At 39.9% G+C, this 72,089-nt stretch overlaps 1 pseudogene; it reads left to right on the plus strand.

Annotated features, from left to right (window-relative positions):
• Window positions 1-21,394: 21,394 nt before the first annotated feature.
• On the plus strand, window positions 21,395-22,035 carry LOC102125931 (SAP domain-containing ribonucleoprotein pseudogene; annotated as a pseudogene).
• Window positions 22,036-72,089: the final 50,054 nt, after the last annotated feature.

Genomic DNA, 72,089 nt, shown 5'->3' on the forward strand with positions numbered 1-72,089 from the left:
AATGCCACATATGACAAACCCACAGCTAACAACATACTGAATGTGAAAAAGTTGAAAGCCTTTTCTCTAAGAACTGGAACAAGAAAAAAATATTCACTCTCACCACTTCTTTTCAACATAGTACTGGAAGTCCTAGCCAGAGCAATCAGGCAAGAGAAAAAGATAAAAGGCATCCAAATTGGAAAAAAGAAAGTAAAACTGTTCTTCTTTGCAGATGATATGATCTTATATCTGGAAAAACAAAAGACTCCACCAAAATAATCTTTTAGAGCTGTTAAACTAACTTAGTAAAATTGTAGGATACAAAAGTCAGTAGTGTTTTTATACATTAATAATGAAATATGTAGAAAGAACAGGAAAGCAATTCTGTTTACAGTAACTGCAAAAATAATAATAACAATAACATGTCTAGGAATAAATTTAACCAAGGAGGTAAAAGACCTCTACAAGAAAAACTTCAAAACATAATGAAAGAAATTGAAGAGCACACAAACAAATGTAAAGACGCCCTATGCTCATGGATCAGAAGATTTAATATTGTTAAAATGATCATACTACCCAAAACGCTATACAGATTCAATGCAATCCCCAAAGAGCAATGTTTTAAAGAAATAGGAAAACAATCTTAAAATTTGTATGGAACCAAAAAAGAGCCCAAATAACCAGAGCAAATTTGAGCAAAAAACAAAGCTGGAGGCATCACACTGCCTGTCTTCAAAATACATTACAAGTCTATAGTAACCAAAACAACATGGTACTGGTATATAAAAAGAAAACCAGATACATAGACCAATGGAGCACAATAAAGAACCCAGAAATAAATCTATTATTTTCAGCCAACTGATTTTCAACAAAGGCATCCAGAGCATACACTTGGAAAAGGACACCCTTTTTAATCAATGGTGCTGGGAAAACTGGATACTCATATGCCAAAGAATAAAACTAGACTCCATCTCTCACCTATGCAAAGATTAACTCAATATGGATTAAAGACTTAAACATAAGACCTGAAACTATAAAACTACTGGAAGAAAACACAGGGGTAACACTTCAGGGCGTTGGTCTAGGCAAAGATTTTATGACTAAGATCTCAAAAGCACAGGCAACAAAAACAAAAAATAGACAAATGGGACTATATTAAACTAAAAAGCTTCTTCACAGTGAAGGAAACAATCAACAGATGAAAAAGACAATCAACAGAGTGAAAGAGAAAATATTTGCCAACTATTCATCTGACAAAGGACTAATATCCAGCAGGTAAGAAACTCAAACTAGTCAATAGTAAAAAAATTAAATAATTTGATTAAGAAATGGGCAAAGGACATGAATAGACATTTTTCAAAAGGAGATACACAAATGGTCAATAGGTATATAAAAAATGGTCAACATTACTAATCATCAGGAATATGAAAATCAAAACCACAATGAGATATCATCTTACCCCAATTAGAATGGCCATTATGAAAAGGACAAATAATAGCAGATTGTACTGAGGATGCAGAGAAAAGGGAACTCTTATACATTGTTGGTGGGAATGTAAATGAGTACAGACACTATGCAAAACAGTATGGAAATTTCTCAAAAAACTAAAATTCCAGCAATTCCACTACTGGGCATTTATCCAAAGGAAAGGAAATCAGTATATCTAAAGGATAACTGTGCCCCCATATTTATGGCAGCACTATTCACAGTAGCAAAGATATGGAGTCAACCTAAGTGTCCATCAACAGATGGGTGGATAAAGAAAATGTGGTAAATATACACACAGTAGAATACTATTCAGCCATAAAAAAGAATAAAATCCTGTCATTTGGAGCAACATGGATTAAATCAGAGGTCATTGTGTTAAGTGAAATAAGGCAGGCACAGAAAGACAAATATGTGCTCTCATTAATATGTGGGAGCTAAAAAAATTTGATCTCATGAAGGTAGAGAATGGAATGATAGCTATCAGAAACTGGGAAGGGTATGTTGGGGCAGGGGGAGGATGAAGAGAGGTTGGTTAATGGGAATAAACATATAGTCAGAGAGGAGGAAGAAGTTCTAATATTCAATAGCAGAGGAGAGTGACTATAGTTCACGACAATATATTGTATATCTCAAAATAAATAGTTAAAAAAGAGGATTGAAATCTTCCCAACACACAGGAATGATAAATACTTGAGGTGATGGATAGCTCAAATACAATGACTTGATCATTACACATTCTCTGAATGTAACAAGATTTCACATGTACCCCACAAATATGTTCAAAGATAGTGTATCAATAACACGTTATTGTTTTTTAAAGAGGAACCCCAGGTCTCATCTAGCTATGCAAAGACTGCCCCATTCCTTCAGCCACAGTAAGGGTACAGCTCTGCAAAGATCTGCCAGGCACAGTTGGGCAGGTTGTTCTGCAATAGAGCAGCCGGGGGCAAGTGGGGACTGAAATCCAGGCTGCCGTCTGCTTTCCAAGCCAGGCACCGTGGACGCCTACTCAGAGTTAGTGAAGGGAGATTTCCCTGTTTTACTGAAAGGTATCTCTCTCTCCTGTGTCATACGCCTGAAGCGGGTGCCTTTTCTAATTTGTCATGAAGGCGCCTTCTATGCTACTGGAGCCCTGCTTCAGCAGCTGATGAGTTGCTTACTGCAAAGTAGGCTTCAATTTCGTAAATTAAAATGCCACACTGAAGTGTTGCCCTCTCATAAACCTGTCACCTCTGACCTAGTTCCTCATGTGGATTACACAGTGGCCTCACAGCGTGAAATCCTGCCCAGGCTTGGATGGGGCTGCACTACTTTTCCACGGGTCATTTAGACAGATTGCTTAGTTTCTCTGTTCTTCCCATCTTTGCCTTAGATTAAGAGAGCTGAACCAGGTGACGGTGGTGTCCTTCCTGGTTATGACATGCTATGGCTCATAATTCTGTGGAAGGCAATATATCGGGGAATGGATCAGATTTGAAAGTCTAGTCTGGGCTTTTCTCTGTATAATTTTATATTTCTTCTTTCTGGTCATTTTGTTAGCTCTCACTAACACCTGTGGTGATCGGACAACCACAGGTATCCAAAGAAAAAATATTTCAGCATGAAATAAAAGACTAGTGAATATAAACAAACATCAAGTATCTTCCTCTCCCTCAGTTTACTTTTTTATTCAAACACACAAATACATGTGTATGTATGTGCATGCACATACACACACATAAACACACACATTTACATATACATACACATGTTGAGCTTATGACAGAGTTTTTCTTATTTCAAAGCAATATGGTATATTTTCCCAGATATAATCATTTAATTCACTTAAATTTGTTTCTCTAAAACCCACAAGCAACTAAATTGCCAAGAATTCATGCCTGAGGCATTTCTATTTACATGTTTCGGTATAAAATGTTTCAAGGAAGTAACTCATATTTATAAATGAGCTGGATTGCCCCCCCAAGTCTCCTCATAGTAAGTACCATCAAAAACCTCACAAATCATCCACAGTCTCATCTTTGTGATACAAAGGAAGCCCTGCTCCATTCAAGCATTCTCTACATTCTCCATATGCCCCATGGGTCTCCAATCTTTATTTTTTTCATAAAGTAAATGACTTCCCAGGTAACAGAGGCAGATAGATAGATGATAGATAGACAGATAGATAGATAGATACACATTTTATTGTTTGTGCTGACAGGTTATAAGGAGTAGAGAGAAGAGTGGAGGTGGAAAGGCGGTGTGGAGAACACCAGCCTTGTTGGATTACACATATGAAAACGAGGGAGAGAGAAATTGGGAATGGGGAAAATAAAGGAATTCGGTTGACATGGATTTGGCACTTGCCCAGCACTGGATGTGCCATTGCTACTAGAGTGTCTTCCTGGATGTCCCACAGGCACCTGATGATCAGTAAGTCCCCAATTGAGTTCAGTCCCCACTTGCTGTGCAGACATGCCCTGCCTGTCCCTGTGCTGTGCACAGAACGGCCATCGATCCAGGGACGTTCACGTATCATCTCATTCCATCTTCACATCCACCCATGCAATTGAAATTATCACCCCTAGTCAATACAGGAAGAAACTGAAGCTCAGAGAGGCTAAGAGCAATAGCTCGGACTGCCATAATAAAATACCACGGGTGGGGTGATTTAAACAACCAACATTAATTTTCTTACAGTTCTAGAGGCTAGAAGTCCAAGATCAAGGTGTTGGCAGAGCTGGCCCCTCCTGGGGGTTGTGAGAGCCTCCTCACTCCTTGGCTTGTTGATGGCCGTCTTTTCCCTGTGTCTCTTTATATCATCTTTCCTCTGCATGGCTCTGTGTTCAAATTTCTCTTTTTATAAGGACAACAGTCATATTGGACTAGAGCCCACCTTAATGACCTCATTTTAGCTTGACTACCTTTGAAAAGAACCTATCTCTAAATAAAGCCACATTCTGAAAACTGGAGTTTAGGATTTCAATATATGGAGTTGGGAGCAGAGGGAACATTTCAGTCCATAATGCTACCTAATCCCCAAAGACTTCTCTAGGAGTAAACATTTGAAGAAAGGAGTTGGCTAGGTGAAAATAGAGGCAGTGGGCAGGAATGAGAGAAGAGTTCCAGGGACAGGGATCACTATATACAAAGGAAAGAAGGGGAAGGAGCAGGACACAGCCCAGTGCCGCTCATGGTAGGAACATTCACATCCACATGCCACTCACAGCCCAGCCCAGCAGGGGCTGATTGCCAGGCCATACCCCAGTGTCCTGGGGCTTGCCGAACAAATCCGCTGTTCCTGTAGACTGAAGGTTGTTTCTGGGACATCAAAATGGAGGGGAGAGCTGAGTTTGGCTGGGGCAGAAGAAGTGATCCTACGGGCCCTTGAGCTCTAAGCATAAGCAGAGCCAGGCAAGTGGGGAGACTCAGTTATGAGCAGACAGAGTGAAGAGTAGTACTTAGAGGAAAACCTGAACAGAACTTAAAACTAGGGCCTCAAATGCTGGGAGCTCCCCCACCCACAACAGCCCTTGTCAGAGAGCCCAGGAAGGGCACAAAAGGAAGAAGAGACAGAAGGAGGAGGGGAAAAGCTGTATTTCCCTTACCTCACAGTCTTCCCTTCTCTGGAGACCCACAGAAAGATGCACTCATTATAAAATAGGGGCTTTTTAACTATTAGGCAACATGGAATAGTGTCAGAGGAAGACAAACCGAAACCACTTGAATAAGAACATCACTAACTGAGAGGCTGGGGCTTGCCTTCATTTTATTCCAAGCCTTTGGCACACAACACAGAATCTGGCCTGTGGTAGGAATCTGACAAATACTTGGATGTTTGTTTGTTTGCTTACCTAACAGGACATCCCAAGGATACCAAGTGTTTATAGGTGAATCCTGTGACCATCCCTAGCCTGAGAGACCTGCCTCCAGGAAGGAAGAGATTATTGTAGTTCCCTCTATTTTAAAATCTTTTCAATGCCGATTTTGTTTTTGATGTATTATTACTGCCTGAGGCTTTAGTCAGGAGACTGAGATCACACAAAGCACAGATCTTAGAATTTAATAGCTTTTCTCTAAGAATGAAATCAGATTCTTTCTGAAAAATATCTGAAAGACATGCCTTATTACACAAGGAGAGCATGCTTCACGTGAAGATGTGGATATTTGTAGAGCATGTGTTTTGAATTTTATATTTGTGGTCCTACTTACCTGGACGAGTCACATTTAAAACTTTCCGAAATGTCTTGCCTTTTAACCCTGAGCTTCTTGTGGCTTTGAGGACATTTGCTCAGATTACTCACAACACAAATCTTCCTGTCATTAAACTACTACACTTTGTACTGAGTGGCATATAATATATAGAAATTGTCAGATAAGCTGGATTATTCACCCCCAAAGGAGCAGTTCTTAGTAAGTGAATTATACCAAGAAATTGCTGGGGCCTACAACATTCCTTTTTTTGGTTTGCTTTTGGGTTTTTGTTTTTGTTTGCATGCTCTCTAAAAGGTGGCTTCAGGCTACGTTAGCAGGAGAGTGGAGAGAAACCCAGTGAGGCCTAGAGGTCTTTGGGTACAGGAATGCAGTTTCAAAATCCTAGTGGAAGCTGCTGAGAATTCAGAGAAAGTGGCAGAGAGGAAAGACACATTTAACATTTGCTATCTAAGGTACAGTAGGAAATAGTATGGAACAGATTGATTAGAACTGAAAACATGGATTGAGGAAGAGGCACGCTGGCTAATTTTTTTTTTTTTTTTTTTTTTTTTTTGAGACGGAGTCTCGCTCTGTTGCCCAAGCTGGAGTGCAGTGGCCGGATCTCAGCTCACTGCAAGCTCCGCCTCCCGGCTTTACGCCATTCTTCTGCCTCAGCCTCTTGAGTAGCTGGGACTACAGGTGCCCGCCTTCTCGCCCGGCTAGGGTTTTCTTTGTATTTTTAGTAGAGACGGGGTTTCACCGTGTTAGCCAGGATGATCTCGATCTCCTGACCTCGTGATCCGCCCGTCTCGGCCTCCCAAAGTGCTGGGATTACATGCTGGATAATTTTTGATTGGATGCTAGACATTGGCAACTTTACCTTGTTGAGTGCTGACTGTTTGTATATTCCTGTAAACATGCATGAGATTTGTCCTAACAATTAAATTATCTAGAAACACTTTGATCTTTCTGGGTCTTGATTTTAAGGTTTTCTTTTTTTAGGTGAGACCAGAGCATCACTTATTCTAGACCTAATTTTGCTCCTGTTTTGAGGCAAAGACCTTTTCAACATACCATCTGATGCCCTGCGAATTAAGAGGTTTTCTACTGTGGCTATTAGGATCAGAAATTATTCCTGGTTCTGTGTGAGCCTCAGCTATGTTCCCTCTAATACTTTTGGTTTGTTCGTGTACCAACCTCAGATAGTTTCTTATCTTTCATGTGCCAATCAGTATGGAGCTAAAGACCCAAAGGGAACCTTCCACAGACCTCCAGAGTTCCCTGAGCATACAGATTTTTCCTCTCTGCAACTCTACCCTGAGAACTCCAGCTGACTCGGCCTTCCCAGACTCCCTGTTTCATCTCTTCCACTCAGAGAGGACACTGGGCCCTTCTGCATTCCACTTCCCAGTGCCACAGCTTGGACATTCTCTCCAGTCAGTAACCTAGGGCAACTGTCCATAGGAATTACTGTCCTGCGTTGCTAATGTCCATGATCTTGGTTGTTTCATATATTTTGTTCAGGTTTTTGTCCCTATTACTCCATCTTTGGCTGAAGTGAAAGTCAACTACATGTTCAATTGCTTTTTAAAAAAATTTGACACCTTGTAATTGTACATAGTTATGGGGTGCAATTTAGTGTTTCAATACATATATATGTTGTATAATAATAAAATCAGAGTAGTTAGCATATCCATCACCTCATGCATTCATCATTTCTCTGTGGTGAGAATATTTAAACGCTATTATGTAACAGTCACCCTCCGGTGCAATAGAATTGTATTATATATTATATATTAATTATATCTAATTATAACTTTGTACCATGGACCAATCTCTCTCCATTCTTCCCCACTTCCCTCTGTAGTCTCTGGTAACCACTGTTTACTCTCTCTTTCTTTCTTTCTTTCTTTTTTTCTAGAGGTAAGGTCTCACTCTGTTGCCCTGGCTGGAGTGCAGCAACATGATCATAGCTCACTGCAGCCTCAAACCCCTGGGCTCAAGTGACCCTCCTGCCTCAGCCTCCCATGTACTCTCTGCTTCTATGATATCTATTTTTCTGAGACAGAGTCTTACTCTGTCACCCAGGCTAGAGTGCAGTGGCACAATCTTGGCTTACTGCAACCTCTTCCTCTCAGGTTCAAGTGAATCTTGTGCCTCAGCCTCCTGAGTAGCTGAGATTACAGGTGCACACCACCACGCCCAGCTAATTTTTGTATTTTTAGTAGATACAGAGGTTTCGTCATCTTGGCCAAGCTGGTCTCGAACTCCTGACCTCAAGTGATCCTCCCTCCTAGGCCTCCCAAAGTGTTGGGATTACAGGCGTGAGCCACCATGCCTAGCCTTTCAATTTTTTTTTAGATTCCACATTTGAGTGATATCATATAGTATTTGTCTTTTTGCATCTGGCTTATTTCACTTAATATAATGTCTTCCAGATTCATTCATGTTGTCAGAAATGACAGGATTTCATTCTTTTTGTATGGCTGAATAATATTCTATTCTGTATGTATACCACATTTTCTTTATCCGTTCATCCATTGTTGGGCACTCACGTTGATTCCCTATTTTGGCTCTTGTCACTTGCTTTTATAAAAAGCAAATCCAGAACCATAGACAGAACCAGCTTAGGTCAGACTGTCTCAACAGAATTTTAAAATTTGTATCAGTTTCCATTTTCCTTGATGTCTTAGTCTGTTCTCACGCTGCTATGAAGAAATACCTGAGACTGGGTAATATAAAGAAAAAAGGTTTAATTGTCTCACAGTTCTATGTGACTGGAGAGGCTCAGGAAACTTACAATCATGGCAGAAGGCACCTCTTCACAGGGCCGCAGGAGAGAGAATGAGTGCTGAGTGAAGGGGGAAGTCCCTTATAAAACCATCAGATCTTGTGAGAACTCATTCACTATCATGAGAACAGAATCACCCCCATGATTCAATTAGCTCCACCTGGTCCCACCCTTGACACATGGGGATTATTACAATTCAGGATGAGATTTGGGTGGGGACACAGACCCAAACCATATCACTTGACATTGCCTCCTCTTTCTGTTTAGTTAATAATAAGAAGTAGTCTTCATTATCTCCATTTATTATCTTTTCTGCTCATAGTAATATCGTTCCTGAAAAGGCTAGTACTAGGCAATGGGGTTTCAGTAATAAAACAAAGATTAAAGTGTCTTTAGTTAGACAAACCTGGCTTTCATTGCTATCTCTTCCACTCCCTATGTGAGTTTTGACAAGTGTTTTAATCTCACAGGGACTGTCTCTATCAGCAAAATGGACAAGGGTGTAAGATAAGATGTGTTGAGAAAGAGACTTAATTTATGCTATCCATGCATCTGTATTTTGTTACATGAAAGACATAATTTTAATTTAAAATAACAAAGTATTTAAAATACTTTGTTAAATAAATGGTAGTGATAATATCCATCAACAGGGCCATCATGAGTATTAATTGAAATAATATGCATGCTTAACGTGTTATAACTTGGCCCATCTTTCCACTGTTCCAAGTACAGAACAATCATACTCTAAATGGCCAGTTGAGTTTCACAGATAATAAAAGTATGTTTTCTGTAAAAGGTCCAATTTGCTTTCTTTTTCTTCTACACAACCCTGGGAGCACTCCTAAGAGACCATTTGGGTTCTATGTGAATGGTTTGGAATTCCTTAAGTGTGTATGGATGTTGCTGTACAGTTTTCCACTGAGTGACCTCTGATTGGACAAAACTCAAAAAGTGCTGGCAAAGGAAGACTTTAAGCCATCTTTAAAATGAATGGGGATTTAGGTTCATGCTGGTAACTAGTTGAAGAGAGATAAGAGAAGAAATATAGGCCGGGCGCGGTGGCTCAAGCCTGTAATCCCAGCACTTTGGGAGGCCGAGACGGGCGGATCACGAGGTCAGGAGATCGAGACCATCCTGGCGAACACGGTGAAACCCCGTCTCTACTAAAAAATACAAAAAACTAGCCGGGCGAGGTGGCGGGCGCCTGTAGTCCCAGCTACACAGGAGGCTGAGGCAGGAGAATGGCGTAAACCCGGGAGGCGGAGCTTGCAGTGAGCTGAGATCCGGCCACTGCGCTCCAGCCCCGGCGACAGAGCGAGACTCCATCTCAAAAAAAAAAAAAAAAAAAAAAAAAGAGAAGAAATATAGCCTGACTGGAAAGAAAAGAATATCAACTTGGTGATTAATATTTATTACATGCCTGCAATTCATCTTGAGCTAGTCACTACCTCTCATTCTTTGAATTCCTGAGTCATACCTTACTCTGTTTTCTTCTACATCCCAACTTCTAGACTCCTTTTGTCTGGCCCTTAAAATGGCCTCAGAATCCTTCTCAATACTACATTGAGGCAGCCAGAATGTTCAGGCTGAGTTGGCATAAAATCTGAAACCTATTTATCATCCTATGAAGGTTTTAACATTCATCCATTAGGCTCATCCAATCACTTAGTCTTTCAGTTTCTAGACCACTTCTTTTAACGACCTTGTCTCTACCTCAGCCATCCATTTACACCCTAGAAACTGTCACTAGCTGGAACAGTTATCTTAATATCCTCCCGAATTGCAATATTCAACATTTCCAATGTTCTCATGACTCTACTTCTTTTGCCTTTGTTCTTCCACTATGGAGGTTCATTTTATCCAGAAATTCCTCTTTTGTCTTTTCTTTCCAATTCTGGGCCCCATGGTGAGACTCTAAACCAATTTCTGCCAGTATCTTCTAATTTCTTGCCACCACCTCTTCACCCTGTCCCTTGCTCTATTCATCTAACAAAACATGGTACGGGATTAGTACTGCAGTTTTATTTTTCCATCTCCAAGAAGCTGAGGAGAAAATCCTACAACTGAAACAAGTCCAATTGTCCCATTCAACTGATTTCACTTGACCCATAGAACTGATGCTATGGTATCTTTTGAATAAACATAAAAATTGACTCTTCCAGTCTTAAAACTTAAGAAAGATACATTTGTCTTATCTGAGTTCTTTCTCGGGAAACCAAACATCAGTCCTCCCAGATAGCATCAAGGAACTGGAACTTACCAGATAGCATCAAGGAACTGGAACTTACCAGATAGCATCAAGGAACTGGAACTTACCAGATCACTCCATCTGGACAACACTCCAGACCCCTCACCCATCATGATTGCCTATCTGACCACTTGCTTTCTGTTGACCAACTCCTCTTCCTTACCCCTCCCTAATTCCTGTTTTTCTGCATGTTACGTTTCTTCCCTGCTATATAAATTCCTGTTTTTATTTGGTTAGGGAGATGGATTTGAGACTGATGTCCCAAATAAAATCAGCCTTCTTCTCTGGCAATACTCTTGTCTCAGTGACTGGCTTTCTGTGAGGTGAGCAGCAGGACCTAGACTGAAGCTTTGGTGTTTTGGAAACACAGCCTGCAGATTCATGCAACAGCACATTCGTGGCTGCAAACCTCAGCCTGGCTCTCCATGTTGCCTTGTCAGTCAATTCTTGAACTTGACTTTGATCAGCTCTTCCTTCATTGCTTTCAATGACTTTTTAAACTTTTTCATTTTCTTTAAAGCTCTCAATCCCTCCACCCTTAGCAAATAATCTTCTCTGTTATTTTATATAGAAGAACAAGGGAATATCATTTTTCTGATCTCTTCAGCTTTCTGAACTTTCCCTGCAAATATATCTACAGCAGTGCCTGCCCTTACCATCAATGTATGGACGATGATAAATGACACTGTCCTGTTCATCATTATTATTTCCAATCTGTTGTACTTGCCAGAGAACCTCAAAAGACTTGCTGATCAAATCCACCCACATTCCTCCTACCAACTTCAGCTAGCCTTGAGTTGCCACCCACAGACCCTAGGGTCTACGTAGGGCATGTATACCTTTCTCAGGTCCCCAAGGCTACTTTAGCACCTCTTACCTTCTGTGTCACGGAGCAGAAGGGGAACCTCTGAACCCCAGTTTTCCTCTTTGATCCCCCTTTTTTCCATCCTTGAGAGATCTTTCTTTATGTTTATCACTTAGGAAGTAACCCCTCAGTGACATCCAATACTGTCACATGTCACTTACCTTATCCATCAGTTACCTTTGCTATCATTTGCATTTTTTACCTCTCCAGATTGTCCTTATATTGAAGACACTTATAGCCTTAAAAATAAAATGTAAACTTGCTACCCAATCAAGTTGCCTCCTCTTCTTTCTCCTTCATTTTATCAGAAAAACCTTTGCATGTCTTTACTATTGACCTCAATTTCCTTAAAACCAATTTCTTCCCTAACCCCTTAAAATGTAGCTTCTGTCCTGTCTTACTGAAACTCTTCTTTGGAAAATTTAAAGTAACCCATAAAGCCAAGAGCCTCTCCTCTGCTATTATTCACCTAAACCCCACACTGAAATAGCTATAATTTTTTTTTTACCATCCTCTTCTTTTAAAAATTTTTTTCCCTTACAAATGTGCAAACCACATGAATACACAGCTTGATAGATCGTTATCCATGTAATCACTTCCCAGGACAAGAAATTAAACAGAGCCAGCCTCCCAACTGTGACCCTTCCATTTCCCATCCTACTTTCCTCAAGGCAACCACTACCCTTGTTTCTACATCACTTACTTGCTTGCCTTTTCTTACTCTTTTACCACTAGTGTGCATCCCTAAATACTTAGTTTTGTCTATAAATTGGAACCAAACAGTATATTCTTTTTTTTTTTTTTTTTTTTTTTGAGACAGAGTCTCACTCTGTCACCCAGGCTGGAGTGCAATGGCATGATCTCGGCTCACTGCAACCTCCACCTCCCAAGTACAAGTGATTCTCCTGCCTTGGCCTCCCAAGTAGCTGGGATTACAGGTGCCCGCCACCACGCCTGGTTAATTTTTTGTATTTTTAGTAGAGACAGGGTTTCGCCATGTTTAGTAGAGACAGGGTTTCGCCATGTTTGCCAGGCGGGTCTCGAACTACTGAGCTCAGGTGATCCACCCGCCTCGGCCTCCCAAAGTGCTGGGATTACAGGCATGAGCCACCGTGCCTGGCCCCAAACAGTATATTCTGTTTGGTTATAATAACATTTTGGATCTGGCTTCTTTCAGTCAACATTATATTTGTGAGATTTATTTGTTTTCCTGCATTTAGATGCAGTTTAGTTATTTTTATTGCTCTTACAGTGTTTCACATAATATACCACAATTTACTTATCCATCCTACTGTTGATGGCCATTTGCGTTGTTTCCAGATGGAGGTAGGATGAATAGTGCTGCTCTGAACATTCTTGTGTATGTCTTTTGATGTGTGGGCACACATTTCTTCTGGAGATATGCCTAAGAGTGGAATTACTGAGGAATAGATTGTGTTTTCTGATACTTTAGTAAACAATGCCACACAGTTCTCCAGAGGGTTGTGTTTGTCTTCATTTACATTCCCACCAGCAGTATATCAGTTTCTATAGTTCTAAATCCTCACCAAAACTTGGCGTAATCAGTCTTATTAATTTTAGCCATAAAGGTAGATGTATAATATTTTAAATTTGCTTTCCAATGATTGTTAGTTGCTATCCTGTCACACATTTTGGACATTTGGATATTCTGTATTTACAAAGTGCCTTTTCAAGTCTCTTGCCTGTTGATCCTTTGTATTGCCTTTCATTTTCTTATTTATTTGTAGTAGTTCTTCATTTAGTCTCTATTATGTTCAGTGTCAGTTACCTGTGTTGTCAATATCTTCTCCAATCTGTGGCTTGCCTTTTCACTATCTTAATGGTTACTTTTGAAGGACAGAAAACTTTAGCATTAATTAAGTTGTTCCATATTTTCCTTAACAGCTAGTGGTTTTAGTCTCCTGTTTAGAAAGCATTCTCTAACTCTTGTTCTTCAAGTTTTTTCTTCTCAGTGTTTCTGGGACCCTGCATTTTTCTCAGTTATTTTCTCCTTTGCAAGGATTCATCTCAGTTTCCTTCATGGGTTTTTTTTCCTTCCCCCATATTCAGTGTGGCTACCTCAGTATAAGGTGCTGTCCTCTGCCTCTTTGCTCTATGCTCTTTCTCCTTAAAGTTCACCTCTCAGCAGATCCACTCCTCTCCCTAGCACCAGACAGGGGTATCTGTGTGCTGGTCCATTCAAGTCAACAGTTCAGTTCTTTGGTATCTATTGAGAAATTTCTCAGTATCAGGCTTTGTGCTGGGTGCTAGGACTACTCAGGTGTACATCACACAATCCCTTCCCTTGGGCAAACCAGTGAATGAAGATACCTATAATCTAGTCACAGTGATACCTCCAAATATTCCAGGATCATCAACTCCCCCATTCCCCAACATGCTCTTACTGACGGAGCAATAGCACCATCATCTCTTTAAACACACAAGATGCGAGGGTCATGTTGAACTTCTCTCTCTCACCCATCTAATATCCAATGATGTGACAAGCCCTGTTTGTTTTAACTCTACACTTTAAGCTCTCATCTTCCCTTCTTTCCACCCGCCCTCCCCACCCCGTGGCCCTCACATTAAGTTCCTTACTATGCCTCTCACGGAGGGCTGCATTGGCTTCCTAAATGGTATCTCTACATCCAGTCTCTTCCCCCTCACTCAACAGGCTCCATTCTCATGGGTCATTTGCCTTGGAAACAAGCTTTCAAGGTACATTGTTATCAGAGTGATTGTCTTCTTCCTCCTATTACCCAGAAGTCTCTTTGAAGGAAATAACTAAACAGAGTCTTACTCATCTTTGAGAAATATCTACTTGTTCTATCAGTGAGTGTGGATCGTGAGACTCTGAGTGCCTCATAAGTTGCCTGACTTGACTGACATAAGCAGCAAACATCACACTGATGAGGATAGCTAAGGGTCTAATGTATGATTTCAGCTCTAAGTGCCATGAAGCTCCTGAGAAGTTCCCAGTCTGACCTTTGCAGCAAATTCCAGAAAATCCTCTACTCTTCCAATTTTATCACATCCTTTAAAACTTGGTGATTCTGGATTACATTTCATTAGGATATTTGTTCTTTACTCTTTGAAAATGGGAAGTACCAGAATAATTTGTCTATGTTGCTCACTTAATCAAAAATTTTCCATGAAAAACTCCTCACAGCCTCCAGCCAAGCTCCTTAGGATTTGGTCCAATCTGCTTTCCTGGCTTGTTCTCCTACTTAGCATACCTACCACCAATCAGATTCCTGGCCATATTCTATTTGTATTCTGTGCATTCTGGTCTTTGATCAAGCTGTCACATCTGTCTACAAAGCCTTCCTGCTCCATCTTGGCATGTCCAGATCTTACATCTCCTTCAAATCTCAGCTCAAATGTCTCTCTTTCCATGAGGTTTAAGGGAGCTCTTTTAACCAGAAGCACATACTCCCTTTCTGAAGCTTCAGCATTTAATTTTTATCTCCGACCACACCAATCGCCCTCCCCTTAAGGTAGTTGGCTGGTTACCTATCACTTGTCCTCCCAGGACAGACCTGTGTCCTTCTCATCTTTGTGTTCCTTACAGAGCCGTGTAGATTGCTTCCCACATGGCAGATACTCAGTAACCATTTGCTGCGTGATTAGGATATATATTGAGGACATGTGACAGGCAAAACTCAGTAGTAGGCACTGTACAACTATATAAATACAATTCCATTTCTGCTCAAAACATGTACACTCAAGTAATGCATTTACATACATAGTACACAGTAAACATTAGCATGTTATACATTTCATAAAAAAAGGTTTGAAATGCTGCAACTTTAATCCTTTAAACCTGTGTTTTTCAACTTACAAAACACACACAACCTTTAAAAGAAACTATTGCAACATTCACTTATTTTTGTCATGCTATTATTCAAATAAGAACAAACATAAAGCTTATGGTTATAGCATGTGATACCTATAAAATCAAGACACACTTATAAATCGTAACCAAGCAAAATTATTCTTTATTGTGTTAACTGCTTCAGGCTACAAGATGCCTTGCACAAGCCAGGAGGAGCTTGATAGAGAGTGATCTGGGGTCAGGGAGGCTATTGGTTGGGAGTCCCCGTTCCTGGGAGGTGGGAGGTAGAGCTTTAGGCTAGGGTATATATCAGAGTCTGCATCTTTGATGTGATGCAATGGGTGAGAAAGAGAAGTGGCAGAGGCAGCCAAGCAGAGGAAATCCTCAAGAAGAGGGATTCTAGCAGCCACAAAGAGGCATAAAGACCAGGACGGATCCCAGGAAGCATAAGAAAAGAGCATCTCAGAAGAATGCTTTTGGGCAACATTGATTTTGAGCTTGTGCTCTCTCTTAGGCTCTCTGCTAAAGACTTCCCATTAATGTCATCATTTAATCCTCATAGTAAACCATGAGACAGGCACTATCATTAGTCATGGATCAGGAAATGAGCATTAAGGAAATTCCATAATTTCCACCAAGTACAAAACTGGCAAGTGAGAGAGCCTGAATTTGAAACCAGATTTACCTGACCCTAGAGTCTGAGCCTGTAACCAATATGCAGGACCACCTCTTGGCTGGCTCCAGGCCTCCTGGCCCCATGTATTTGTTTTCTTTTATTTCTAAATGGCAGCTGGGGAATGTTACCAGGAAAGTAAACTCCCCGAGTCATTCAGGATTGGGCAGCAACCCAAGCATGCCTGTACCCTCCAGGGAAATGTGGGAAGGAAGAGGAAGGAAAGCAGAAATGGAACGCGTTTTAGGGGGTCTCATGCAAGTCATGCTCACAGGGACTGAATTTCAGAAGGACCCCCTGAGATTTCTCATAGAACATTTGGTTTCTATTCCAAATATCTGCTAACTTTGTACTGTGCGCCTATCACTGTGTTTAGTGTTTGGTTGATTCAGGATTTTTGAATTACCCCAGAAGTGATTACAGCTCTCACACACATAAGCAGGATATGCTGAGTGTGTGAAAGAGAAGTCTGGGGTTTGATAGGATGGTGTTTATTAGAGTCATTTAGGAAGAAAAGAGAGAGCTCCCTTCTGAGTTGTTGCTGCTAACACCAATCTGTGCATTCACACTGAAGACAAGTTTGATGACAAATCAGTAGCATGCATTCATATGCCTCTCAAGAGCATGTTTATAGAACCTACAGGTGTATAATACAATATGCAGATTCCAAAGAAATAGAAGTCAGAGTCCCTATTCCTCTCAATTGTTGATGACACAGCTGAGATTTAAGTCTATAGAGCAAAATAAACAACTCAGGTTCAAAATGGCACCAGCCATCCCTAGAAGTTACAGTGCCCACAGATAAGGCCAACTACAGACTATGTACAGGAAGTACAGAGGAATGTCAGTTTCCACTCCCACCCCGCTTTGGAATCTTTCCCTTGAACCCACAAATCCAAATCAGGAGATAGAAATCTGAGTAAACACTCATTATCTTCACATTCTTTAGTTCTATGGGACCCAGAATGGGCTTGCTGGGATGTTAGGGGCCTAATGCCTGAGTGTTCTAGGGGCTCCCAGGGATTAAGAGATAATCAGACTTTGTCCTTGAGGGTAGGGACAGTGTGTTTGGGCCCCCATCACCTAGAGCAGTGTCTGACACATAGCAGTTGTGTAATAAATGTTGGTTAATGAATCAAACTTGGTGAAAGTGGCAATGGTGGTCAAGTGATGAGTAGGAGAGTGGGGCAAAGCCTGGTAGCATTTGCCTGGAGCCCTCCAAGATACCTGGTGAATACAGATTCAAATCAGAGTGGCTAGGTTCCACCGGAGACCTCATGGTGCTGCCCTCTTTCCTGAACAGATGCCTTCCAACTATCTGATTTCATCAGGAAAACAGGAGGAAAAAATGATATTTTGCCTGAGGCCATTTTTAGAAGATGAAAGAGAATAGAGTCATTCTTGCCTGTCACTGTGGCTTGTTCAATTTAAACAAGCAAGATTCAGGAATGAGCAAACCATTAATGTAAAAGAAAAAAAAATCAGCGTGAAATGCTCTGATGAGAACTCCTCTGTTCTTTTGAAAACATCATTTGGATGACACTCAAAATTGGTTCACATTATCATTACCGGTTTGGGACACTTTGTCATCCATTTTAGTTCACTTATCTTATTTTTGACCCCAAGAAAGTACCAAGGCACCTTCTACTAGTCAAAAACTTAGGAAATAAATATCTTACCTTCACTGAAAAGGAATTTCGAATATAAAATAAGATGTGACAAGGTATCTTTCCTCCTTTAGATGCATAAGAAATTTTGCTTTGTTATTTATAGATTTTGTAATCTGTGATTCATGTTCAAAGAGAAAGCAGCAACCCACTGGGGAACTGCTCACATGAAAAGTGCACTTATTATATTAACTCAATTAGATGCACATTAGAGTCTGTTCCCTGTATGGAAGGAGCTGAATAATAGCATACAAAATCACTGTTATTTGAGTTCTTGAGCAGCATCCTGGGTTTCAAAATGACTCATAGAAAAATTACAAACAGCCCAAAGCTCACAAATTAGGGTAATAAAAAAATCTCCCTAATTTTTCAATATGGTAGTATGACATGATTTGAGTAGTAACCACAGAAATAATCAATATTTAAAGATGTTGGTGACATGGAGAGCAAATGGGGGAAATGACCTATACTTGAACCATTTGGCAAGAGCTTGAAATGCATTGAAAAGTGGGGATTTCAAATCACCATCAAAGCATTTCTCTTAATTACTCATTTTCCTTGGAATTTATTGGAAGCATTTTCTACCTATGCTTATATTATCAATGACAAATGATACATTTAGTTCTGGGGAGCTATGATAATGACTCATCCTTTGCATATCTATGTGTATATGTATTTATTTATATATAGATATGTGTATACATAACATTTATATACATATACACGTATGTGTGCATTTTTCTTATCCTACCCTCTTCTGAATACACTGTGAGGACAAATTGTCCTGGAGAGTCCCAGTACCAGAATAATGTATTCATGAAGTGCAACAGTCATAATTTTATTCAAGTTTTGTTGTCTTTTCTCCCCCTGGGAAACTTCTGGAGGAATTAGATGTGTAAACTCAGAATACTGAGAAATTGCTGGTCAGAAAAAAAATGGCTCTAATGAAACTGCCCTACTGATGAACTCTTTATAGCTTCCTTAAAAAAACAAGAGAGCGGCATGAATGTATTGCCTTTGCAATTTCTTCACAAATTAAAATCCTGTTTTTTTTGTTTTTTTTTTTTTCTATGCTGCAGATCTGAAACTTCTATAAGCCTGGTATCTAAATCAGTTTTTGATTGAAATGAGTACAGGCAAGCTCTGAGGCAGCTCTATCCAGGGCTATGACAAGAATGGAGTGAACACATTTTACCCTACATGGAAATGTCCATTCCAACAAGTACTAATTTGACAATGGTAATGATTACTATGGGTTGAGTTGGATTATCCCAAAAGATATGTTAAAGTCCTAACCCCTGGTTCCTGTAAACGTGATTGTATTTGCAAAGAGGGTGGGTGCAGATATAGTTAGTTAACATACTGGAGTAGGGTGGATCTTGAATTAAATAAAACTGATGTCTTTGTAAGAAGAGAAGAGACACAGACACAGAGGGAAGATGACTATGTGAAGATGGAGGCAGAGATTGAAATTATGCTGCCACAAGCCAAGGAACTCTTGGGGCTACCAGAAGCTGGATGAGGGCAAGGGAGAATTGCTTGTAGAGCTTCGAAGGGGACATAGCTCTTCTATCAGCTTGATTTCAGAATTCCCGCCTCCAGAACTGAGAGACAATAAAGCTCTGTTGTTTTAAGCCACCTAGTTTGTGTTACTTTGTTATGGCAGCCCTTGGAAATTAACAATGATGATAATAATAATATGAATAATGGCAACAGCATCTCATGTATTGTTTTCTATGTGTTAATAACAATTCCAAGTGCTTCACACATATTAACTCACGGGCTTTAGGGTCTCATTTTATAGATGAGTAAGGAAGTACAGAAAGCAAAAGAAAGACATTGAAATGTGAGTGGGGAAATCTGTTTTCATACAAATGAAACAAACCATCTGAGGAGCCTTCAAGAGTAGGCATCTTTCCACCACCGGCCTCCTGTTGGATGGGGTATCAGGAGACATGGCCTCTGGCCTTGATCTTGCCACACACTACCCTGTACTCTTTCTTGGAGATTGGATGATCTCCTGGCCCTAAAACTCTAAGATTCCATTGAAAACTTGTAATTCAAGCAATCAATAGTGAATGGTGACTTGCTAGGGACTGAAAGATGCCCTGAAGTCAGTGTGAGACACTTCCACAGGGCTGGTTGTGCAAATTCCCATGACACAGAGCTCTTGTGTTCCTTTTGGGCCCATGGGCCCGTGCCCAGATGTGGCCCCAGGGCCTGAGGGATCAACAGGATGCCATGGTGCTGGGGACCCTGCACTGTCCAGCGTAGACAGTTTTCCCTTCTTCACCTTACGGAGCCCTTGGTAAGCAGCTTCTCAACTTGCTGGAGGAGGGTCTGTGTGAGCTCAGGGGCAGTGATCTTTCCTAGGGAGGCAGCAAGCCCAGGATGCCGAATGGTAGGGCCCGTTCAATCTCCAGGCCAAACTGCAGTACCAGGTGAATAATTATAAAATGCAGAAAATGTGAGAAAGCCTCAAAATCACCACCACTGGCTGTGCTGCAATGCCAGGCCCTTGATGTGGGATCACATACCTGTGAATGCCTCCTTCCATTCATTCACCAGTGGCTCAGCTTTCTGAAGCTTCAGAAGCTCTAACCCCATATGCTTTGTACCCTGGGTACATGAAACTAGTCTAGTAAGAAGTATCTTGGTGTATAAATGAAACACATATAGGTAGACTTCTGGGGCAAAACTTGCTTATTGAATCCAGCCTTATCTATTAATAGTTGAGAAGGTAGTTTATTTTTTATTTTTTAAAATTAAAAATTTTATGGTGACATAGTAGGTTTATGTGTTTATAGGGTATATGAGGTATTTTGATACAGGCATCTAATGTGTAATAATCACATCAGGACAAATGAGGTTATCCATCATCTTAAACATTTATTATTTGTGTTATGAACATTATAATTCTATACTTAGTTATTTTAAAATGTATAATAAATTATTTTTGACTGCAGTTACACTGTTGTGCTATCAAACACTAGCTCTTACTCATTCTAACTATTAATATATTTTTGTACCCCTTAGCCATCCCCATACCCCAGCCCCCACTCCCCTTCCCAGCCTCTGGTAACCATTGTTCTACTCTCTGTGTCCATGAGTTCAGTTGTTTTCATTTTTTAGCTCCTACAAATGAGGGAAAATATGTTGTTTGTCTTTCTGCACCTGGTTTACTTAATTAACATAACGATGTCCAGTTCCAGGTATGTTGTTACAAATGACAGGATCTTATTCTTTTTTTATGACTGAATAGTACTCTATGGTGTATATACACCACCTTTTCTTTATCCAGTCACCTGTCGATGAACACTTAGGTTGCTTCCAAATATTGGCTATTGTGAATAGTGCCGCAATAAACAGGGGAGTGCAGAGATCTCTTCCAGATGCTGATTTCCTTTCTTTTGGATATATACCCAGTAATGGGACTGCTGGATTGTATGGTAGTTTTATTTTTAGGTTTTTGAGGGTAAAAGGTAATTGTTCAGGTTCTCCAAACAAGAGTGAAGTCTCAGACACAGCTCTCCCAGCCCACATCAATCTCTTGACTCACTATGTAAAAAAGAAAAGAAAACTGGAATTCCATGGGGTGGAATTTATTTCTGTGGTAGTTCTCTTGCTTTCCAGAGAGGCTATAGAATATAAGCTTGCAAGAGGGGTAGCAAGATGGCAACCCAGACGGTGGAGCTCCATAAGCTGAAGCTTGCTGGACTAAAGCAAGAATGTCTTGCTCGTGGTTTGGAGACCAAGGGAATAAAGCAAGATTTTGTCAATAGACTCCAGGAATATCTTGTGAAGAACATGCTGAAGAGGAGGCAAATGAAAAAGAGGGACTGGGAGATGAAACAGAGGAAGAAGAAACAAAGTCCATAGAGCTCTCTGTCAAAGAGGAAGAACCCCTTGAAAAAACTGTGGATGTGGCAGCAGAGAAAAAGTGGTAAAAATTATATCTGAAATACCACAGACTGAGAAAATGCAGAAGAGGGCCAAATGGTTCAACGTACTTGTGAGCCTGGAGAGTAAGAAAGCTGCTCGTACAGGCTTGGTGTGGGATTTCCTCAGTTCCCACAAAAGGTTCTGTCCTGTCTGTCATCTGATAACCTACAGTTAACCTGGGAAAGCTGAAGGAAAGAGCTCAAAGATTTGGTTTGAATGTCTCTTCAATCTCCAGAAAGTCTGAAAATGATGAGAAACTGAAAAAGAGGAAGGAGTGATTTGGGATTGTCAGAAGTTCAGCTGGAACTGGAACCACAGAGGATATAGAGGCAAAGAAAAGGAAAGGAGCAGAGCGCTTTGGGATTGCCTGATGCAAAGTTATGGATACTTTCTGGTCTCCTGTGGTTTCCAGTTCTCTGATTCTTCTTGATCATATATATATATATATAAATGCACAGTCCTGTGCCAACATTCTGCCTCACAACAAGGGAGCATGTATCCCAGGTACATCCGTGAACTGCAGCAGCAATTTGACTTATTGCTCTTTCAGCTTTAAAATTGTTGTGTTTTTGTTTTTTATTATTCTGCTTGTTAATAAAAGAAAAAAGACAAGAAAAGAATATCGGCACGTGGGCTGTAGCGTCAGACTGCCTGCGTTAGAATCCAAGCTTTGCCACTTATTAGCCCTCGGATCTTAGAAAGTTACTTATCTGGACCTCACTTTCTACCTCTGTAAAATAAGGAGAGGGGATAAAATTGATTTAAGAGTGTTACGAGTGAATTGCGTCCCCCCAAAATTCACATGCTGGAGCCGCAACCCTCAGTACCTTGGAATGTGACCACATTTGGAAATAGGGTTGTTGCAGATGTAATTAGTTAAGATGAGGTTATACTGGAGTAAGGTAGGGACCTAGTGCTATATGACTGGTGTCCTTATAAAAAGAACAGCACGTGAAGAGAAGAATGATACGTGCACAGAGGGACGACTATGCAGAAAGATTCAGGGAGGAGAGGGCTGTCTATAAGCCAAGGAGAGAGGCCTGGAACAGAACTTTCTCTTGCAGCTCTCGGAAGGAGCCAACCCTGCTGGCATCTTGATTTCAGACTTCCAGCCTCCAAAACTGTGAAATAATGAATTTCTGTTGTCTTAGCCACTGTTTGTGGTACTTTGTTACGGCAGCCCTAGCAAACTAATACAATGGTATCTTGGTGAGGAGTCAAAGAATTACTGCATATTGTCAAGAACAAAATTTCAACAGACTGAATTTATTTATTTATTTATTTATTTATTTTTGAAACAGAGTCTCACTCTGTTGCCCAGGATGGAGTGCAGTGGTACGATCTCAGCTCATTGCACACCTGCTGGGTTCAAGCAATTTCGTGCCTCACCCTCCCAAGTAGCTGGAATTACAGGCACATGCCACCATGCCCGGCTAATTTTTGTATTTTTAGTAGAGATGGGGTTTTTAGTAGAGACGAGGTTTCACCATGTTGGCCAGGTTGGTCTTGAACTCCTGACCTCAAATGATCTGCCTGCCTTGGCCTCCCAAAGTGCTGGGATTACAGGCATGAGCCACTGCACCTGGCCTCAACAAATTGAATTTAAAGACCTAATTGACTTATATGAGTCGAGCAGTATACCGTCTTCAAAATAGAAAGGCTCTCTGATGATCAGAGCAGACGGGTAGACTTTCCAGGAGGAAAAGGTTGAAGAAAACAAAAATCAGGAATCAACGGTAGACTGGTCATTTCAGAGTTACTTTCCTGCCTGGGCGCGGTGGCTCACACTTGTAATCCCAGCACTTTGGGAGGCCGGGGTGGGCAGATCACCTGAGGTCAGGAGTTCGAGACCAGCCTGGCCAACATAGTGAAATCTTGTCTCTACTAAAAATACAAAAATTAGCAGTGGTGGCGGGCACCTGTAATCCCAGCTACTCAGGAGGCTGAGGCAGGAGAATTGCTTGAACCCAGGAGGTGGAGGTTGCAGTGAGCCGAAGTCGCACCACTGCACTCCAGCCTGGGCAAGAGCAAAACTTCATCTGAAAAAAAAAAAGGTTACTTTCCTTATAGAGTTAAAGTAGAGGGGACTTCTTTCATGCTGCTTCAGGTTGACTGGGGCCCTTTGGATTGATTGCTGCAAATCTCCTGTTTTTTTGTTTTTGTCTTTTTGAAAATTGGCCCATCTCTAAGTATAGTTTGATTACCTAGCAGGAGTGACTCCATTCTGTTTCGGTCTTGTCTGGTGGCACTTAGTACAGGAGCTTAGTCCAAAACGATAGCCTCCCAGACATTTTATCTAACAATATAAACCACTTAAAATAATTCCTGGAAGAAACAATGGCATTCGCAGCAACCTGGATGGAGTTGGAGTCCATTATTCTAAGTGTAGCAACTCAGGAATGGACAAGCAAATATCATCTGTTCTCACTTATAAGTGGAAGCTAAGCTATGAGGATGCAAAGGCGTAAGAATGATGCATTAAGAATGGACTTCGGGGACTCAAGGGGAAGGATGGGAGGTGGTGAGGGACAAAAGACTACACATTGGGTATGGTGTACTCTGCTCTGGGACAGGTGCACCAAAATCTCAGACAGAAATCGCCACTAGAGGACTTATCCATGTAACCAAAAACCACCTGTTCCCCAAAAACGATTGAAATAAATTAAAATTTTACAAAAATACATGAAGAAAAAAATAAAATGCGTGAAAAATAATAAGACAAAATAAATAGTTCCTTGTACTACATAAGCAGTGTACAACTGAACTGTGTATACAATTTGTACACAATGAACCACTTGTAAGTGGGGGTAACAAAGCACTTATATTTGACCTTTCAGGTACGAATCCCACATTCAGGCCTAAAGAAGCTTCAGGATGTTTCCTGATACTCTAGTTTGTATATCTCCTTGGTCTAGATTTTCTCCTCTCTTTTATTGTTAATTTAGTTTAACTTAGTTTTTAAATAGAAAAGTGATTCATGTTCACTAAAGAAAATGGTAATTTTTCAGAAAGAATAGAAACAACCTCCTTTAATTGCTTACTACTCAGAGGCAACCACTTTTACCATATTTCCTGCCAATCTTTTTTAATACTTTTCTTATATAATTGGCTGCATTTTCTTCACACATACAATATTGTGTCTGTTTTTAGTTAACATGATGACTGTTTTCAATGCCATTCAAATACTTCATAAGCATAACTTTTCATACCCACATAATATTCCATATTACAGATATGTGACTTATTTTTAGCTTCTGTCAATTTTTGTTCACTTACTATGTATCTTTTCACTTCCAAAATGCCTTCTTTTATGCCTAAATATCTTGAAAATTGATTTTTTTCCCCCACATTTCATCCTCCTTTTTTGCTCACTGAGGTCTTTCTGATTTTCTCCCTCTCTTTATCCTGCTTCTCCCAATCTCATCTTTATAAATTTACATTTATAACATGTTTTCCTAACGTGAGTTTTGCATTTAAAAAGTGTTTTCTCACATTCATCACCTTATTTGGTGTCCACAGTAACCCTCTGGAATAAGCAGGGGCAATAGAAACTAAAATTCAGAGAAGTGATTTTCCCAGAAGGCACTTAACCCAGATGACTCTTAATTCACTGTCTATACCAGACCACTCTATATGATGGTTCTTTTGGACACGTTTTTATTTCAATTTTTTATTTTTTGGACACATGTTCTTAAAAGCTACACAAGATTCATATAGGTTTAAGAAAATAGCTTTTCATTGTTCATGTTTATAACATAGTTGATGCATCTTGTATATAATAATACTTATAGGTTCTACCAAAAGTTTAAAACATAAGGAATAATGAAATAATGGGTACCATCAAGCTCTAGCCAGGATCTTACAGGGGCATAAAATGTATGGTCTTTCACATCTTCTCAGCAATTTCTCCAAATACTTCACTGCCTCAACATAGAATTCCCCACCATGCTTTTGAACTGACTCCACCTTTTTTTTTTTTTTTTTTGAGATGGAGTCTCGCTCTGTTGCCAGGCTGGAGTGCAGTGGTGCGATCTCGGCTCACTGCAAGCTCCGCCTCCCGGGTTCAAGCTATTCTCCTGCCTCAGCCTCCTGAGTAGCTGGGACTACAGGTGTGCACCACCACGCCCGGCTAATTTTTTTACTTTTAGTGAAGACGGGGTTTCACCATGTTGGCCAGAATAGTCTCGATCTTTTGACCTCATGATTCGCCCACCTCGGCTTCCCAAAGTGCTGGGATTACAGGTGTGAACCACTGTGCCCGGCTCACCCTTTTTAAAAGATAAACAAAATACTAATTTGCTAATGAGTATATTGAAGATTGTCTCCTGTGACCTCAGTCATATCAAATTCTCTCCCTGAAGGGGACTAATACTCCTCATAACCACCCCATTAGCCCTGTCTTCCCATGTTTAAAAATCAGCTTTGTTCAATTATGAGGTCAGGTTTCCCCTTTGTGCAGGTCTTCCTGAAACCAGCGGGCTTCCTGAGAAACGTGAAGAGAACCAGGTCGCCTGGGATTTCTTCCTTCCTCAGAAGGTCTCCCCAAGTCAACATCGTCTCTGAATTTTCTATTTCCCTTTGGCAAATAAAAGAAAAAGTAAGTAAAACATCTTAGTCTATGCATGACCAAAGGTTAAACCTTTTATTGCTTCATTTTGATTATATCAGCTTTTCAGGACAACGTTTTCAAGGCCACAGCTTATTTTAATAGCTGTAATAATACCAGTATTTTCTAATAATGCAAACACTTTTTTTGGCAAGCACTGTTAGTGTTTGTTGTGGTTGTGCGCCAGGCATGGTTCTCAGCAGTTTTCACTAATTCATTTCATCTTCACAACAACCCTATAAGGTAAGTTTTATTATCGCCCTTTCTACAGATTGGCAAATGAGGCACACGTTGTTTGGCTTGCCCCTAAACTACATAGACAGCAAAAGACTGAGAGAGAATCTGGAGAAGACAGTCTTGCTCCAGTTCATGCTCTTATTCATGGCACTCTGCTGACCTCTCAGTCACCATGCTATTTACTTTATATACATTGTCTTATTTAATCTTCACACAGTGTAAGTTTTACTATTTATCTCTATTTTACAGGTGAGGAATGAAGCTCAGTAGAGGTTAGCAGTTTGGCCAGATTCCACTCTGGTAAGCTCAGTGAGACAGAACCACTTATCCTTTCTATTTCGTTTAGTAGATAAAAACCATTGACCTAGTGATGAGGCAACTCAGAAAATGCTCAGAATACCAATCATAGGATCTTCCTAAAAATCAAGTGATGTGGTCAATAAACAAAGTCTAAATAAAGCTTCTCTGCCACTCTGCTATGTGCTGCTGCATTTCTCCATAGAAATGTAACTTTCACCGCCACCACACAAAGCTGAACCAGTTACCAGGGAGCTGGGAAGCAAGACAGACACCAGGGAGAGAGGGAAACGCTTTAGGGTTAGGCCATTATTTTCAGATCAGGTAGAAAAGCAGAGATGGTTAGACACACTCAGAGATTCTCTGAATCTGACTTTAGGCAGGAAGTAAAATCCAGTCTAATCAGTTAATAAAAGGCATTCATCAAAGAGATTCAACCTCACACTATTACTTCAACAGGCATCTTGCCCTTGTGGAAAAACAGGCTTAATTTCCAAATCATTTTAAGTTTGAATATTCGTGCAATGGGGAGCTTAATTTGGAAGGTAATGAGACCACCAAAGGAAATTAGAACCATTAACCGGGGTACATGAAAGTATGGAGCTGTTGGTAAAGGAAAATTATATTTGTAGAGCTATGTGGTGGAGAGCAAGAGGCACGGATGAAGAGAACAAAGAGGGAGGGTTGACTCCTGAGACTGGTAGCAGGAGAACAGAAGGCTCTTAAGAACAGAGGAAATTTTTTTTAAAATACAGCTTTATGAAATGGGATTGCAAGGTATTATTCAGTTAGTATCAGGTAAGGTTTCATGTGGCAACAATCACTGCTGGAAACACATTCTTTCAGAAGCACAGACCCTCTGGTGGCTTTATTGCACTCTAAGAGGTGTTGTTGAAAATAACAAGTTAGATTTCTATATGAGGTCATTGGCACTGCATATACCTGGGTATGCATTGTGGTTCTATCCATCCTAACTTGGCAAGCAGTGGGTTTGGAATTCAATCCTATAACTTCCTTTCTATAAGATTTCCTTCTAAGGTATCCTGCTGGAACCATTACTGGCAAGAAATATTGACCCTTTAATGTTTCAGAACTGAATCAGGTCCCATTCTTTACACAGGGTTAATTGCCCAATTCTCATGCTCTGCCCCAGGGAACTGAGGCTGCCACAGTGTCCATGCCAGGCTACTCATCGGACACAGAATGAAAGACAGTGCATTACAAAACTTTCAGGTAAACATACATCCTTGGACTTCTATGAAGGAACAACAGAATAACAGGAATAACATTTTTCCAGTGGTATACAGATTGTACTCTGAGGACTCTGAAACCTGATATAAAGTCCATACTGGGGAAAAAATATGGTAGTGTTGGTGGGATGGGCCCTTGTTGCTATTTCTCCTGGCCCATTTGTTTCCAGTCTGAAAGGGGTCTTGTAGGCTGTTTGGCAAATGTAATTGAATGATGACCACAGAATGAGAAATCCGAAAATCTGATTTCAATCCTCTGAAAAGTGCACTACCCACTCAAGCTTCATGGTTTAAGATTTTGATTTTTAGAAACAAATAGTGCATCCAGAAGCATAAGCCAGAAAGCCAAGCGTCATGGACTCCTAGGACTCAAAGAAGTTCTTTGTGTTCATCCTTAAATTTGAATGTCGCTTTCGAGGTAACCCAGGAGATAGTTTCATTCATTTCACAAACTTTTAACTGAGAAACTTTTAATAACATTTATTAAACTTTTAATAACTTTTAAATTAAGAAATTCTTGTTTACATAGCATCTAAGATGCCAACTCGCTCTTCTTTTCTGACCTTGTTTCATTCTCCTTTTCCTTTCTCCTGTTTTTCATGTTTTCTTTTTCATTTTCTACTTTTCTTGACAACATTTCACCTCTTTATATTTGTCAATGTTTAGAATAATTGCCCTTACTATTTTGGCATTTCCCCATGTACACATATCCCAAAGGATCAGAATATTTACAACTTTATTCATTTTTGGCCTGACCCTGTAACCTACAAATTTCAAAAACAGCTTTACACTGTTGACCCCTGTTCAAATCACAACTGTTTTCTATTATCCTTTCACTTCATAGATTGTGTATTGGAGGGCTGAATTAGGTTTAATACCATGCATTTACTCCAGTTTCAATCAACCTTTTTTTCTAATTGTTTTATGATCACCCCTTCCAAATTGTGAGGTACCTGGTTGATTCATACTGACATTCACACACTCAGGACATAAACTTTCTGTTCAGTTATTTAAATTATTGCTTTTTTAAAAAAGATACTAGAACTCAGTACTTTCTCCAAAGGACACTCAACATGCCCCTTGACGCATAAACAGATCTCAAGATTATTATATTTATACAACGCAGTCAGCCTGTGAAGTATCATAATACAAGTAAAATAAAAATTAAAAAGCAGGCTAAGGGAACATAAAGGAAGAAAGAATTGCATCAGAGACAGGTTCACACATGAGTTGTGCTTTAAGGAAAGATGTGGAAAAAGGCAAGAATGCTATATCTTTGGATTTATTGTGAAATTTAGCTCTCATGTCATTGTACTCTAATGAAACAGGAAATAAAATAGTATTCTCCTCTCAACTGCTTTTGTGTTTCAGCAGTAATAACAATAGTTACTATTTATTAAGAACTTACTATATGCTATGCATTGTGCCAGCTGCCTTACATATATTAATTTACTTATGAATTACAATAGACTTAGGTGGTAAGCAGTTTTATTTCTTTTTTATGAATAAGATAATCAGGCTAGACCACTTGTTCAAAGTTACATGGTTAATAAGTGGTCGGGCCAGGACCTAACCTCAGGTATGCCTGACTCCAAAGCCCATGCCCTTAACCACCAGGCTTTTAACACCTCTGTTTTGTGGCTGGTAATATCTTTTCTCATGATTAGCAAACATAACATGAACTTGCTTCACATAGGTCTTCCCAAAGGAAAATGAACCTGACTCAAGCAGATGTCCTTTGTATTCCAACAGGTCAGCAGGCATCCTGCTATAGCCTTCCCAAGGTGTCAGCCTCCTGAAGCCCAGTACAAGCCCGCCATGTAGAGTCACATCATTTGATCATTTCCTACCACCACAGCCCTTGCCCCTTAGTCATCAAAGGCACAGACTCCACCTGCTTTATTCCCCTCCTGCCCAGAGTCCCACTTGGAGCTGCAAAGCTCCTCAGAGATTTCCTCTGCCTTTTCATTGCCACTGATGGGCCTTGGGAAGTCCCTTCCAACCCTGATGACAAGATCCCTAGAAAAGGGAACACACAGTTGCTAAGTGATGTCCATACACCAGGAACCTTACTAAACATTTTGTTTAGGCAATATTATTTAATAACAATTTATTGGTAATTATAATAAGATAATGCAGGTAGAAGTACAGGCTTCAGAGTCAGATGTGGGTTTAAATCTAGACTTTAAATAATCTGAATCTCATCTGAAAAATGAGGATAATGGGGTTGTCCTGGGTGAGGACTTAATGAGATTGTGTATGAAACTCAGCAAGTGCCTATGCCATAGTGGATAATCAATAACTCTTGAAAATTGAGGATTGAAGAGTCAGAGTTAAAACTGAGATTAAAAAGTCTTTCAGAACCCAAATCTCATACATTGTAAAGGATTGTAAAGGAAATCTCAATTCTACCTGCATTTTTTTTTTAATCTAGATAAGACTATAAATTGTATAAGTAAAGTTTGCTTTTGCAGTTTGGGCTTCTATATAGAAAACAATTGTGATGCACCTTCATTGGTTCTTATTTAAAGAAATTAGATACTCCATTCTTCCACCCAGATTTTAAAATACATTTTCATGTGGGATGTTGCCCCATGTGATCTCATGCTGGCCAGATGAAAGACAACAGGTGTAGGCCCTGGTGATCCAACCTTGTTAGGGATGCAGCCTAGACATTGGGACTTAAAAATCTCTCTCCTCTAATGATTCTAATAATAAGCAGCCCAGTTTGAGAACCACTGATGTAGGGAGGGCACAGAGCATAACTCTGGTGTTTGTTAGCTGTGTGGCCATGGAAAGTCATAGCACCTCTCTGAGCCTTTGTTCTTTTATCTATAAACTGATATCATAGAAGACGGCCGAATAAGAACAGCTCCAGCCTCCAGCTCCCAGCGAGAGTGACACAGAAGATGGGTGATTTCTGCATTTTCAACTGAGGTACCGGGTTCATCTCACTGGGTCGTGTCGGACAGTTGGTGCTGGTCTGCAGATGCAGCCCGACCAGCAAGAGCTGAAGCAGGGCGAGGCATCACCTCACCTGGGAAGTACAAGGGGGAAGGGAATTCCTTTTCCTAACCAAAGGAAATTGAGACACACAACACCTGGAAAATCAGGTAACTCCCACCCGAATACTGAGCTTTACCAAGGGTCTTAGCAAACGGCACACTAGGAGATTATATCCCACACCTGGCCCGGAGGGTCCCACGCCCACGGAGCCTCCCTCATTGCTAGCACAGCAGTCTGAGATCTAACTGCAAGGCAGCAGCGAGGCTGCGGGAGGGGTGCCCACCATTGCTGAGGCTTAAGTAGCTAAACAAAGCCACCAGGAAGCTCGAATTGGGTGGAGCCCGCCACAGTTCAAGGAGGCCTGCCTGCCTCTGTAGACTCCACCTCTGGGGATAAGGCATAGCTAAACAAAAAGCAGCAGAAACCTCGGCAAAGGTAAATGTCCCTGTCTGACAGCTTTGAAGAGAGCACTGGATCTCCCAGCACGGAGGTTAAGATCTGAGAACGGACAGACTGCCTGCTCAAGTGGGTCCCTGACCCCTGAGTAGCCTAACTGGGAGACATCCCCCACTAGGTGCAGACCAACACCTCACACCTCACATGGCTGGGCTACTAAGATGAAGCTTCCAGAGCAAGAATCAGATAGCAACACTCACTGTTCAGCAATATTCTATCTTCTGCAGTCTCCGCTGCTGATACCCAGGCAAACAGGGTCTGGAGTGGACCTCAAGAAAACTCCAACAGACCTGCAGCTGAGGGTCCTGACTGTTAGAAGGAAAACTAACAAACAGAAAGGACACCCACACCAAAACCACATCAGTATGTCACCATCATCAAAGACCAAAGGCAGATAAAATCACAAAGATAGGGAAAAAGCAGTGCAGAAAAGCTGGAAATTCAAAAAATCAGAGCGCATCTCCCCCTCCAAAGGAATGCAGCTCATCACCAGCAACGGAACAAAGCTGGACAGAGAATGACTTTGACAAGTTGAGAAAAGAAGGCTTCAATTGATCAAACTTCTCAGAGCTACAGGAGGAACTACGTAACCAGCGCAAAGAAACTAAAAACCTTGAAAAAAGATTTGGTGAATGGCTAACCAGAATAACCAATGTAGAGAAGTCCTTAAAATAACTGATAGAGATGAAAACCATAACACGAGAACTACGTGACAAATGCACAAGCTACAGTCACTGACTTGATCAACTGGAAGAAAGAGTATCAGCGACTGAAGATCACATGAATGAAATGAAGCAAGAAGAGAACTGTAGAGAAAAAAGAGTAAAAAGAAATGAACAAAGCCTCCAAGAAATATGGAATTATGTGAAAAGACCAAATCTACATCTGATTGGTATACCTGAAAGTGACGGGGAAAATGGAACCAAGTTGGAAAACACTCTGCAGGATATCATCCAGGAGAACTTCCCCAACCTAGTAAGGCAGGCCAACATTCAAATTCAGGAAATACAGAGAACGCCACAAAGATACTCCTCGAGAAGAGCAACTCCAAGACACATAATTGCCAGATTCACCAAAGTTGAAATGAAGGAAAAAATCTTAAGGGCAGCCAGAGAGAAAGGTCGGGTTACCCACAAAGGGGAGCCCATCAGACTAACAGCAGATCTCTCAGCAGAAACACTACAAGCCAGAAGAGAGTGGGGGCCAATATTCAACATTCTTAAAGAAAAGAATTTTCAACCCAGAATTTCATATCCAGCCAAACTAAGTTTCATAACTGAAGGAGAAATAAAATCCTTTACAGACAAGCAAATGCTTAGAGATTTTGTCACCACCAGGCCTGCCTTACAAGAGACCCTGAAGGAAGCACTAAACATGGAAAGGAACAACCGGTACCAGCCATTGCAAAAACATGCCAAAATGTAAAGACCATCAAGGCTAGGAAGAACCTGCATCAACTAATGAGCAAAATAACCAGCTAATATCATAATGACAGGATCAAGTTCACACATAACAATATTAACCTTAAATGGAAATGGACTAAATGCCCCAATTAAAAAGACACAGACTGGCAAATTGGATAAAGAGTCAAGACCCATCAGTGTGCTGTATTCAGGAGACCCATCTCACGTGCAGAGACACACATAGGCTCAAAATAAAGCAGTGGAAGAAGATCTACCAAGAAAATGGAAAAAAAACAAAATAAATAAAAGCAGGGGTTGCAATCCTAGTCTCTGATAAAACAAACTTTAAACCAGCAAAGATCAGAAGACACAAAGAAGGCCATTACATAATGGTAAAGGGATCAATTCATCAGGAAGAGTTAACTATCCTAAATATATATGCACCCAATACAGGAGCACCCAGATTCATAAAGCATGTCCTTAGAGGCTTACGGAGAGACTTAGACTCCCATACAATAATAATTGGAGACTTTAACACCCCACTGTCAACATTAGAAAGATCAACGAGACAGAAAGTAAACAAGGATATCCAGGAATTGAACTCAACTCTGCACCAAGCGGATCTAATAGACATCTATAGAACTCTCCACCCCAAATCAACAGAATATACATTCTTCTCAGCACCACATCACACTTATTCCAAAATTGACCACATAATTGGAAGTAAAGCACTCCTCAGCAAATGTACAAGAACAGAAATTATAACAAACTGTCTCTCAGATCGCAGTGCAATCAAACTAGAACTCAGGACTAAGAAACTCAATCAAAACCGCTCAACTACATGGAAACTGAACAACCTGCTCCTGAATGACTACTGGGTACATAACGAAATGAAGGCAGAAATAAAGATGTTCTTTGAAACCAATGAGAACAAAGATACAACATACCAGAATCTCTGGGACACATTTAAAGCAGTGTGTAGAGGGAAATTTATAGCACTAAATGCCCACAAGAGAAAGCAGAAAAGATCTGAAATTGATACTCTAACATCACAATTAAAAGAACTAGAGAAGCAAGAGCAAGCACATTCGAAAGCTAGCAGAAGGCAAGAAATAACTAAGATCAGAGCAGAACTGAAGGAGATAGAGACACAAAAAACCCTTCAAAAAATCAATGAATCCAGGAGCTGGTTTTTTGAAAAGATCAACAAAATTGATAGACCACTAGCAAGACTAATAAAGAAGAAAAAAGAGAAGAATCAAATAGATGCAATAAAAAATGATAAAGGGGATATCACCACCTATCCCACAGAAATACAAACTACCATCAGAGAATACTATAAACACCTCTACGCAAATAAACTAGAAAACCTAGAAGAAATGGATAATTTCCTGGACACTTACACTCTCCCAAGACTAAACCAGGAAGAAGTTGAATCCCTGAATAGACCAATAGCAGGCTCTGAAATTGAGGCAATAATTAATAGCCTACCAACCAAAAAAAAGTCCAGGACCAGATAGATTCACAGCCGAATTCTACCAGAGGTACAAGGAGGAGCTCGTACCATTCCTTCTGAAACTATTCCAATCAATAGAAAAAGAGGGAATCCTCTCTAACTCATTTTATGAAGCCAACATCATCCTGATACCAAAGCCTGACAGAGATACAACAAAAAAAAGAGAATTTTAGACCAATATCCCTGATGAACATTGATGCAAAAATCCTCAATAAAGTACTGGCAAACCGAATCCAGCAGCACATCAAAAAGCTTATCCACCATGATCAGTGGGCTTCATCCTGGGATGCAAGGCTGGTTCAACATATGCAAGTCAATAAATGTAATCCAGCATATAAACAGAACCAAAGACAAAAACCATATGATTATCTCAATAGATGCAGAAAAGGCTTTTGACAAAATTCAACAGCCCTTCATGCTAAAAACGCTCAATAAATTCGGTATTGATGGACCGTATCTCAAAATAATAAGAGCTATTTATGACAGACCCACAGCCAATATCATACTGAATGGGCAAAAACTGGAAGCATTCCCTTTGAAAACTGGCACAAGACAGTGATGCCCTCTCTCAACACTCCTATTCAACATAGTGTTGGAAGTTCTGGCTAGGGCAATCAGGCAAGAGAAAGAAATAAAGGGTATTCGGTTAGGAAAAGAAGTAGTCAAATTGTCGCTCTTTGCAGATGACATGATTGTATATTTAGAAAACCCCATTGTCTCAGCCAAAAATCTCCTTAAGCTGATAAGCAACTTCAGCAAAGTCTCAGGATACAAAATTAATGTGCAAAAATCACAAGCATTCTTATACACCAGTAACAGACAAACAGAGAGCCAAATCAGGAATGAACTTCCATTCACAATTGCTTCAAAGAGAATCAAATACCTAGGAATCCAACTTACAAGGGATGTAAAGGACCTCTTCAAGGAGAACTACAAACCACTGCTCAGTGAAATAAAAGAGGACACAAGTGGAAGAACATACCATGCTCATGGATAGGAAGAATTAATATTGTGAAAATGGCCATCCTGCCCAAGGTAATTTATAGATTCAATGCCATCCTCATTAAACTACCAATGAGTTTCTTCACAGAATTGGAAAAAAACTGCTCTAAAGTTCATATGGAACTAAAAAAGACCCCCGCATTGCCAAGACAATCCTAAGCCAAAAGATCAAAGCTGGAGGCATCACGCTACCTGACTTCAAACTATACTATGAGGCTACAGTAACCAAAACAGCATGGTACTGGTACCAAAACAGAGATATAGACCAATGGAGCAGAACAGAGTCCTCAGAAATAATACTACACATCTACAGCCATCTGATCTTTGGCAAACCTGACAAAAACAAAAAACGAGGAAAGGATTCCCTATTTAATAAATGGTGCTGGGAAAATTAGCTAGCCATAAGTAGAAAGCTGAAACTGGATCCTTTCCTTACTCCTTATAGGAAAATTAATTCAAGATGGATTAGAGACTTAAATGTTAGACCTAAAACCATAAAAACCCTAGAAGAAAACCTAGGTAATACCATTCAGGACATAGGCATTGGCAAGGGCTTCATGTCTAAAACACCAAAAGCAACGGCAACAAAAGCCAAAATTGACAAATGGGATCTAATTAAACTAAAGAGTTTCTGCACAGCAAAAGAAACTACCATCAGAGTGAACAGGCAACCTACAGAATGGGAGAAAATTTTTGCAATCTACTCATCTGACAAAGGGCTAATATCCAGAACCTACAAAGAACTCAAACAAATTTACAAGAAAAAAACAAACAACCCCATCAAAAAGTGGGCAAAGGATTTGAACAGACATTTCTCAAAAGAAGACATTCATACAGCCAACAGACACATGGAAAAATGCTCATCATCACTGGCCATCAGAGAAATGCAAATCAAAACCACAATGAGATACCATCTCACACCAGTTAGAATGGCAATCATTAAAAAGTCAGGAAACAACAGGTGCTGGAGAGGATGTGGAGAAATAGGAACACTTTTACACTGTTGATGGCACTGTAAACTAGTTCGACCATTGGGGAAAACAGTGTGGCGGTTCCTCAAGGTCTAGAACTAGAAATACCATTTGACCCAGCCATCCCATTACTGGAGATATACCCAAAGGATTATAAGTCATGCTGCTATAAAGACACATGCCCATGTATATTTATTGCAGCACTATTCACAATAGCAAAGACTTGGGAATCAACCCAAATGTCCATCAGTGACAGATTGGATTAAGAAAATGTGGGACATATACACCGTGGAATACTATGCAGCCATAAAAAAGGATGAGTTCATGTCCTTTGTAGGGACATGGATACAGCTGGAAACCATCATTCTCAGCAAACTATCCCAAGAACAGAAAACCAAACACTGCACGTTTTCACTCATAGGTGGGAATTGAACAATGAGATCACTTGGACACAGGAAGGGGAATATCACACACTGGGTCCTATTGTGGAGAGGGGGTAGGGGACAGGGGCAGCATTAGGAGATATACCTAATGTAAATGATGAGTTGATGGGTGCAGCACACCAACATGGCACATGTATACATATGTAACAAACCTGCACATTGTGCACATGTACCCTAAACTTAAAGTATAATAAAAAAAGATGAACTGTACCTATTAAATACATTACAAAAAAATTGATATCATAACTATCCTGCAGCACTGCTGCAAGATTAGAGATAATACGTATAAAATGTCAGTCAAATAGCAGTTTCAATATATAATTGCTACTTTAAAGGTTTTATTGAGATGCAGTTTTTGTACAAAAAGTCACCTGTTTTAAATATACAATTTGTTGAGTTTTGACAAAGAGAGTCTTATAATTACCCCTCGATTGAGGTATAGGCAGTCCTTGCTTGGCACAGTAGCACAGGATAGGAGAAGTGGTCATGCAATCTGAGACCATGAAAAGCCAAGTTAATACATAATGAGGAAAATTTCAACTGGTCTGTGACTTACAAACATTTTTGTCAAAACATTCAAAACACTCTTATATCAGTGAATTGAGAAATAAAATAGTAAAGCAAATATTTATTTAGTACACTGTAATTTTAAACATTAGAAACACTGAGAAATAAAGAATTTTGTTTACTTGTGAAAAGCTTTTCAAGAGCAGCAGGAGCGGTGCTTGCCTCCTTCTTGTCCTGTAACCTTTTTTTTTTTTTTTTTTTTGAGACAGAGTCTTACTCTGTCACCCAGGCTGGCATGCAATGGCACGATCTCAGCTCACTACAACCTCTGCTTCCTGGGTTCAAGCAGTTCTCCTGCCTCAGCCTCCCAATCCCGAGTAGCTGGCATTACAGGCGCCTGCCACCACGCCCAGCTAATTTTTGTATTTTTTAATAGAGATGGGTTTCACCATGTTGGTGAGGCTGGTCTTGAACTCCTGACCTCAGGTGATCCATCAGCCTCGGCATCCCAAAATGCTGGGATTACAGGCATGAGCCACTGCCCCGGACTGTCCCGTAACCTATTATACAAAGTGAGCATCTTTCCCACGCCTTGGTGAATTGCCAGACTCCTTTCTACGTCTGGATCTGCTTCCAAACATTGTATCTTTTGTATTTTCAAGGTCATGAAATAGCTCTCTGAGAATGTCCTTTATGTGAAGTCTGTTTTTTTACAAATATCAACTTCACTTCTTCTGGGACATCATTATCTTTTTAATCACAACTACTTTTCTCATTGATGTCAATAAGCTCACCTTTTCTAAATTCCTCTGGCTGCAGATCTAGAGTCTCTCAAACACCCAGTTGTTTCTTTTAGAACAACATTTACATTCAATTCTAATTTCATGTCCAGCATTATCACTTTTCATTTCTTTGCTGTAATTTCATCTCTGTTGGCCAAATCCCTGTTTCCATTAGCTCACTTTTGTAAAATGTCATATGGATTTTATTACTGGCACACAAGCAGGCAACAGAGAGATATGCGTTGTTGTCTGCAAGTGACATGGATAACAGGTGTGCAGTGACCAATAGACGTTCGTCGGTCACAGATGGGATGTGGCCAGTCACTGATCATGTGCACATCTGTTATTTACACAACAATTTGCAGACTGAAGAGCTAGCAGCAGAATTTGTACTTTATGTAATTACTCACAGTTAAGAGAACTATGGCAACTGAAATTTGGAACTATATTGTTGGGGAACTGATGTTTTTCAACTAAACTATGATAAACTGAAATTTGGGCATATGGAAAACATGCAAAGCAGAAACTGCCTGCATTGAACATTTCCAGTGCCCCAAATAGCTCCTTGCTGCCCATTTGCAGTTAGTCCCTTCCCTCACCCCCAGGCCCTGGCAAACACTGATCTGCATTCCGTTACTATAGTTTTGCCTTTTCTAGAATCCCTTACACATAGAATCCAACAGTATGATGTTTTTTGAGTCTGGCTTCTTTCATTTAGCATGACACTCTTCAGATTCATTCATTTTGGACATATTTAATGGCTATTTTTCTTTTCTTTTACATCACTATACTAATCTCTCATCTTAAGTACAAAATACAATAAAACAACAAACAAACATCCTTTGATTCTACACAGCCTCCCTCCAGCCTGGCCACTCCTATCTCCCCTTCATAGGCAAACTTTATGAAATAGTCATCCCTTCACTCTCTCCTCCGCTCTTTCTTCAACCCACTGCATTTTGGTTCCAGTCCCCGCCATGCCTCTAAAACTACCCTTAACAAGATCACAAACAACTCCCTTCTTGCTGTATTCAATGGGCACTTCACCTTCTCCTTTTCTTACCCCTTTGGCCGCGCTTGTCACCATTGAGCACTCCTCCTTTAAGTCTCCTGACTCTCTTCCTCCCTCCCTGGCATCTCCTTCTCAGCCCCCCTTGCAGGGCTCCTTTCCTTTATCATGAGTGCTCCCTGGAGGGTAGTCCTAGGACTTCTGCTGCGGTCACTCTGCAGCCCTTCCTTGGACAACCTCAACTATCCTTGTGGTTTTCTCCAGCTCCAATGTCTTTCCTGAATTCCAGTGTATACTACTATCTAATAGAATCTGTATTTGAACATGTCAAAGATACCTCAGAATCATATAGTCAAATCGAACTCATCATTTCAGTATCTGCCACCCAGACAAAATTACAGTTCCTCCACCTGTGTTTCCAAGTTTAGTGAATGATCTCAGTATCATCTCATTTGTCCAAACTAAAAACCTAGATTTCTCTCTTTCCCTTACTCCCAATCCTCCATAGTCAGTAAATCACCTAGTCAATGCTTCCTCCAAAATCTCAGGAATCGGTATACTTCTCCCCATTTCCACTCACACTACCTCCATTCTAGCCACCATTATATCTCCCATTGACTACTTTGCCATAATCTGCTTTCAACACTGAGTGATTTGCTAAGGCACACATCTGATCTTTCAGTTCCTATTTAAAATTATTTAGCGTGTCCTCCCCCAAGCTCCTCAGCAAGAAAGGCCCTCCATGCGTGGGCTCCTATCACCTTCCCTGGCCCCAGCCCACCACCTCAAACTTTGCAGAAAATCAATATCTTTGTGAGTCAGTCACTTGGGTGAGATCGCCCGACCCTCTGTCCACTGGGTCCTAAACAGCAGAAACTAGGAATATGATGAAGAGGGAGGTTCCTGACCACGTCCCACAGGCTAGATCTCGGCAGATGGCTGACCTCCTGTTTGCTTTCTGCTTCCGAGGAAAGGATAAGTCTCAGCCCAGAAGGCAGAGGAGCTGTGTTCAGCTGGTGACAGAACTTTCAAGGGAAGAAAAAGGCAAGACGATGGGAAGAGAAAGGGAACTCAGCGGCCCCATGCTGGAGGTGTAGGCCTGAAGTGAATCAACAGGGCCTTCCTCACTCTCTTCTTTGTACCACCTGACGGCCCCATAACCTGAAGGACCTGACCAAAGGGCTCCTGATGAGGACAAGAATACTACTGATCTGATATTTTCTCATAATAATGCACAGAACCTTTTTAATCAGCCAGCTTGGGTTTAGAGTAGGGATCACAGAGTCCATGAGACAAACACCACTCCCTTCCTAGCTATCTGAATCAAAACAAGGACTTGAGATCGGAACCTGAGCTGGGACCATGGGATTCAGTTTATCACTGAGTGTTTATTTTCCTGGATTCCTTTCTCCTTCACACCTCATACCCCAATTCCTCTTCTCTGAGCAGAGTTATCTCCTCTTTGTAGTGGAGGCTCAATTACCAGCAGAATCCCTGCAGAGACAGAAAATGGTCTTTCCAGTGTTGAGTTAACCAGGAGGCTGAATAAACACACATCCTTGTCTCCTGCAAATCAGAGGCACCAAAACAATTGTTTTTAAAGAATTTGGTTGCTATTTCCAAGAAAAGATTTCAAACCAGTCATTGAGGGAAAAAATGAGAATTGTACTATACATCCTAACACTTGCCTTATAGCTTCATACTGCTTTAATTTTAAATTACATATGAAAGGGCACAAGAGGTATTACAGAGCCTATTCTGCTCTATGGTACCTATTCCAAGACCAAACTACCTAGGACTTGAAGGAATTCAGAGCAACAAATGGTGCTCCTGAGCAAAGGTGATTTCCTTCTGAATGAACTCAGAGGGAACTAGACAGGGCTAGGGTCATCAAGAGGACCTTAGACGTCACCTAACCCATCTCACATTTCGCATTAAGTTTCCTTACTTACGGTTGGTAAGGTCAGGTGACTTGCTCGTGATCATACAGTTAGGCTAATGTCAAAGCCAAGACTTAAAACCTGGTCTGACTCTGGAATAACATTTTTCCAACAATGGCACATGTGGCTCAGCAACAGTCCAGAGTCCCCTTCCTTACCTCTACACCCAGATAGCAGACTCATCTCATGTTGGAATTTGCAAACTGCTTTTGAATAACCAGAATGCGTGATCCTATCATCCTCAGCTTACAGAACACGGTAGTGTGGTTTCCTTCTCATTACAGGGTGTCAGGGTGGAGTGGGGGTGGCGGAGGACTTCACCGCAGACCACGCAGTGAGTCAGGGACTGAGCCAACTCCCCAGCTCCCAGCTCCCTGGTTTTTCTTTCTGTTTCTGAGTCAACTGAGCTGGTCAGCCTCCCACGCTGTAAACACCACACAGAGCAGGAAAACAATGAAGCTGCTTATTTAGAAAAGACCTGCTTCCCTGCTGAGTGTCACTACATGTCTCTTTTTATGCACTTGAACAGTCTGTTCCTGCGGTTGACTACTAGGAAGACAGGCACGAGGATGACTGTGAAATGCCCCACATACAGAGTCTTGGTCCACATCTTTATTGACAAAATAAGCCCACCAACGTCTCAGGTGAGAGCATAAGGGAGCAACAGAGCTGAAATGGAGGCCTTGGGCAAAGGTCCAAATCATTAGGACCATTTAGCCAAGCGTGCCTTTATTAGATCATGCCACGTGACACATTCAGGAAATAAACATTACCTCTGCTCCAGAAAAAATACCTGCCATCTCCCTGGACAAAATGAAACCTCAAGGTTACAAGGTAGACACGAAGAAGGGAAAAATTCACCTCCCCTTACTCTTCTCCTTAGGCAGTGCTATTTATTTATTTATTTTTTTTCTGCAACGGAGTCTTGCTCTGTTGCTCTGTTGCCCAGGCTGGAGTTGCAGGGGCGCAATCTTGGCTCACTGCAACCTCCGCCTCCCAGGTTCAAGCGATTCTCCTGCGTCAGCCTCCCGAGTAGCCGGTTTACAGGTATGTGCCACTATGCCCTGCTAATTTTTGTATTTTTAGTAGAGACGGGGTTTTGCCATGTTGGCCAGGCTTGTCTCGAACTCCTGACCTCAAGTGATCCACCCGCCTTGGCCTCCCAAAGTGTTAGGATCACAGGCGTGAGCCACTGCGCCGGGCCAGGCAGTGCTTTTTAAACTGTAGTGAGCCTGTCTTCAAAATGCAGAGATTTAGGCCTCATTCCCAGAAGGAGGCAGGTCTAGGGCAGGGTGGAAAGCCCATGCATATGCATTTCTAACAAGCACTGTAGGACCATACTGCTCCGTCTCTACTGCTGCCACCAGGTGGCATCTAAAGGGTGCTGCTTATATTGAGGTGTCTCCCCTTCCAAACAAGGCTGGAACATTTAAACAAGACTGTGCTAAAGGCGTTGTAATGAAAATTTAAAATAAATAAGCACAGAATAGCTTACAACTAAATAATCTGGTTTACAAGAGATAGTTTTCCCACCTTTAGTGTGGAGTGCACTGCAGGGAGTCTTCCCGGATGAACTCCAGCCTGTCTATGCAAGACAACATTTTTTACCACCCAGGTGGACATGCCCTCATGTATATGGAGACACCTTGAAATCCAGACCCAGGAGAGAAAAGCTTAGGAGGAGCCTAGAATTCCTTCCCTAGGCTGCCAAGCAGACCACCTTCTGATTTTCACTGTCCTGTCTGTGAAACTACTTATCTCTTTCCTCAGAAACTGATTCTAGAAAAATCTAAGTTGTTCAGCGAAAAAGATATAATCCCCTAAATGCTCATGGTTTTACCTAATCCAGTACCATATCTGGATAAACCTCAATTCCAGAAACTAAAAATAGGAGGGAATTTGGGAGGGCTAGTGGTAGCCGGCATCAGTTCCTCTCAACTCATTCCCAACTAGTCTTGGTGATTTGAGAGGGAGCAGCTTGTAAACTGGGCCAGGTTTGATACTTCAATGTAGGATTTGTTATTCAACCAGTATTTTTTGGAGCACCCGCCATGCCCTAGATCCCATGCTAGGCATTGTAAGTACCGTAAAACAATGAACAACACAGACTGCCAACCCTGTCTTCCTGCCTCCCCCATCCGCCTCCCTCTGAAAGTGAGACCTAAATCTCTGCATTTTGAGGACGTGCTCACTACAGTTTGAGAAACAGTTATAGCTCTGCAGAGAAGACAACTAAAGCAAATCAGTATTTCACTGGATGGTCAACAGGCCACATCTGGGCCCACATGGCATGTTAAACATCAAGGCATTTCCAACAAAAATCTAGATTTCTAATGTCTCTTTAAACATAAGAAAAGATGGCAAAAGTAGGCTTGTAGTCCCATATGGCAACACTTGCCTGGAGCTGAGACAATGACTGTCTATTTAGACAAGAATGCACTCTACAATTTACTACTCTTCACTACTCTGAATTGTCTCATATAGAGTCAGTTTCACCTGTCTGAGTTATCAATCTTGCACCTGAACATATTTGAGTTGAAGACTCTTGTGTAGAACCATATAGAAGAGGACCTAGTCTGGAGACATTAGGGATGAATGGGGATTTCCAGGCGATGAGGGGCAGGAAAGGGAGGTTGGGAATGTGAGGCAGTGGAAACAGCAGATGGAAAGGCTCAAAGATGAACCTCGGCACAAGGGGACAGGTGTGTTTAAGGAAGGTAAAATGTTGCTCACAGCCGGAGCTCTAAGCGGGAGGTAAGAGATGGAGCTGGAAAGATTAGGCAAGCAATAAGTCATATTTAAAATGATGGACTTTGGCTGGGTGTGGTGCCTCATGCTGTAATCCCAGCATTTTGAGAGGTCAAGGCGGGCAAATCACCTGAGATCAGGAGTTTGAAACCAACCTGGCCAACGTGGCAAAACCCCGTCTCTACTAAAAATCCGAAAAATTAGCCAGGCATGGTGGGGCGCGCCTGTAGTCCCAGCTACTCAAGAGGCTGAGGCAGGAGAATCGCTTGAACCTGGGATGTGGAGATTGCAGTGAGCGGAGATCGTACCACTGCACTCCAGTCTGGGTGACAGAGCAAGACTCTATCTCAAAAAAAGAAACAAAAAAAAAGTTGGACTTTATCCAAAGTTACTCAGAGCAAGACACTGAAGGGTTTCAGCTGGGATAATGACTCTCATCTGATTGGTACTGGAAGGCTACTCAGGCTGCCGTGTGGAGAGTGGACTAAAGGAGGCAAGACTGACTTGGGAGCAGATATTTTAGGACGTTCGTGAGCAGCCCCCCTGTACAGAGGCCATTCAGGGATGCTGAAGGATTGTGCCACATCTTTCCTTCCTGGAAGTCCCCACACCCAGTGTATAGCAGAATCCTGGACACAGAGCAGGTGCTCGAGGAAGGGTTCTGACTCAGACCTCAGGCAGAAACAATGGCAGAAACGCCTCAGCCTGGTGGCCATCTGTCTTTTCACAAAGAGGATGCTCAGGACTTGCATAGAAATGTTACATTTTCTTCTTGACACTATCAGAGGGGTAAATTTTAAAAAATAATTTAAAAAATGAAGCCATTCTAAAGCTATTGACCTTCTTTGCTAGCTGTTCAACTCATCTTTGATTTGGGTGAAAGCCGTGTCTGCCTCAGGCATGACATTCCCGAGAGAGAGCTTCCAAGTCATCCTCAGATGTCCATCAAGTTTAAGGAAAAGGCATAAAAATACTGCAGACTAATGAGAGGTGAAAGAGGCATACACAATGTGCAAATAAAGCACAAAATGATACAAACATCTAGAATAAGATCAGATTTTCTACATCTGGTAGTGGAGAGGGGAATATTTCCAAAGAAACTTTTTGTTTTTCAGCCTGCTACAACAGATTGGTCTGGAGGTGTAGATCCATTAAAGTAAAATTGATTTAGAGAGAGAAGATACTGTTCATTTCAAAACTATAGTTCCCCCAACCCCACCTCCACCAAAGTCTCAGATCTCAGCGTGGGAGAAACCCATTAGAATTCCACTTTATAGTGCTAGAGTGATCTGCTTAGATTTCATCTACTGGAATATTTACTTTGGATAAAATGCAAGTTCTCTGTAGCAGTCTGGGGGAATTACAATAGATGAAACAAGAAAAGAATTTTTAAGATGAGCCCAAACCCCAAGTGGGATGTTTCAGTGCTCAGTTAATTGACTCTCCCACATCCACACGCCCCCTTGCTTAATCTTGGGTCATTGTTTTTTTATTCTAGGATCTCAAAGCTCTTTTCAAGTGATGTTTTTCTGCTCAAATTATTGCAGAGATAAAATGAGTTACAGCTAGTCGAATTAAAACATCCTCTTGCCTGTTGGGAATGAGTGATGAGGGTTGTAGCCCACAGAATAGAGCTCCGAGATGTTTTGACCTGTTTGCAACTGGCTAGTATCCTTCAAGAATTCCTACCCATCTAAAGGCTCACAGTGTCTGAAAGGCCATCGCCCTTGGTCATTCACACTCAGGTATTAGGAGTTCTTCCTCATTTACTACAAAAGGAAAGAAATTAGTCTGCCAGGAAGCATCTGGTGGTCTACAAATCAAGGAGTGCCCAGGTTAGTTCTGATGTTTATTCTTTTAGCTGAAGACCACTGATCACAGCCCTAATACCGCAGCACCCATCTTGTTTGCTTGAAACCAATAGAGTGAATCCCGAAAACATCCGTAAAGCTCCCAGAGGAACCCCTACCCTAATTTTCATTCAACAAATACTTACGGAGCTTCTGCTATGTTGCAGAGGATGGCTGTTCTGGGGACCAGCAAGTCCCTGTTCACACAGAGCTCGCCTTTTAGCATGGGGAAAACAGATAATAAACAGGTAACAACATAATAAGTAATGCTACTTATTATGCAGTGATAAGTGCTAGACAAGAAGAATAAAGGGCAAGAATAAAGACAAGGGGTCAGAGGTAGTCAGGAAAGGCCTCCCTGGCAAGCTGAGCTTGAGCAGGGGAAAAGGGGAGCAAGGGAGCAAACCAGAGTCTGCTGGAAGAGCATCCTGGGGATAAGGAATCGCAAGGACAAATGTCCTGAGAGAACAGAGAATGTAACTCCTGTCATCCTGTTATACAGTCTGTGGGACATAGACTCCTTCCACTGGTAAATCAGAAAATGATATTACCCTTTTTCTTTCTTTTTTCTTCCTTCATTTTCCTTATTTATTTTCACATCTTCTCTCCCCCGTTTCTTCCTTCATTTCTCCCTGGTCCAAATCTTTGTTTACTGAATCAGTCTCTCCACTACTTTGCTCTGGGATATGAGCATTAAAGTTGATACAGCTCAAATGCTTTTGTGGCAGGACTAGTTTCCCTTTTCTGGTGACGGCTGAGGATAAGAATTAGGAGGAAGGCCTTAAAGTTGAGAGAGAAACAGACATTCATTGATCACAGTAAGACTTGTAGCTGTTCTAGTAGGAAATGTGTTTGTAGGGATTCTCTCCTAGGTCAGGATCAGAAGAAGCATGCCCCTACTTCCTAGTCCCTGTGGAGCAGAAGATGGCTGGTGTGCTATACTAAGTGGAAAGCTGGTCATGAAATGACCTAAAAGGGCTGAGGGACTGTGTGTATGTGTGTGCGCATGTGCCTATGTGTGTGCGCACATGTGCCTGTGTGTGTGTGCGTGTGTGTGCGCGTGTGTGTGTGCGTGCGTGTGCGCGTGTGTGTGTGTGTAGTGGGGGAAAGAGGTTGGAGGAAGGAAGACAGTGCAGGTAAAAAGAGCGCTGCTGACTGAGGACTTAGTCACAGGGTGCCCCTAAGAGTCTAGGGTTAAGTTCCTGTGTCTGTGGATGGATCTGAGAACAAGATGGATGGAATAAGAAAGCCATCTCTGAACCTCCACAACCCTCCCCCACTTTACACCAAGCCCCATACCAATTCCTTGTTGACTTCAGTATTATGTAAGTAGGAATGTATCCCTTGAACCCAAAGAATTGAATTCTGAATTTTAGAATTCTGAGTATCCGATTGGCCCACTATAACCTGATTTATAGTACCACCCTTTCATTCCGTGTTAAGGAACATAGTGTATGGGTTGCACCCTTTAAAAATACTTTAGTTTACGTAAGCAAGTCAACCCAGAAACTGGCACCCTTGTTTTCCCAGAATAGAGTATGATGAGAGCTTTTTGTTATTTTTCTACTCTCAGCTTTTTTCTCTTTCTTCACCTGCAAAGTTTTTCATTTAAATGCACTTATAACTCCTTTAGCGTTTGTTAGTTAAATATGCAACATCACTGTCCCTCCTTAATGCCAGCCTAAAGCATAATTCTATTCATTTGAAAGAATGGCATCATTTTGAGTTTAAGGGCACCAACTGAGTTTTTTATTCTACATCTTTACAACCTAATTGCCTAGTCCTATTTCACCTCTCAGCCTCTTAGCCATCAGTTCACACACACAAAAAAATCACTGTAGAATGTTTTGGTATTTATTCAAGGCATTGTTATTAGGGACACCTGTGGTGGTACATTCATCTAGGGTCTTTCCTGCAGTGTATAAACTGATTAACACAGAGAATTATCAGGACAAGCCTTGGGAAATCCTTTGTTAACCCTGGATATAGGGCATCCCTGTATTGCTAGATGAGATAGAATTATTACATGTTGAATGTCAGGATGTTCCACCTAACTCTGGCATATTTGGATTGCTCACAATTTCCCTTATTTGCTCTATTTCAGTAAAAGAACCTATCCCTTACCTGAAATAATCCTTATCTACATGAGCATTGATTATTACCTTTCAGTCTTATCATTTTTTTTTTTAAAGACAAAACCTAGCCCTATCACCGAGGCTGGAGTGCAGTGGCATGATCTCAACTCACTGCAACCTTCACCTCCGGGTTCAAGTGATTTTCTGGGTTCAGCCTCCCGAGTAGCTGGTACTACAAGCATGAGCCACCATGCCTGGCTAATTTTTGTATTTTTAGTAGAGACAGGGTTTCACCATGTTGGCCAGGCTGGTCTTGAACTCCTGACCTCCGGCGATCTGCCTGCCTCAGCTTCCCAAAGTGCTGGAATTACAGGCGTGAGCCATTGCGCCATGCCCAGTCTTATCTCTACTAAGTTAAATTACCACTATTCTGGCCACCTTATTTTCTAACTATTTATTCACCTTGAATACCTCCTTCCTGGGCCCTCCACATTGAATTCAGTTTGCAGTGATGCATAGCCTACCTTGTGATTATGTGCCCTAGATAACAGGATGCAGGTCAATTGATCACATAGGCAACTGATCACAGGATGCAGGTCAATTGTTCACATAGTCAATGGTACCATGTGCCAAGAACCTCTGAGGCAAGTAGACATGTAGTTGGTCAATTTATTGTGCCTAACCCAAACCCCTGATGGCCAGAGTGGTTTGAAAGAATGCTTTCGTATTGGTGTGAGAGGATGTGACTGCTCCCATAGTGGGAACAGCCTCTTCCCTGGGATACATGTAAGAACTGCAGGATGGCTTTCTCTTTCAAATTGCACATCCCTTTACTACTACCCATCTGCCATAGCAGACCCCCACTACATCCATACCCATTGGGAATTGCTTCGTATAATGACTGATGTTATAGACAGGAATCTATTACATATATAAAGCATCTAAGGTTCGACAAAAGGTTGGAAGTCTTGAGCTTGAGATATGGGCCCAGAATACAGATTAAGGAAACAGGTTGGTTTCACTCTCACTCCCAAGGATTTCCAGTGGGTTCCACTGAACTACTCTTTCTTGAGGCTCCACCAAATGAATTAAAGCCCATCAAGTTCAAACTAGTTAGTTGCCCAGAGGAATCCCCAGATATAAAGTTCATATGAAGATATGAAGTTCAGCTGTGCTCAGAAAAGATCTTTCAAAAACACTCTAGCCCCAGGGTCCATTGCAAATCCAATCTAACCCTCTTAGGTAAAACAATAAGATCAGAGATAAGGTGTGCAACTGTTCTGGTATGCCCAGGACTGAGGGGGGTCCTGGGATGCATGACTTTCAGTACTAAACTTGGGAAAGTTCTGGGCAAATCAGGATGAGTTAATCTCACTCTCCAAGACTGTAATTATGTAAAAGGCAAGCTTTGGTGCTGCCCTTCCATTCCCAGTGCTGTAACAGCTACAGAGAGATGCATTATTTGGCTGTAGATATGGAGAGCCATGCTACTCACGTGTAAATCACATATATTCTGATGCTTATTTCATTAAAAAAAAAAAAAAAAAAACTTAAGATATCTTCTGCAAATACTTGGAACTCAATCAGTGACATTCCAAAATTAGCTTTAAGTAATAAAATTTTATGTAATTATGACAACCATCCCTAAAATAAGTGATTAAGTGCTTCAATTACAAAAAGGAATGGTCTGAAAACAAATCTCTCAGGAATTATAAATATCCTCTAAGATACTGGCCCAATTACAAGCTCATGATTCTTGTTTTTAGATTTTTTGCCAACAAAGGTTGCTTAGCAACAGCCAGCCATCTCTTTTCTCTCATCAGTTTTATCTTTTTTCCTCTCCCACCTTTGCTATTGCATACTAAAGAGAAGGAAAGCCACTGCTCTGTGATGACCTCCTCTTCTCAGTTTATAAACACAAAAAAGAGAGTTTCTAAGCGTAACAATTCCTAATGTTTGTACCAAGGTTTGTACAGTCTGAAGAATGTGATCCTGAAAGAAGCTGCATCTGACAGTGCCTTAACTCATTAAAACCCATATAAGAGTAAGAGGGGTTAATGAACCAACCACCATGGAAGGGCCATTGCTTAGTCTGGTATCTTTGGGCACCCAAATCTTGATCTAGTTAACAGCTGATGAAGAGGAATGGAAACTAACACTGTTGAGGACCAACTTTGTTCCATCCTTGAATAGGTGCTAATTTAATTAGGTTCCTGGTATTGTACCTGGCTTAGCTCAAGGAGGTGTTAGGGGTTATTTTGGGGAGGGGACAGTAAGCAAGGAGTTAGGAAGGAGACAGAGATCATGACTCCAGGAGCAAGGGCCATAGCAGGAGCTGGCCTCATGGGGCCTGGAACCATACCCTGGTCATTTCCAGGGGCCTCGGCTGTGATACTGAACCTATTTATCCTCTAGTCCTCTGCCTTCACTTAACTCCACTGCTCTCTGTCTGCCCTTCTCCTTGTGTAGCTTATTGAGTCTCCTTTTGCTACTTCTCCCTGTCCTATATCCTTACCCTAATCACATATCTCAGCTTATTCAAGACTCAGAGCTACTGTCCCCACATAACTGGCTTGCTAAGGAACCCTTGTTTACCTCAGGGACTCTCCTCTGTGTTTCTCTCAGTGTTAGCTCTTCCTGCAAACTTTCTGGATTATGCTAGACTTCTCAAGTTAAATGCCCAAGAGTTACTTGTTTATTCTAGATAATGTCATTTTCTGAATTATGCTAGACTTTTCAAGTTAAATGTCCAAGAGTTACTTGTTCATTCTAGATAATGTCATAGGCCAACTATAAATTAGTAATATATAGATCAACTGGTACCAGGTAAGGGAGATATTGTGGGTTAAAATGTGTCGTCCCCACAACCAAAAAAATCATATATTGAAATTCTAATCCCCAATACCACAGAATGTGGCCTTATTTGGAAATAGGGGCATTGCAGGTATAAATAATTAAGATGAGCCCATACCAGAGTAGTGTGCACACCAAGTCCAATGTGACTGGTGTTCTTATAAGAAGAAGAAGTTGAGACACTGGCAGGCACACAAAGAGAAAGCTATGTAAAGACATACAATGAGGACAGCCCTCTACAAGCCAAGGAGAGAGGCCTGGAACAGCTCCTTTCCTCACAGCCCTCAGAAGGAAGCAACCCTGTAAATGCCTTGATTTCAGACTTCTATCCTCCAGGACAGTAAAAAATAAATTTCTGTTGTCTAAGTCACCCAGTTTGTATTACTTTGTTATGGAAACCCTAGAAAACTAATACAGATTTTGGTATCAGGAACTGGGATGCTGCTGTAATAAATACCTAAAAAGCTAGAAATGGCTTTGAAATTGGGTAGTGAATAGAGGTTGGAAGAGTTTTGTGGTGCATGAAAGAAAAGGCATGGATTTCCTTGAAAAGACAGAAATACAGAAATGTCTATACAGAAATATAGGCATTAAAGGAGATTCTGATGAGGGCTCAGAAAGAAAAGAGGAGAGCTGTGGAGAAAGCTACTATTGTCTTAGAAAATACATTTTTCACATGAGCAGAATGTTGCTAGAAATGTGAACATTGAAGGTGCTTTGGTAAAGTCTCAGACAGAAATGAGGAAATGTTGAAAACTGGAGGACTGCTGATCCTTGTTATAAAGTGGCTGATAACTTGGTTGAATTGTGCTCTGTTAGAAAGTAGAACTTGTAAGCAATGAACTTGGATATTTAGCTGAGGAAATTTCTAAGCACAGTATTGAAGGTACTGCCTGGTTTCTCTTTATTGCTTTGAATAAAACATGAGAAGAAAGAAATAAACTGAAGAATAAACTGCTAAGCAAAAAGAAACCAGCACTTGATCCTTTGGCTAAGTCTCAGCCTCACCAAATAGTGTTCTCTGGAAAGAGGGCAAAGGGTGTGTCCAGACAAGCCTTTGCTAAAGAGATTAGGCTTTTAACTCATGGATCCCATTAGCCATCTCAGCAGAAGCCAGGAATAGAGATACAGTTATCCAGAAGTCTGGAAGACCTTTTGTCTGATGGCTTGGATTTCCATGAATTGCACAGAAGGCCAGTAAGGTTTCTGAGAATTTTATAACAGTAGAAACATTGCCACCCTGGACTGAAAAGGACAGTGATGAAATGAAACAAAGGAAGAACAACTTTGAGGGCACAGCCATGGATGCAGAGGGCTGATGGGGATGGCCCCTGCTCCCAGAGGACACAGGCCCAGGGACTGGGGTCATTTCCTCTCTGGTACCACAGAGTGGGTCACCACCCAGTGCCAAAACTAATAGGGGAGGTCATGTTGTTCTCTACATGGCACACTAGTCCCTGTGAACAGAAAATATGAGCAGGAAGTTTCCCTTAAGGTTGTAAGTTACAGAAGCTTTACATATATTACATAATTTAATCCTGGGCAAAGTAGCCTTGGGCATCAGTTTTATTCTTCTTATTTTACCATCTTGGAGACTATACAATTTGCTTGATGTCTCATGTCTGGCAGGTGGAAGAATCAAATTTCATACCAAGATCTGATGTCAAGAGCTTTACAGTTCACCAGAGAGGGTAATGAAACTGAGACTTTGTAATGACAACAAAGAAGGTAAGTAAAATTGACTAAACTCACTCAATAGAATGAAAACTAAATATACTTTACTATTATATTACTTAACCATGTGTGTATGTGTATAGAAGTTTGATGCATAAAGGCAAAAGATCAAGTATGCAGTAATAACCCTTCCAGAATGGGTGTTTATATTTATGTATCTATTTATCTATGTCTCCGTCCATATCCATACCCATACCCATACACATACCTATTAGGTGTATGTACATTAAAAAATAATAGACAGCATAGAGTCTGATAATAACTTTCAACCCTTCAATCCTTAACTAGGAATTGTTGAAACCCTTAGCTAAGGATGCCAAGGGAATGTCTCTTTTTCCTTTACTGTAAATTTATAGATTATTTCCCTTTCTGAAGGTATTTACCACCCTTACCATCTGCATTTGAAATGGCTTCTTTCTTATAGCAGAGATTTTAGTACCATTTTAGAGGATTCACAAATCTCTTGGTGGCAATGATTTTTAAAGTTCATTCTTTAAGTCTTCATTGCATGCTAGAATTTAAGATTTATTCTTCTTTAATACATTCTGCAAAATGCCAGCCAAAGTTGCTTACTACTTGGAAGATGTCTTGTCTCTATTTAAATGGCAGAACATTTCTCTGAACTGTCTTTTTGAGCTTTTAATTCTGATATGTTCTGGGTTGCTGTAGGTGGTGGTGGGGAGAGTTTTATAAACTTATGGCTTTTGAGCTAAGAGACAAATTCCAGGCTAAACCATACCTTTAAAATGCCTCTCCAGCATAATAGTGCCTGGGTTTTATGACATTACCTGTTTCACCCCATTGAATATCCCTCCCGCATCCAGAAACACAGGATTTCACAGCTTATGCATTTCACTGTCATTATTATATAGTTCTAATATATCATTATATAATATTAAGATAAAAATAGCTAAAATAAAATTCCAAAAATGTCAAGATCCAACCTCAAATTCAGAAAATTAGTCTCTGCTACTATTGCAGTCTTGCCTTTGTTGTCTTGTTTTGTTCTGTTTTATTAATAGATGTTAACTAGTTCTCTCTTGTTTTTTTCTATCTTCCAGTGCTAGGCTACAGGGAGACTTGCAGATTTTAAAAAATCAACCAACGTATATAGTGAAGTGGCAGTTACAGTTTTTGGGTGACCAAAGGTCCACAGAGAAGTCCTTTGGAGGCCCTCTCATTTTATTGGGGGTGATCTGACCCCCAGTATGGCGCTAGGCAAGGGCCATAAGGGCCTGCTGTGTTCACTTGTATATCCCCAGCGACCAGTGAAGCATTTGACACACAGTAGGTGCCAAATGAAGAGAAGAAAAATTGAAACAAGTGACAAATTTCAGAAAGCTGTCAAATATCACAAGCATAGGCTATAAGCTCAGGAATTCTAATAAATTCAATTTCATGGAATTTCTTTCATAAGAAAAAAGTATATGGCACATTTATGATTGTACATATTGTATTATCAAATATATTCCTGATAGACAAGAGCTTCTGGTTTGACCACATGTTAATGAAAACAGATTCCTTTACTTATAATTTTACACATCTGATACTTGTAAAAACTAAATATGCTCCAATTTGTTCAGAGGTGAGCATGTTACCCAAAGATTGAGAACAGGGTGGTGCTGGGGCAGGAGGCATCCAGGTCTTTTTTGGGGATTAATATATGGAGGGTGGGAGAGTCAATTTTTCCGTCTGCTAAGGTTGCTAAGCTGGATTGATATGATGAGCCAGCAATGTGAAGGCAAACAAGGTCACACAGAGGGAAACAACTAAGAAGGAAGAGAGACAGATTACACCATCATTTAAGTCCTTGAACTGAGCCATGCTTAAATGAAGCTGCCTCTCTGCCTTCTCCTGTTCTGTGAGTCAACAAACTTCCCCTTTTTTCTGTCATTTGAAGCCAATTTCAGTCATTTGAAGCCAAAAGTCCTACCTACTATACAAAATGATAGCTATTTGCATTGTCTTAGTACTCTAAGTCTTAGATAACTTCATATTGCTGAGAAAAAAATAATTTAGGCTCTTATGGATAGCTTCTTTATTGGATGTCTGGAACTTGAATATCCGCAATACCTCTGTTATCTCCTTTCTTTGCTTATTTTAATCAGAGGACACTGCACTCTCAGCAGTAAGATAGTAATGGCTTACACTTGCATAGTAATTTAAAGTTTCAAAGTAATTTTTTTATGTATTGTCTTATCCTCACAGAAGACAAATGCTTTCATCAAAGTTTTTCAAATGAAGAAACTAAGGTTCAGAGAAATTAAGTAAATTCTCTAAGGCTATATAGCTTGCATGGGACAGAGCTAGGATTAAAGTTTATGCCTGGTGCTTCCTAATCCAGTATCCTTTCTGTGACATACCATACCTCCCTGAACACACCTGCAGACCCAGGACCTTCCATACCCCCTAGAAGGGATAATTCAGGCCAGAAGACACACACTTTTGGGCCAGATACACTCCGGGCCAATGGCCACTTCTTCTTTTGTCTTCGTCACCTAAGTGTCTAGGTTATCCATCTCTACAACTCTATCTACTATCTTCTCTTACTCTCTTGCCTAGACTCCAAACTCCCAAAACCTTTCTCATACCCTAACTTCTAAGAACCACAACTCAACAGTGTTTGCTTCAACAGCTTGATGTCAAACCCCTATTAAAATTTTAACCACCAGGATTTTCAGACATGATTTCTACTCCCTTATTTATGAACAGTCCCCTGTCTACCATATAACATGAGTTCTTGAATCTGACTCATATGACTTCAGTCCTTGTCATTATTGTGCTCATACTCTGCTTCTGCTCTTTTCTTATCTATTCTACCCTGTATTGTTTATTTCTAGAGCGGAGAGAAAGAATTGGCCAGACAGCCACCATTATGCCTGTTCACACTGTTGTGTGTCCTGAACAGACCAATAATGAGTTCCAAAATTGAATTCGCAATAAATAGGCTGCCAACCTAAAAAAATGCTGGTACCATTCTTACCGAAACTATTCCCAAAAATTGAGGAGGAGGGACTCCTCCCCAACTCATTCTGTGAGTTCAGCATCATCCTGACACTAAAACGTGGCAGACACACACACACACACACACACACACACACACACAAACTTCAAGCCAATATCCTTGATGAACATAGATGCAAAAATCCTCAACAAAATACTCACAAACCAAATCCAGGGGGATATCAAAAAACTATTCCTCCATGATCAAGTAGGCTTTATACCTAGATTCAAGGTTGGTTTAACATACACAAGTCAATAAATGTGATTCATCACATAAACAGAACTAAAGACAAAAACCATATGATTATCTCAATAGGGGCTTTCAATAAAATTCAGCATACCTTTATGTTAAAAACCCTCAACAAACTAGGCAACGAAGGGACATACTTCAAAATAATAAGAGCCACATATGACAAACTCACAGCCGACATCATACTAAATGGGCAAAAGTTGGAAGCAACACCACTGAAAGCTGGCACAGAACAAGGATGCCCTCTCTCACTACTCCTATTCAACATAGTACTTGAAGTCCTGGACAAAGAAATCAGGCAAGAGAAAGAAATAAAAGGCATCTAGATAGGAAGAGAGGAAGTCAAACTATCCCTGTTTTCAGACATGATTCTATATGTAGAAAATCCCACAGTCTCAGCCCAAAAGCTCCTTGATCTGATAAATAACTTCAGCAAAGTTTCAGGATGCAAAATTAATGTACAAAAATCAGTAGCATTTCTATATATCAACAACATCCAAGCTGAGAACCAAATCAAGAATGCAATCCCATTTACAATAGCCACCAAAATAATAAAATACCTAGGAATGCAACTAACCAGGAAGGTGAAAGGTTACTATAATGAGAATTACAAAACACGGTTCAAGGAAATCAGAGGCAAGACAAACAAATGGAAAAATATTCCATACCCATGGATAGAAAGAATGCATATTTTGGACATATTACCCAAAGCAATTTACAGATTCAGAGCTATTCCTATCAAACTACTGTAAGATTCTTCAAAGAACTAGAAAAAACCTATTTTAAAATTCATATGGAACCAAAAAATAGCCCAAAAGCCAAGACAATCCTAAATAAAAACAACAGAGCTGGAGGCATCACATTACCCAACTTCAAACTATACTACAAGGCTATAGTAACCAAAACACCATGGTACTGGTACAAAAACAAACACATAGACCAATGAAACAGAATACAGAACCCAGAAATAATGACACACACCTACAAGCATGTACTTCTTGTTATGTGTGTGTTTGGGATGCAAAATCTATCTGAGTTTGGGGAGCCTATTTTGAAGATTTTGAGATGAGGATTTTTAGGGATGGAGTATCAAGAAATGGCCCAAAGTTTCAGAGATACTGTTCAATGGCAAAGAAAGACTCTAGAAAATTCCTAAATGGCAGTCTGAATACAGCAGCCTTTCTCTTTACAGCATTAGAGAATCAGAAGAAGCCCAGCATGGACTGGCAGAGGTGCCCAAAGTGGCTGCTCTGTGGGGGGACATATCACTATTATCAGTCAAAGGATCCTCCTAATGCTATTTTCCAACCAAGGGATCTCTACAAGTATTAGCCAAATATAATGCCCTCATGAAAAAAGGGTTTAGCATTGCTTTGAATCTGAAGAACAAGGTCCTGTGAATTCAGCCAGGGGACATACTGGAATAGATAAAGAGCTGAAAACAATAATCTAGCAGATATTTAGCTATTATGTCAGAAGGAACTTGGGAACTGTGGCTTAGAGACCATGAGAGTAAACACTGTGAATGTGTTTTTAAGGCTTCATAGTCTCTTCATAGTTCATTTTTAACCCCCTTTGTTTCTTACAATCTCCTAAAGACAAGGATGTTATAATGAAACAAACTGTGCATTTGCAGGCGGGATACAAAGCCAAGCATCCTGAGGGTTTTGGGAAACCCAAAGTCAGGAATACCACAGAGAAGAGTGAAGGGTGGCAGCTTCAAAACTCCTAAAGAGAAGAGATATAGACAGCCTGTTCCTGAAACATGACTCTAGGACTTGGTAATAGAAACACTTGAGGAGTTCTCCAGTGTAGGTGGCAGTATTTGTTGTCTCCTGATAACTCATACCCAATATCCTTTTCCCATACTGGGAGAACCATATTCTGTTCCATGACCTCCCAAGGATAGATATTGATTAAGCTAATCAGAGGGGTTCCATTTCCCTTGTCACTGATTAACTTACTGTTGTGCTTGTCCTGGCCAATGAGATGTTTGTGTGTGGAATGTTACTAAAGAGCAACTGGGAAAGTTTTTCTTTTAGCTCTTAAAAACATGCGTACAAAAAGAAATACACCTTCTTATTTTATGGAGTGTTGCATCTTCATGTGGTCTGGTCCTATGGTGAACATCTTAGAGACATGAAGAAAGTTAATGTGAAGAATATGCCAGAATAGCAGAGTAGAAAAGTGTAAGGAAGCTAGGTCCCTGATGATATTACTGATTTGACATATGTGCATGTGGAATCCCAAAACAAAAGAAAGGAACAAAAAAGTATTAGTAGAAACAAAGGCCTATTTTGTTTTCTAATTTTGGCAAAAGGCATAAGTTTACAGATTCAAGAAGCTCAACGAATCCAAGCAGGATTGTTGCAAAATATACTACATTTAAGCACATCAAAGTCAAAATGTAGAAAGCGAAGTAAGGAGAATTATCTTGAAAGCAGCCAGAGAAAACAACTCATTATGCACAGAGAAACAATGACATGAATTACCATTGACTTCTCATTGGAAACAGTGGAGGCCAGGAGACAGTAGAATGTCTGTAAAAGTGTGACAGAATGGAACTGTAAACCTAGAATTTTATATTTAAGAAAAATAGAACCGGGCATGGTGGCTCACACATGTAATCCCAGCACTTTAGGAGACCAAGGTGGGAGGGTTGCTTGAGCCAAGAGTTTCAGACCAGCCTGGGCAACATAGGAAGACCCTGTCTCTACAAAAAAAAATTTTTAATAATTAGCCAGGAGTGCTGTAGCCCCAGCTATTCGGGAGGCTGAAGTGGGTAAATCATTTGAGCCTGAAAGGTTGAGGTCGCAGTGAGCCATGATCAAGATACCACTCCAGGCTGGTTGACAGAGTGAGACCCTGGGAAAAGAAATAAAGAGAAGAAAAGAAGAGAAAGAGAGAGAAAGAAAGAGAAGAAGGAAAGGAAGGAAGGAAGGAAGGAAGGAAGGAAGGAAGGAAGGAAGGAAGGAAGGAAGGAAGGGAGGGAGGGAGGGAGGGAGGGAGGGAGGGAGGGAGGGAGGGAGGGAGGGAGGGAGGGAGGGAGGGAGGGAGGAAGGGAAAGAAAAAGAAAGAAAGAGAGAGGAAGGAAGGAAGAAAGAAAGAAAGGAAAGAAGGAAGGAAGGAAGGACAGAAGAGAGAGAGAGAGAGAGAAAGGAAGGATCCTTCAGAAATGAGGAAGGTAGAATTGTTAAAGACAAATGAGTACAAAGCGAATTAGTTGCCAGCATACCTGTACCACAAAAAAATTCTAAAAGAAACTCTTTTTTTCCCCACACAGTAGTTTAAGGAGGAAATTCTTTAAGCTAAAAGAAAATCATGCTGTATAGAACCTCGGATATTCAGGAAAGAGAACACTTTCAAACTGATTTTATGAGTTCAGCATAATGGTAATTAACACCTGAAAAAGAAATCACACACACACAAAAAAATACAAGCCAAAATCATTTGTTCATAGCACAAAAATCCTTAACAAAATTTAGCAAATAGAATCTAGTGATATATGAAAAGGATGACACATTATGACAAAGTTGGCTTTATAAGAAATTAAGTTTGGTTAAACACTCAAAAGTCAATCAACAAATTCAGTATATCAACAGGAGAAAGGAGAAGAACATAGTCATCTAAATAGACACAGAGAAAACATTTGACAGAATTCACCACTCCTTCATGATAATTTTTTTAAAACCTAGCAAATAAGGAGTAGACACCTTTCAATCTAATAAAGAACATCTAAGAAAAATCTACGACTAATATTATACTTAATATTGAGATAGAGTATCTTTTCCCTTTAAAATCAGGAATAAGCATGTATATTCATCCACTTCTGTTCCATACTCTCCTGGCAATCCTGGGCAATGCAATAAAATAAGCAAAAAAAAAATTTAAAAGGCATAGAAATTATAACAGAAAGAAGAGAGTGATCTTTATTTACAGATAACGTGACTGCTATGTAGAAAATACTCAGGATCTGCAGAAACATTAATAGAAGTAACAAGTTAATTTAGCCATATCACAGGACACAAAGTCAATATACAAAAATAAATTATATTTTTACAAAACAATGGCAAACAATTTGAAAATAAAATTTCAAACAATACTATTTACAATGATATAGAAACATACATGTAATATTTGGAAATAAATGTAACAAAACATGGACATAATCTTTACACTAAAAACTCAAGCCATTGATGTGAGGAATTAAAGATTTAAATAAATGGGAAAATGCCAGGTTCATGGGTTATAAGACTCAATATTTTGAGATGTTAATCATCCCTAAATTAATTTATGGACTCATGCGTCTTGAATCATAATTCCACCAGATTTTAGGTAGAAATGAATAAACTGATATTTAAGTTTGTATGGAAGTGCAAAGAAGACTGATGCCAAATGGAATAAGAAGAATGAAGTTGGAGGACTCACACTACTTGACTTCAAGACTTACTATATACCACAGTAATCAAAAGTTCATTACTCATATACGTAAGGAAAGATAACTAGATAAATAGAACAGAGAAAGAATTCAAAAATAAACCCATACATATATAGTCATTGGATTTTCAACAAAACCACCAAAGAAATCCAATGGGAAAAGGAAAATCTCTTCAGCAAATAATTATTGAATAACTGAATATGCATATGGAAAGAAAGTTCAACTTCTACCTCACACTATTCACAGAAAAATAACTCAAGGTGGATCATTCCCCTAAACATCAAAGCTAAAATTATAAAACTTCTAAAAGGTCACAGGAAGCAAAAATCATAAAAAAAGTTTAAACTTCTGTTTATCAAAAGATACTAATAAAATGAATAGACAAATCATAGACTGAAAGTGGATATTAGCAAAACATATAAAAAAGAAGACTATTATCGGGAATATTAAAAGAAGTCACACAATTCAGGAATAAAATGACAACCCAGTAAAAAATTAGGGATTAGTACATAGGCATTTTGGGATGGAGTGGGGGGTTAAGGGAGGGGGAATATGATGGCATTATGTACTAATCCCTAATTTTTTACTGGGTTGTTTGTCATTGGGCAAAACATTTGAAAAAAAAAATTGCAGAAGAAAAATATGCAAATCAATAGGGCTGAAAGTCACCAGTCATCATGGAAATGCAGATTAAAGTCACAATAAAACATCACTAATATTCACTAGAATGTCTAAAACAGACAGTTGCAAATGTTGACAAGGATGTGGCATAACACAACCAGAACTCTCACACATTGTTGATGAGAATATAAAATTTTACAATCACTTTGGGGGAAGTTTGGGCAATTATTTTAGAAGTTAAACATATATCTTCCCTATAATTAGCAATTAATTCCACTCTTGACTATTTATCTATGGTAGGTAGCATAATGCCACCATGTGCTCCCTTCACCCCCACTCCATCCCAAGATGCCTATGTACTAATCCCTAAGACCTCTGTTGTATAGCAAAGGGGAGTTAAGTTTGCTAATCAGATGACCTTAAATTAGGGAGATTATCCTGGATTATTCGGGTGGGCCCAGTGTAATCACAAGGTCCTTAAAAGTGGAAGAGGGAGGCAAAAGTATTAGGGTATGAGGGCAATGTAATTACAGAAGAAACATCAGAGAGATTCAATGTTGCTGGCTTTGAAGATGGAGAAAGGAGGCCACTAGCCAAGATGAGGGCATCCTCTGGAAGCTGGGAAAGACAAGGGAATGGATTCTCCCCCAGGGCTTCCAGAAAGGAGCACAGCCCTATCAACACCTTGGTCTTAGCCCAGTGAGAGCCCTGTTGAATTTCTAACCTGCAGAATTGTGAGTTAATACGTTTGTGTGATTTAAACTGCTAAGTATGTGGTAATTTGTTGCACCAGCAATAGAAAGCTAAGCTAATACAGTAAAAAAAGAGAAGGCCTGGCATGGTGGCTCACACGTGTAACCCCAGCATTTTGGAAGGCTGAGGCAGGCGGGTCGCTTGGGTCCAGGAGTTTGAAACCAGCCTGGCCAACATGGCAAAACCCCGTTTCTATAAAAAATATAAAAATTAGCCAGGCATGGTGGCACACGCCTGTAGTCCCAGCTATTCAGGAGGCTGAGGCAGAAGGATCACTTGAGCCTGGGAGGCAGAGGTTGCAGTGTGCCTAGATCGCATCAGTGCACTCTAGCCTGGGCAACAGAGACTGTGTCTCAAAACAAAACAAAACCAACCAAACAAAAACAAACAACAAACAAATCAAAACCAAAGAGAAATGGAAACATACGTCCCCCAAAAAAATTGTTCAAAAGTGCTCTTAGTGGTTTTATTCTTACAGCCCAAACCTGGAAATAGTCTGAATCCCCATTAATAGGATAATGGATAAACAAACTATGGTATGTTCATATAACAAAGCATTGCTCCCCAGTAAGAAGGAATAAACTACTATACATGCAACAACATGGGCGAACTCACAAACATTCTGAATAAAAACACTGAATACATATTGTATGATTCTTTTTATATGGAGCTCTGGAACAGGCAAAGCCACTCTAGGGTGAAAAAAATAAAGATAGCGGTTGTCTGGGAGGGAGTGAATGAGGGGATTAACTGGAAAGTAACCTAGGGAACTTTCTGGGATGGAGGTAATATTCTGTATCTTAATTAAAATTTCAGGTACATAGGTATATGTACTTGTGAAGCTCATGGAATGAGTTTTGCACTTTGTTGAGGATTGAATTATGTTCTCCCAAAAGTTATTTAAAGTCCTAACTTGTGGTACCTGTAACTATGATCTTATTTAGAAACACAGTCTTTGCAGATGTAATCAAATTCAGATAAGGACATACTGGACTAGGGTGAGCCCTAGCTCCAATGACTGGTGACATTACAAGGAGGCAATGTAAAGCCCCAAGGATACAGACCCTGAAGGGGAATACCATGTAATGACAGAGACAGATATTGGAGTGATCCAGCTGCAAGCCAAAGATCACTAAGAATTATGGGCAGCCACCAGAAGCCAGGAGAGAGAACAGGCATAGAACAGATTATCCCTCAGAGTCTCCAGGAGAAACCAGCCTTGCCAACACCTTGGTTTCAGACTTCTGGCCTGCACAACTGGGAGAGAATAAATTTGTTTTTCTGTTTGTTTTGGTTTTGGTTTTTTTTGAGACAGAGTTTCACTCTTGTCACCCAGGCTGGAGTGCAATGGCGCAATATCGGCTCACCCCAACCTCCACCTCCCAGGTTCAAGCAATTCTCCTGCCTCAGCCTCCCAGGTAGCTGGGATTACAGGTGCCCACCATGATGCCCAGCTAATTTTTGTATTTTTAGTAGAGACAGGGTTTCACCATGTTGGCCAGGCTGGTCTCGAACTCCTGACCTCAGGTGATCCACCTGCCTCGGCCTCCCAAAGTGTTAGTATTACAGGTGTGAGCCACCATGCCAGGCCAAATCTCTGTTGTTTTAAGCCACCCAGTTTGTGGTAATTAGTTATGGCAGCCCTAGGAAATTATTATAATACACACTTAAACTTGTGCATTTCACTACCTACACATTTTACCTATAAAAAAAGAACCATAAAAATTGAACTCTAGTTTATAATATGTATGTGAAGCATTTAGTAGTCAAGTGTCTGAAATTTAGTTTGAATTGTTGAAACTAACTGGTGGGTATATGAGTGTTTAATGTGTAATTCTTTTAGCTTTTCTATATATTTGAATATTTTCATAATAAAATATTGGGGAAATAATTGCAAACCTTGACAACCTAATGGGAGGTAAAATAAATTTACAGAATAAATAAGCATTTTTTTAAAAAATGGGATAGAATAGACTAAAACAGAACACATAAAATGAAAGTGTTGTTGAATGAAAGTTAAATTTTAATTATACATAATACATATGCATGTATGTATGTACTAGATCATGATGTAAAATTATTTTTTTACTAAGGATCAAGTCGAAACTATTTGAGAAGATCTACCTTAGTCTCACAGGTTTCCCATCATCTCACCTTTTCCCCTCCACCAACAGTTTTATACCCACACCTAATCTATGCATCATCTGCACAAATTCAGGGCTCTTGCTATGAAAATGCTTTCATATCCGTCTCTCTTTGACCTATTATCATAGTTAATGAAGCACATTTTCCTAAAACAATGACTTTCTTCTAGGGGAATTCACAGGGCTCTTTGTAAGCTCTATTTATGCCTTCAAAATCCCAGGGTAGCATTTAGTAATTTTCTGCATGAGAACACTAAATGGAAACTTAGAAGAATCAGTCAAACTCTAAACAGATGTTCTTCCTTTGTCATTTTTTTTTAAAGGCATAGCCAAAGTAAGCTAGCTCCTCAGTAAAAAGTTTAGCTGTAAACACTGCAGCTAGAGATTAATTCAGTCCATAAAGTGTGTGGATTCATAGTTACCATCATCATTCATATTTAATAATAACATAAGTGAGTCTTAAAGATGCTAATTAAGTCAGAAATAACTATTTTGATCCACTATAATGTTATGTGTAAGTTCTCAATAATGTAATGAGTGTTCAATTCAACTGAGTTCAACCAAAACTTATTAAACTTCAACTACATATCACACACAATATTGTAAGTGCAGGAGATACAATAATAATGAAGACTGGGCCCAGTCCTTGAGGAGTTCACAGTGTAGGAGAACAGACACATAAATTGTTCATTTCAAGAGTCAGGTATATATATGCAGGGTTCTAGAGGTGTACAAGCTGGAGCATACAACATCTGAATTGAGTCTTGAAGAATGTACAGAAGTTATTTAGGGAAAAGGGACCCGGATGGGCAGAATGTGTTTCTGACTGCCTTTTTAAAATGGTGGTTCTGTCTAATTGTGGAGATTTTATTTTGCTGAATGGAGTTTGCAAGCTCAGGGCCAGAGCTGAGTTGCTCCGGACAATAGAATCTCAACCATGTGCTCTCTATCTCTCAGGCTGTCCCTCTCTACTTTCCTTTCTTCCATCAAACACTTGGTCCCTCTTTCAAATATTGGACAAGTGTTTAAAGACTATCAGTTTGAAGACTTGACAAGTCATTTTTCGACATAAGTTGTTCAGCTATTTTGTTATACTCTGAAAGTAGCACGATATAGAATAAGCAAATAGAAACATTAGCTAGAAGGGTTTCTTTGCCATCAGAAGACTAGGCAAAGACTAGGCAGAATTAAAATGCAGCACCATTCTATGGATCAGAGAACAGCAAGGGGGAAAATTCAAGTCTTGGAGAGCGGGGACAACTACCTCAGAGAATTGCCAAGAACCCCAAGGCAGACCAGGAAACCCTTGGGTACTGAAAGACAAGAGGGGATTTGTCTTCTAATAATGATTCTGAGTGAGGGTTCAAGAGTCAAAAACTGTTCCTTAAAACCAATATGGACTCGGGAAACAATGCTTGTATTTTTAACTCTAGGACCAAGAACTACTTAAAACCTTATAAAGACATATATTGAGAACTTTGGACAGTCTGTCTTGAGAAGGAGAGGTTAGGGTGGGTTAGGGATAAAGAATGTCACATAACTCAAAGTCCTCTAAGTCCTATTAAATCTTAAAGACTTAGTGCAGCCACTTCTCCCTCCAGAAGGACAGATTGAAGAACGTGTGCAGGAGTATGCGCTTCCCAAAGGTGAAAAATCAGAACCATTGCTGACAGATTTCTAATACATCCCTGATGGAAGATAGATGGGAACAAAAGTGAAGTCCCAGTTGACCTTAGTAGCAGGACAGTACAGTAAAGGGGAGGCCCTAGCAGGGGAGGCCAAGCAAGGACAGCCCAATCACTGTGCCTAGGGGCAGGATTCTCTGAAGCACAGGAAAGGCACACAGCATTGGCCGCAGACATAGTCTCAAATGGATGACAGTGGCCAGAAACAGAGTCTCACTAAATTTATAAAACATCATTTGTAAAGGTCTGACCAATGTTTGTAAAACATGCTGGAGCAAAGGAGGTTGTTTCAGCAGTAGCAAGCTACAGAAGACCATCAACTGGGGACTGGTAGGAAAATGGATCCACGCCTACAGAAAAGGCAAACAGGTGACTGCAAGTCTTTTCAATGTCATATTGGAGTATTGTCTAACAGCCCCATTGAGGCTTATTTAATACTCCAGTGCAGAGGTCAGGAAATTCTGGCTCGTAGTCTGGCCACATGTTTTTGTAAATAAAGCTTTATAGGAACACAGCCACATTCATTTGTTTGTATATTACCTATAGCTGCTTTGGGGCTATTACATGAGAGTTGAGTAGTTACAACATAGACTGAATGGCCTGCATGTCTAAAATATTTACTGTCTAAGTCATTAAGGAAAACTTGCCAACCTCTGCTCTAGGGGAATGTACTTTCGCTTGACTTAGTATTTGCTGTTGATTAGAGGGCAGATTCTGTGAAACTATGTGTTAATATGCAGATTAATATGTTGCAGATGATTTCTGTCTGGTAAAAAAGATAACCCTAGAATTCGTTTTATTTCCTTGTAGAATATTAACCAGTTTTATAATCAATCTAGCAATTTTATCCTAATATTACTTGTTCAGTACCTATATATACTTAATCTCTGGAGTATTTTGATGTAAACTTTTCATTTTAGAACAGCTGTGGAGTTACAGAATTATTGCAAGGATAGTAAAGATTCTCCACATACACCAAATCCAATTTCTCCTATTATAGACAACTTCCATGTCCATGGGACATGTATCACAATTAATGCACACGTATTGATATATTACTATGTCCATGCTTTATTCAGATTTTCCCAGTTTTTCTTTAATATCCTCTTTCCTCTTCCAGGATCCTATCCAGGACACATTGCATTTAGTAGTCATGTCTCCATAAACACCTCAATTATGATGGTTTCTCAAACACTTATTGTTTTTGATGACCTTTATAGCTCTGAGGAATACTGGTGAGGCGTGTTGTAGATGTCCCTCAGTTAGAATTTGCCTAATGTTTTTCTTATGATTACAGTGGGATTATGGGTTTGGGGGAAGACCATGAAGTGCCATTTTCACTATATCATATCCAGAGTACATAATATCAATAAAACTTATCACTGTTGATGTTAACTTTGATCACTTGGCTTGCAGCAGTATTAGTCTGGTTTCACCACTGTGAAGTTACTTGCCACACTGCCGCAGCTCCTGTCCATACTGTACTCTTTGGAAGGTCATGTGTATACATAACCTGCACTTAAGGAGTAAGGAGTTTTACTCTATCTCCTTAGGTACTAAAAATATACATGAATTATTTGCAATTCTTCTGCAGATGTGATTTATCTACTTTTTCCCTAATTAATTATTTGTTCAATCATTTATTTTATTTTTTATTTTTTGGAGATGGAGTCTTGCTCTGTTACCCAGGCTGGAATGTAGTGGCGCAGCCTCGTCTCACTGCAACCTCCACCTCCTGGGTTCAAGTGATTCTCCTGCCTCAGCCTCATAAGTAGCTGAGACCACAGGCGTGCACTACCATGCCCAGCTAATTTTTGTATTTTTACTAGAGATGGGGTTTCATCATATTGGCCAGGCTGGTCTCGAACTCCTGACCTCAAGTGATCTGCCCACTTCAGCCTCCCAAAGTGCTGGGATTACAGGTGTGAGCCACTGTTCCCACACTATTTGTTCAATCATTTATTTATGTCAGTGTGCACTCATGGATATTCATTTATACTTTGGGTTATAATTCAATACTACTTTATTTATGTTGCTCAGATTTTTCCAACTTTGGCCACTGGAGCTCTTTTAGTTGACTTCTGCATCCCTTTAACATATTATCATCATTGTGGGTTTTTATATTTGAGCGTTTTTTGGCTTTCTGCCATTACAAGATGCTCCAGGCACATATTGTGTATTTCTGGCTCTAATCCTAGAAGCAGCCATTTCTCCAAGGAGAACTAGTTCCTTTTACAGGAGAATGCTATTGGAAACCAATATCTGGGTGTAAGGTATGTTCATTGCTATTGGGGTGTCATTGCTTTTAGGCCTTCTCAGCTGACAGAGCAAAGACATATATGTGTGTATATATTTCCTTGTGTATATTCTGCCTTGTGTATATGTACACATCTACACATATTCCTATATGTAATCATGGGTATCTATGTTAAGCTAGACATAAGTTCATACTGATATCTCCAACTTAATCTATTATCACAAAGACCATCTTCGCCTCCTTCCCTTTTAACGTCTCATTGCAGCAGTGAGAAACCTGGATCCCATCATCTTCCATTCATTTGCTAAACTAGTCAATTTCAGTATACATGTAGACTGGTTTCAGAATTGTTAACCTCTAACTCTGTAGGGAGAAAAAGGTTATCAACTATCATACCATCCTTATGTATAGCTAATTTTACCCTTAGTTTTACAGACTCTATTCATTTCCAAAGTTACTTAGATCAGCACTCTTAAGTAGTCTCCTTAAATGACGTAGCTTCCTACACTTAAATAGAGTTAGATTGTTTTGTTACACTCTATATTCCATCCTAGGATCCTCTGACTTTCTAAAGTTTTAAAAACTTGTATACATTAAGGTTTACTTTTTGTGTCATAAACTTCTATGAGTTTTGATAAATGCTCATGCTCACCTTGGCAGCACATATACTAAAATTGGAATGATAAATGCTTTATAACCTTCATTCACCATTACAGTATCACATAGAATAGTTTTGCCTTCCCAAAAATTTACCTATACTTTACCTGTCCAAACACCCTAGCCCTACCCACCCACCCTCTGCTGAACCCCTGGAAACCACTGACTTTTTACCATTGCTACAGCTTTTTCCTTTTCCATAATGTCATAAAATTGAAATAATATACAGCCTTTTCAGACTGGCTTTTTTCACTTAGCAATATTCATTGAAGAATTATTTATGTTTTTGCATAGTTGCTAGCTTGTCCCTTTTTATCACTAAATGATATTTCATTGAATAGATGTACCACAGTTTGTTCATTTGCCTACTGAAAGACATCGGTTTGGGGGGAATTATAAGTAAAGTGAGTATAAACATTCTCATGAAGGTTTTTGTATGGACATACATTTTCAAATCATTGAGTAAAAACCTAATAGCATGGTTACTGGATCATATGGTAGGACAATTTTTAGTTTGTAGGCAACAGCCAACCTGCCTGCTAAGGCTGTCGTATCAATTTGCACTCTCAGCAATGAGTGAGAGCTCCTGTTACTCTGCATCTTCACCAGCAATTAGTAGTTTTTTTGTTCTGTTTTTTTTCTTGTTGTTTTTTTTGTTTTGTTTTGTTTTTGTTTTTTAGGTATTCTGATTGGTATGCAGTGACTTCTCATTGTTGTTTAATTTGAAATTCCTTAATAACAAATAATGTGAAGCATATAATAACAAATAATATATACATATTTTCCACCTATGTATCTTCTCTGGTGAGGTGTCTGATGAGGCCCTTTGTCTATTTTTAAATTGGATTTTTTTTTTATTATATATTTTGGATGCAGATCTTTTATCTGATATGTACTGTGCATATCAGATGAGTCTGAGACTTGTTTTTTTATTTTCTTAATGGGTATTTTGCAGAGCAGAAATTTTTTTTTAAGAAAGTTCATCTTTTTTTCTTTTCTTTTTTTTTTTTTTTTTTGCATTATTATTGGTGTTGTATCTAAAACTTCACCACCAAACCCAAGGCTGTATAAATTGTCTCCTATTTTTTTCAAGGAGTTTTATACCTAGCATTTTGCATTTATGTTTATGATGAATTTTGAGTTGATGTTTGTGAAAAGTGTAAGGTGTGTGCTTGAGTTCCTTGCTTGCATATGAACACTCAATTGTCCCAGAACCATTTGTTGGAAAGACTATTCTTTTTCCATTGTATTGCCTTTACTTCTTTGTCAAAAATCAGTTGACTATGTTTGTGTGACTCTATTTCTGGGTCCTGCAGTCTGTTTGACTGATCCATAGGTCTATTCTTTTGCTAATACCATGCCAAAAAATCAAAATATTGAGAAATAAATGTAACAAAATATGTCCACAACCTTTACGTTTTGTGTTGTAAAGTTCTATGAGTTTTGGCAATTTGTATTCACTATTGCAATATCATACAGAATAATTTTGCCACCCTAATACATTACTTGTACTTTGCTTACTTAAACCCCAACAACCCCCACACTACACATACCTGAATATTCTGGATAAGACCTAAATCAGTAGAGACATATAACATATTCATGGATTAGATAACACAATTATTGTTATGTCAAATTTTTCTAAATTGATGTAAAGATTCAATGCATACCTAATCAAAATACTAGTGTACTCTTGTGTTGAGAGTGACCACCTTAATCTAAAATTTATATGGAAATATCAAGAACCTAGGATATCCAAAACAATCTTGAAAAAGAGGAACAGGGTTGAAGTATTCACACTTCATCATTGTAAAACTTAATACAAAGGTACAATAATCAAGACAGTGTTGGAATAAGGATGAAATTGAGAGTTCAGAAATAATCTTTGCATTTATGATCAATTGATTTTAAAGAAGGATGCCAAGACCATTCAATAAAGAAAAACTAGTCTTTTCAATAAATGGTGCTGGGAAAACTGGATATCTACACACAAAACAGTAAAGTCAGACCCCTACCTCACAACATATACAAAATAACTCAAAATGGATAATAGACATAAATGTAACCACTAAAACAATAAAAGCCTTAGAGGAAAATGTAGAAGTAAATTTACATTTCATGATCTTACGTTAGGCAATGGTTTGTTAAATATGAGACCAAAAGTACAAGTAACAACAAAATAGATAAATTATACTTCATCAAAATTTAAAATGTTTGTGTTTCAATGGATGACATCAAGAAAGTGAAAAGTCAATTCAGGCAAAAACCCAAAACACGGACAACATTAAATGTTGGCAAGGATGTGAAGCAACAAGAATTCTCATTCATTGCTTATTGGAATGCAAAATAGTACAGTCAGTTTGAAAGACAGTTTTCTAGTATTTTACATAATAAGACATACTTTTACCAACAATTGTGCTCTTGGTGTTTATCCAAAAGGGTTTGTATTGGTCCATTCTCATGCTGCTAAGAAGAAATACCCAAGACTGAGTGTTTTATAAAGGAAGGAGGTTTAATTGACTCATAGTTCAGCATGGTTGGGGAGGCCTCAAGAAACTTACAATCATGGCCGAAGCAGAAGCAAACACGTCCTTGTCCTTCTTCACATGGTGGCAGGAAGAAGTGCTGAGCAAAATAAGGGAAAGCCCCTTTATAAAACCATCATATCTCATGAGAACTCACTGACTATCACAAGAACAGTGTGAGGGTAACCCCCACCACGATTAACTCCCCCTGGGTCCCTCCCTCGACATGTGGGGATTATGGGAACTACAATTCAAGATAAGATTTGGGTGGGGACACAGCCAAACCATATCAGAGTTGAAAACTTATGTCAATACACACACAAAAAAAGACAAACACAGATGGATGTTTATAGCAGCTTTATTCATAATCGTCAAAACTTGGAAGAAATTAAGATGATTTTCAGTATGTAAATGGACAAATAAACTGTGGTACAGACAATGAAATATTACTCAGTGCTAAAAAGAAATGAGCTATTAGCCATGAAAAGACATAGAGAAAACTTAAATGCATGCCTTTAGGCAAAAGAAACAAAACTTAAAAGGCTACAGACTATATGATTCCAGCTGTATTATATTCTGAAAAAGGAAAACTATGATGGCAGTAAAAACAAAATCAATGGTTGCTAGGGGTTGAGAGGGAGAAGAGATAAATAAGTGAAGCACAGAGGATTTTCAAGTCAGTGAAAATATTCTATATTGGTGGATACATGTCATTATATATTCGTCCAAACCCATAGAATGCACAACACCAAGAGTGAACCCTAATGTAAACTATAGACTTTGGGTGATAATGTGTCAATGTAGATTTATAAATTGTAACAAATGTACCACTTGGTATGGGATGTTGATAGTAAGGAAAGCTGTGGATGTGTGGGCACAGGGGTTATATGGGACATCTCTGTAATTTCTGCACAATTTTCCTCTGAACCTAAAAAAGCTATAAGCAATAGTCTATTTTTTAATGAAGATCAACCCAAGAATGGGAGGAAATATTTGAAAATCATATATCCAATAAGAAACTTATTTCTAAAATATATAAAGAACTGTTACAACTCAATAATAGAGACAAATGACCTATTTAAAAGTAGACAAGTAATTTGAATAGACATCTTTCCAAAGAAGACCCACAAGTGGCCACTATGTATATGCAAAGATGCTCATCATCGTTAGTCATTAGGTAAATACAAATCTAAACCATAATAAGACACCACTTCACATCCACTAGGATGGCTATACTGAAAAGGACAGACAATAACAAGTGTTGGTGAGAATGTGGAAAATTGAAACCCTCATACCTTGCTGTAAAATGGTGCAACAATTTTGGACAATAGTTTGGCAATTCCTCAAATGTTAAACAGAAAATTACCATATGACCTAGAAATTCCACACCTGGGTATATACCCAATA

Source organism: Macaca fascicularis, chromosome 2 (genome assembly GCF_037993035.2).
Source record: "Macaca fascicularis isolate 582-1 chromosome 2, T2T-MFA8v1.1".
Taxonomy (NCBI): Eukaryota; Metazoa; Chordata; class Mammalia; order Primates; family Cercopithecidae; genus Macaca; species Macaca fascicularis.